The following is a 72,089-nucleotide window of genomic DNA, read 5'->3' as shown; positions in this document are numbered from 1 at the left end:
ACCCCGTTGCAAGCATAACCGATGTAAATTGAACGTGTCAGGCTGAGTAGAAACACCTACCCCCTCCCCGGAGCTGCTCTCCCCTCGTTTGACAAGGTACAAACAGAGAGCCCGTTCACATGTGAGCGGAGAGTACCAAACATTGCATCAAAAAGCAGAAGCCATCCTGTTACAATCTGCTGCTTGTCAGGATTTGACAGCGTTGTGAAATATAAATGATCTCTGAGATAGCAACGCCTGCCGCAGTCACCGGTAAACAACTCCCCTCATTAAAGAGATGCTTTAGAAATGACAGCACCAAATTATGTTAATATTTTTATGAAGTGCTCTCCAGCCAGAGATCCTAAAGCAAGGTTTGCCATTCATTTGCCAAAAAACATTTCTTTGCAAGCAGAGGCAAAGTGGCCTCGCAGTTGAAAAACTGATGCCATTAAACAGGCTCCAATTGGGACAAAAATGGACGTGTTTGGATGTAAGAGAAGGGACTGTGAAGGAGGAGATGGATATTTTCCTAATGCTCCTTTTTTCTTTAGAATATCATCTGTAACCTTTTTTGACCCATAGATTGTCTTCGGTTCTGAGTTTGTTCAATGCCTAATTCAATATCCTTAGCCATGACAGTAACTCATAGGTCCTATCCTGCAATACAATCTTGCTAATGATTATAAATGCCTAGATCTGAAACTTGCTTGATCTGAAACTATATTCTACTGTTCAGTGCCCTCTGCAACCTCGTTAAGAGAAAAGCTTCAGAAACAGCCCTTGGGAAAGAGTCCTGAGTCATTCTGCCTCTCTCTTTAGCGTTTGGATTTTCCTTGGAGACTTTTCGGTTAGGTTTTTGCCTTGATTTTGCTTATCTTTGATATCTACTGAGATTAGAGTCCAAGACAGAATGGCTGCAATGAAATCATTACAGATTCCACCTGCATCCTGCTCTGAGTCAGAGAGAAATTAACAGGATAATACAGGCTGTGTGTATTTCTCAAGTGAGAGATCACCGAGATCAGTCCGTGTCAGAAATACCACTGCTAAGAACAGGCTATAGGCAGTGACAGGTAATAATTTATAAGATTTCCAAAATTCTTTTTCGGGGGATAAAAATATTTGATCCTTTTCTTGTCAGCAGGCTCGCTCTGAGCTTCTTTTATAGCAACATTCGGGGCTGAAGGTTCAAGTTCTCTCAGGATGTCTGCTCCCCCCCTTCAAAAAAGACGTGGGCTCCTCTTTTGCAGAGCTCTGGCTGTACCTGCCCTTGCACAGGAGCAGCACGGCAGGGAGACCCACCACCCATCGCTCTCTGTAAGGGGGATCCAGCATAGGAAACTCCTCCGTGTCTTTAATGTGATGGTTTCTGCTACGGACACGTCCTGCCAGGCCCCAATGTCGTAATTTCATTACATTGTTCAGTTTCTTTTTTGAGGGAGGTTTTTCATTTTCTGAAGATTTTAAACACATCCATTCACCAGCTGGTTAGTTCTTCCTCCTCTTCCTCTTCTTTTTTGCTCTCAGAATCCCATCTAATGGCCCATATAGCTGGCTGCGGCCATGTTAATACAGGTTTTTTTTTAAAAAAAGACACTAACGTCTACTGCTGGATCTGAAAACGCATGGACACTCCTCATTTTTGACCCTTTCAAATTAGACATGTGAGTTCAGACTAGAACTCCGGATTAATTCTGTCTGTCACCAAGTTTTCTACACAACAAAGAAAATATGCTTGCCTATTCTTATAACACAAATATCGCAAATATTCCAGATTTCATATTTACAAGCATAGCATATGGATGCCAAGTGTAGGACTGATTATGGTGTTATACAGCAAAGACAGACACTACTTTGACACTGTGTCCACCAAAGCCTGGTATATGATGCAGTTACCCCCCACTAACCTTCCTTTTGGAAATGTTTGGTTATAATCATGCCCAGGATTTCTGAAGAGCCCATGATAAATTGCACCTATTGTTTCTGTACATGGTAGATGTTCATTTGTGTTAAATAGTTTTCAATTTATGGAGAGTTTGGTCTCCACCAACCTGCTGATGAGACAAGATCACTTCCTTTGCAGTGGCATAGAGTTAAGCAAGACTCTCACCCCAACAGAGAGTTTTGATTTACTCCATACAACATTCGTGTCCCTTTTGCCAGATGGTGACAACACATTGCCCTTGCTGTGTTACAGCTGGTATCTTCAGCAGGCATTGAGTGGGTGAACCGCTTGGTTCGCATTGGGAGAAGGCTTGACTACACAAGAAATGTGTATTTAAGGACATTGTCACTCACAGGTTGTGATTTTCAGGACTGGTTTCCACCCACAGGAGTTGTGCAAGTGTCCCATCAGCTTTTTAGGCAGATGAGACAAAGCAGTGCCTCTTGGAGGAAATACCGCACACCTGCAAAGCCTGCATTATAGCATCTGCTTTTACTTTTAACCTTGACATTTTGTTGGCACCAGGAGAGACTACAGGGTAGCTGTCGAACTGTGGGCGTCCCCCGCAGGGGACCAACAGCCTGTCGGCCATCAGGGTTTGGAGCCGTGAGAGGGTGCTCTGCAACAGTCAGCCCCACAGCCAGAAAGGCAAGCCTGGGAGGGATTCCATTGCCTGCCTATGCTGGCCGGGCTATCCCTAGTTTGTCATAGGCTGGGAAGGAAGGCGCCCACACCTTCAGCATCCTCCCACAGGCTTGGGATGCATCACAGGCATTCCCTTTGGGTTTGCATTTCTTGCAGAGTGAACAGTCGTGGGGTGTTCGGAAAAAACTGAGATTGTATTAGACACCACCACAGATAAGTAACAACTATTAGCTACATGTGATGCATTTCGTTGTATTCCTTGTGCATAGGACTGCTTGCCTCGATGTCTGTATTCACTGTTCCCCACCTTCCCACCTTTGCTCTCAGGATTAATGAGCTGTAATTAGGACCGTACAATCAGTACAACTATTCTGATCTTTTTGCAACTGGCATGTTTCCTAATGAGCTTTTTTTTTACTTACTTGGTTTGAAAACAGAGGCAGAGACCTGATACATTTAATCTGACAAGGATGCCACAGCTGTCAGGAACTGTACTAAGGTGTGAATGAAAAGCTTATCCTGACGGAGGAATCCGGACTCATAGCTCTGATTTCCTTGGGCAGGTTCAACCGTAGCTGGCTGACAACAGTCAGATGTTACACAAGAGCACAGCTACCCCAGCTCCTTGCCAGGTTGCTTTTCTTAATACTATGTGGTTGTTCTTTCATCTGCCTTTAAGATGAGGGAAAACAACCATCCAGAAGCAAGATGCTGACTTAGAAAATACAGCCTGCCTGAGCTGAGGAAGCTTTCTCTGTAGAAAGGCAGGACTAGTAGGGCTTGGAAAACATTAATTTAAGTTCCCGGAGAAAGAGCCTGACATTGTTCATTGCAATGCCTGTTGAAAGTTTTATTAAGCCAAAATAAAAGGTATAATTTACAATGTCTTTCTTGCAACGGCTTCCTTAAATTACTTCACGTTGATCAGTTCATGCTAGCAACTGGGTTTTGACTCAGTATGAAGTGGAAGATACTTATCCTGTTTAGGAAAAGACTATAGCAGGGCACTTGGCAAGCTATGGGCTTGAAAGTCATATAGTTTTAACGATGGTGTAGCTCCTTCTTGACTCCGTGGAATAGATGGGTGATGAAGTGCTGAATGAAACAGTAAATTCCAGGTTTACCCTCCAATTCTTCTGCATCACTGATCTTCTTACTGAGGAATGAAGATCAGTCTGCCCCTCTTGATTTGAAATCCCTTGTGTTTATCCTGTGTCTGTGGATGAAATCCAAGCTAGACTCTCCATGTCAATGTCAAGAGGGACATTGAAGCGCTGGAGCGTGTCCAGAGGAGAGCTACCAGGCTGGTGAGGGGTCTGGAGACCAGGTCATGTGAGGAGAGGCTGAGGGAGCTGGGCGTGTTTAGCTTGGAGAAGAGGAGGCTGAGGGGAGACCTCATTGCCCTCTACAACTACCTGAAAGGAGGTTGGAGAGAGGTGGGTGTTGGCCTCTTCTCCCAGGTGAATAATGACAGGACCAGAGGAAATGGTATGAAGTTGTGGCAGGGGAGGTTTAGATTAGTTATTAGGAAGAATTACTTTACTGAAAGAGTGGTCAGGCGCTGGAACAGCCTGCCCAGGGAGGTGGTTGAGTCACCATCCCTAGAGGTATTTAAGAAACGTCTAGATTTGGCACTTCAGGGCATGCTCTAGTGGCAGAGATTGTAGGTTGTTTGGTTGGACTCGATGATCTTAAGGGTCCTTTCCAACCATGAAGATTCTGTGATTCTGTGATTCTGTAATGGTTACAAGGGTCATAGACTGAAATTCTAGCTTGCTGCTTACCGAAAGCACCTCAGAACCCTACATTTTGGAAATCACAGAAGCAGAATGTGGTTTTTCTTCATACTTTCCTATATGCAGTGGGAACTGCCTATAGGGCACAGCTCCCACTTTCCAGATTCAGGACACACATGCAGGGGCAATGCAGACACCTAGCGTATCTGTGGGTACGGTTACATGGAGGTGAGAATCAGAGGGCCACTAATGCTTCCCAGAGCTTGGAGCCTGGGATGGTAAAAACTGGAAAGACCTGTGAAAATGGGAATGTGGGAGAATTGTCCAGCCCTTTGTTGAAGCCCAGATTGCTGTGATGTGGTTAAAAACTTCCCTGCAGCTGCCCAGACTGTAATCTCCATCAAACAGAGAAAATGCTGGTATTCTGGCTGGATTGTTACATCTGTGTAACAGTAATACTCATGTATATTTTTAAAATACTCAAATACTGTTTATACACATCACAGAAAATAATAGATGTGTGTAAGGTTAACTCTGCAACAGACTTCTAATACAACAGCAATTGAGTGTATAAAAACATACCCACACTCTATTGTTACTCCTTTAAAATAACATTATTTTTTCTACAAAGCCCAATTAAACCAACAAGAATTCCACCAAGAATAGAAAGTTCTCTGTCCTCCGACAGCTAATATATCTCGCTTAGTCTTTTGAGAGCCCTAAAAGCAAAATTAAGTAGTTTGTTTTCAGCAACACTCTTCTGCAAGGGAGAAAAAGAATAATTCATTTTTGATTCATAGGAGAAGTGGCTAAGCAAGGGATCACCAGCTGGTATTCTGATCACTATCTTTGTGGAATATATTATAGACTCTAATTAAGTAAACCCTCTCACAAGTCTATGAGGTGCATGGTTCAGTGGTGGAACCTCTTGCCTCTGGATGGAGTTGGATCAAGCAGGTACCAACGACAATTACACACGTAATAATTCCAACCAGAGCTTTTACAGTAAATGCCAAATAAGATTGCGAAACACATAATGTGTTCAAGGGAGAGATTTGAGAGGAATCCACGCTTTTCAGGTTTTGCTTAGTGTTGTTTTACAGAAATACACAGGAACGACGAATGAACTGTAGTCATCAGAACAAGTACCGCACTTGTCAAGGTGCCATGGGCCTGGTCAGTCTTCAGCTCACACCAAGACGTCCGTCCGTCCTTCCTTCCTTCCTTCCTTCCTTCCTTCCTTCCTTCCTTCCTTCCTTCCTTCCTTCCTTCCTTCCTTCCCTCCTTCCCTCCTTCCCTCCTTCCCTCCTTCCCTCCTTCCTTTCCCCTACCACTGTCTTTTCCCGTCCCTTTCTCAATCCCTCTGTCCCTCCCTTCCCCAACAGGCCATCTTCCACATAAATACTGTAAAAAAAAAATTAATCTCAGTGCATCACAGACAGCATGTCCAAACTGTCACAGCTATCTGGGATTTTGATGCATAGTGAAATGAAGATCGTATGATCTTACTTTAAGCTTTTTTCTTGTTTCTGATCTTGAAAATCTTGGAATAATGTTCAGTTGTATTAAAACAGTACCTTTGGACTATCACCATAAATAAGATGCAGTATACATGTCAAAACAAGTCCTTATGTAATACAGATCGCTGTGGCTTCATTTACTAGTAACACCCTTCATAAGTCATAACAGGGAATGAAGCAATCTCTGTGATATGGAAATTTCTTCTCAAGTGCATAAATTATGTCTTAATGCTTCAATTGCTTGAAAAGTGGGACAGTCCCACAGGTCACCATTTCCATTCCAGTGATAAGATTTGCAAATATTAACAATGATTTCTGTTTTATGGGGAGGATTAACTTTACAGGCAGAGGGGTCCAGTTTAGTTGAATGTGGGGAAAGAAAAACCTTAAATGTAATAAATTAGCAAAATCAAGTAATGGAGGCAGCTTTACTTGGTTTGGAGTGATTTTATAAACTTTCCCAATTCTGAAAGGCGAAATCGCGTGCCCAGCTCCCATGTCAGACCTTTGTGCCTTCATCTTCAGCCTGGTCCCCATGATGGGGATAAGAGGCACATGGACTCATACAGGGGAGGAGATGCTGCCCTGGGACCTGCCCTCTCGTCTGTCTGTGCCACAAGGTTGCCATATGCTCTCTGACCAGTTGCGTCTCCTAAAACTTATGGACATGTCCCTGCCCACAAGCTGCCTTGGTTTTTGAAACCCAGCTCTCGTACAGGATCTCGGTGTTTTCACAATTGATTTCCCCTGGAATTACAGTGGTTCAGCATGTCTCACCGCTGAGACGAGTGTAGTTCATCAGGAAGATTTCTGAACCTCCAGAAATACGTGCAGATTTGCTTCGCTGTACGCATTTCTCCTTGTTTGAGCACTAAAAATGCATTCAGGCAGCCTCTTAAAGTCATACAAATAACAGTCATTGAAATGGAAAGCAGCAAAATTATGAATATTGTATAATGCAATGTTAAATTACAAATAAATAAAACATCTGGGGCCAGATGTTGCCGTTGGATTCCTGTGTGGAACTGCGATTCCTTTCAGCAGCGTTGTGTGTGCACTTCTGAGAGCAGAGTTTGGCCCTTGATGTAGAGAAGCAGTGTTTTTAATGTAATATTAATGGAGGATGATTTCTCCATTAAAAACAAGGTAACTTGGTAGATGGAGAGATTAACATATTTTACAAAAACAGTTGAGAGTGTCTCTAAAGGTTAAAAAGATAGAAAACAACAGTGAAAAAAATGTAAGAAACTTCTACAGAGTACATATGGTGAGAAAAGGGAGCAGACAGTATAAGAAATGTACTTGAAGTAAGCCCGAGTGCTCAAACATCATTCAAGAGTTTTAAAAGATAGAAGATTGGTGATAATACGTGTAGGAGGATAAAATCATCTCAAAATGTCCAACCTCAGGTGGAGCTGCCAAGTACTGAACTCCCACTTTTCCTTTTTGAAAGTCCGTTGAGTCTTTTCACCAATGCAGAATTTACTAATACCCATGGGGCAGTTACAGGATAAAAATGGCCATTTACTCAGGGAAAAAATTCCCCTTCTCAGAGGTATGCCTTGCTTGGTTGTGGACAGGTTTGCAGCATTTGACCTTTAGTAGGATCTAGAAGATCCTTTTGCGCCAGGGCTGATTCCTCCGTAGGCTCAAGTGCGATGCGTGCCCGTGCTTGTGGTTGCAGGTGCCGCTTGGTGACCGTTTGGTCACGTAGCTGCGCCCCTCCGCGGTAGCTGCCTGGGCTTGCTTGCCACGTGCTTTTTCAGAAAGCCTTTGAGAGCGGTGTTTTTTTTATTTTGAAATGTCCTCAAAGGGGTTAACCTTTCAAGATACACATCTCATTTTCCAGCCTGCAGTCTTGCTCCAGCACACCGGGGTCGGCAGAGTGCAGTGCATCCAGGCACAGTGCCGGTGGCGAACTTTGTGGATGACCTTTTATACAAAGCCTTTTAGCCGGACTGGACACCCTGGTGACAGAAATTAAAGAGCCAGACAGTAATTCACTGATTTCTGCACATTTTTTTTGAACCTTTGATTAAGGTGCCTTTGATCTCTGGAGATAGTCGCCCACTCGCTCTCCTTGATGCCCTGTTCTGCGTAAAAGGGTGATGGGAAGTGTTGTGCCAAGGACCAGCTCTAGGCCATGGTCCCTTCCACATTAAGTTTAGGGCAGACGTTATAAGACATGCATAAACGAAAGGCTTTCATAGGGCAGCCCTGGTGCGACGTGCCCACTGTGCATCCCTTGCCATTACATGTCCAATTTGGGAAATGTGGGCTGCACCTTGCACCATCTGGCTCTTGAACTGTGCCAGCAGCCCAGTAGCCAGGGCCCTAGTCCAACTGGAGGGCCATGGCAGCTCCCGTCAGCTTGGGAGCTCCCACGTTTCAGAATGAAGGCTTAAGTGTGCTGAACTGCCTTGTGAAGGCAAGACCATGCATCTGGCCCTGGACAGCTGTCAGCAATCCATGCCTTTGGAGAGGCACTGAAGGGAAGAGGCATAAAAGGCATCTACCTTTGCTACAAGTTATTTATTGAAGCAGAACCCAAGCAATCAGTGACCAAGAGAAGACTACAGAGGATTTTACTTTCTGGTGACACCGAGAGAGAAAACTCATGTTTTGACAGCGTCCTTAAAGTTTTACAGTCCTATCTTCCTGCTGCTCCTTACTCCTGTCTCTTCCTTGACCTGCACCAGCTTCTGCAAATTCAGTCTTCTGCCCAATGTCATCTGTCTGGAAAGCTCTTTAAAAAAGCTGAATGTTCTTGGCCTATGGGTATTAACTGCTCACTGAACCCACCTACGGATGGCAATTTCCCAAGGCAGGGCAAAAAGCCTTCCCTTCCAAACAAACAAATCTGCAATCTGGAAATCCTCCTCTGTAGCACAGTGGGTGCAGCACAGGGCACGCACTTGCTATTTGCTGGTTTGCATTTCCTTGAAATGAAGGAAGAGCTATGAAAAAAATTTGCTCGACGGTGTTTTGGTCAATGCCATGTGAAATGACATCAGAAGTAACCCAGCCAGAAGAGGCCGAGCAGTGAGCACCTTCAGACAGACGCTTTCCATTAGACTAAACACAGATATTCCTTTTAAAAACGTGCAAGGAAATCGAGCTGCAGACTAAAGCCAGCAGTTAAACACAGCTGTTCCTTTGCCTTGCTGCCCCCCCCCAAGTTTTTCGGTTTGTTTTTTTTTGGTTTTTTTGTTTTTTTTTAAGGTGTGGGCTCAATCAGGAAACTGGAGAAATGGTTGAGAAGTTCTACGTACGTCTTCTTCTGCACCTTGGATTTTATAGGGCAAGCTTGCAGTTTCCCTTCCAGTTTTACTCATCCAAATGTTATCTGCATAAAACCCAAGTGCGAAAACTGGAGGAGAAAAATTGGATATGCCACCTTTTGGGTGTAAAAAAATTGTGCCAGAGCTTTTACAGGGCCTTTAAAAATGGTGTCTCTAAATAACACCTGCACTGTACTTTTATATACGCCAGTGTTTCAATTTATGATGTTTCCTTTGGCTATGGCTGTATGCTGTCCTGGTTTTTATACCTGACAAGAACCCCTCTGCTACGTCTCTGGAATTTTTGGACTTCAGCGTGTTAATAATGAACATCTTATGCTTGTTACAGTCTGACAAGAACAGCACTGGCTTTTAAAAACCCTTTATCTGAGCTGAGTGGCAAATGATGTTCCCATGCCATGGGACTTTTCTGAGTCTTCAGCATTTTCTCCTCCTACGCGGAAATAAAATGCATGCTAGGTTTGTGACAGATTTGTGTGCCACAATGTAATTTTGGTCTTGGTGATGTTTGCTCCTTCGCACAGAATTAGTGAAAAACACCCTCTCCAACGGGTGCTGTGGCTGCTGGGCGCTACGGCCAGGCAGATGTGGCAGCAGCAGCAGATGCCCGTCCATGTACCCGTCTCTCTTTTTGGGTCTCTGTGCAAGAGCAGTGGCTTTCCTGCAGCTCAGAGGCATTTCCCAACAGGTCTCTCACAAGCAGTGAGTTCCTGCCAAAAGAGTTTGTTTTCTTGAATCAGCATTTTCTGACCGGAAAGAAGAAATTCCGATCGTTTCTGCTCATTATAAATGAACAGACTTTCAGTGCCTGGGAGAGAGACTTTAACCATTGCAGTCGGCTCAGTGTGGGTCTAAGAAATATATTATATATTTGGTTGGTTATTATAACCAACTGGCCTAATGGAAGATTTCCCACTATTTCAGTGTGGAGAAGTGCTAATACTTTTTAAAACAATTGCATGTTTAAAAATCACATGTTTCGGTCATCTCCAGCAGCCTCATGCTAACAGCATAGAGTTGTTCTAGCACAATGAAAAAGAGAAGGTTGCATTATCAAAGACTTCAGCTGTTTCCCCTGGCTAATTGGGATTCTCTAGAAAGAGAATCCCAAACTCACTGAAGTGCCTTGGGCAGACATTTTATAGCAGTACAGGCTATTTCATTGCTGGAAGCAAGTCTATAATAGCCTTTTAAGCATCATTCAGCTTGAATTATCTGCCTAAGACGTGTACATAAATCATGTTATATTACACAATATTTTTTCTTGCCCCCCTTCTCGAATTTTACTCCTCCAGTGCAAGTTCTAGAAAAGAAGCAAATTAGATTTCCTTCAGTTACTCATCACAGCTAGTGGGATGACTGAGTTATGCCAGGAATTTTTGGCCCAGTTTGTCATATTCAGAGGAGTGAAATTCTATCTAATGAAGTGGGAGAGGTGTTACAGAAAGAGGAGGCAGTAACTTACTTATTATTACTCATTTTACCCTGCTTGATTTTCTGTCATTTAACTACCTGCGTATACTCTGCACTGTTGTAGTACATGGATGATCCATTAACCGAGCCTCATTCTCACAACTCCCCTCCTGAGGGAGGCTCATGTCCTAATGATGGGACCATTAGGAAAAGGATTTTAACCACCTTAATTCATCCGAGCTCTAATTTTCAGCTATTTCGTATAGGCATGGTTCTGGAAAGGGGGTTAAGCCCCACTGTGCCTACTGGGGCACCTCCTGTGAGTGGTGGGACTCTACTGTTTGCCCAGCAGAAATGGCATAAAATATGTAAAACATGCCCGAGGCAGGGAACAGAAATGAGACCCACCTGTCTGGCTAAATGCCGTAGCATCAGGCTGCAGGACTGACCTTGCACGCCTCTCCTCCCTTGCCTTGGGAAATCTCTCATTCTCGTTTGTGTGGGGACAGCGATTCAGGGAAAGGCACGCTCTCACCTGGAATTTCAAAGATCTTAGAAGCTGAGTGAAAAATGGCAGCTACGGGAGGAGAGATCTCTGATAATAATAAAGCCGCACACAGAGAAAGGATGTACCAGTTCCTAGCTGGAGGGCACCCGGAGGGCAGCAGCCATCTGGCTAGACAGTAGACAGCACCTTAGAATTGCTGCTTCTTAGGATGGAGATTATAAGGGAGACGTCGTCACTGTGTAAGGTGGAGGGCAGAGGACGCAAACCCAAGGGAAAATGGGTCTTTTTAGTTCTGCTCCTCCAAAACCAATCTACTAATGTTCTCTTTTTGGGTGCTCCCTGTAGAATTTAGTCTCAATACACCTGTTTGCAGGTGTCAAATAGTCCCGAGGTTGCCCAGTGGTTGGAGGGGAGATGATCCAGCAGACCTCTGGTACCATCATGTTCATCCTGTTTGCTGGTAGGAGTGGCCCAGTGAGTGTTAGATGCTGAACAATTTGAACGGCTCTACCTGCCCCTGTGCTGCTGCTGAGCTGGAGCAGGAGCCATCTACGCCCACAAGTACGCAGGCAGAGCTGTCCGGATTTGGTGTAGGAAAGTCTGGTGAATCTATTCCTAGCTTATTGTGAAGTATGAAAGGTGATACATCATAGAGAAATTTTGGCAATGAGGCTAAGAGGCAGCGTTGCTTACAGCCTCGTTCCCTCTGAAGATGGTGTTGGGCTGCAGGGCTGTGGTCCCACGATCCATTGCAGGACAAAGACATTTTGGTTTAGTGGTAGGATGGAGTAGAGGAGAAGTGTAAGTCCATTGCCTGCCCATTGAGCTGAGCTGTGTACCTGACCCTGTATTAATTGCGACACAAAAGGCTAAATGGGTTCAAGTCCTACATGAGGGCCCAGGGGAACGTGAGCATGTCCATAATGGGTCTGTTACCAAGAGCTGCCCGTTCCCTCTTAGTGTGCTAACTACTGAATTTATCTTCCTCCCTGGAGTCAGTGTCCCTGAAGTGTGTCCAGATGACATCTCTGGAGCCTGAAGATCACTAGAGATGACCTGCAGCATTAACATCAGAGTGACATGCTCTTCAGTGATCCACCACCAGCATTAACACTGGAGGGACACATGCTTCAGTGATTCACCCCTTCCTTTTAGATGTGAAGAGCAGCAGCTCCCACTAGGAGTGAGAAGACAAGTTTGTTTCCATAAATGCTCAGGCTGCCAACAAAAATACCAGGCAAACTGCAGTAGTGTTTGTACGATGCTGACACATGCCCACTGGGAGCGTGGCAGCCACCACCACTTCATTTCACAGAGGCCATCGACAGCTGTCAGATGATAACAACTTTGGATAATTAGTGTCCTGAAGGGCTTGAACTGAGGGCTCAGAAATGAAAGACTGTATTAGAGAACAGCTATTCCCTCCTCGCCCCTTGGGACTGGTTGTGTATGTTGAGCTCAACAATAACATTAAAAAAAAAAGCAATACTAAGAAAAGCAATATAGCAGGTTAAATTGCATTTGCTGCATCTTGGACTTACATTTCATTACAAATACCTTCTTACTTAGACTACAGTCTTTTTAAGTCATTAAGACAAGTCCTGAAGTCCTTTCTCAGTTTTCGCTCATACTTCGGATGCTTTCTCGTGAACTTCAGTGGGTGTCTCTTTGTCTGACTGAAAACTGAAAGGGGGCCTTGGGATTTGAACTATTGGGAATTTTGCTTGAGTAAGCAGCAAGAAATGTGGCCGTGATAATAACCTTTTCTTTTTTTCTTTCCCCCTATTTTTTTTTTCCTGTTGCTTTTCTGACAGCTCAGAAAGAGTGGGAGGAAAGCAGTTAGGACTCACCACCTTTTTGGTTTGATTTTGAGGATTAGTGAAATGTTTTTCTTTTGCATTTCTAAGCAGAAGGTCATTTCAACTGAAAAGCCATCATATTTCATTTAGAAAACGTCAATGAAAAATGTTAGGGGCTTTTTTCAACCAAACCAACATGAAGACATCAAGATAACTACCAAAACGTTATAGGTCAACAAAAATCTAACCCCTTTTTTGGATTATAAAGGCCCCAGAAGTTTTAAATGAATTTTTTGCCCTGTTCTAAATTAAAAGTTTGGCTAAATCGTTCCCGTAAAGACTGTGTTCAAACGAGGACATGTTTACCTATCTGCCTCTGATCATACAAGATAGTGCTGGATTAGGGGATGTGCTGGCTTTCCAGCCCCAGAGAATGGTGTGTCCTCACCGTGATCCTGTCTCTCACCATAAATGTGAACTACTCAGATAACAGTAACTTCCCTCTTTTCCTGACCTCAGAAAAAAAGCTCTATTTTTCAAGGAGAAAGTCAGAGCAAGGGAAAAACTGTATTTCAGCACTTCTGGACACTGTGGAGAGACTGCCCCAGTTTTATTAAGAGAGAGCGACGTGTTGTATGGGAACACTACATTCTCAGAAAAAGTTGACTTTAGTCTATTTTGAATTTGGTTTAGAAATCACCAAAAGGTTACTAAAAGTTACTAAAAGTGCGAACACATTTATCTAAGATGAAATCAAGAGCGCCCAGTGATGGGTTATGATGCAGCTAGCAATCACAGGTGCCTGGGAGAGGAGATGCTAACCCCGGGAGGGCTACATTGGCTCGGGGGATGCAGCCTCCAGCAGGAAGGTGACAAAAAGGAACTGCAGGACAATAACAGCTTAAAGCCAGCATAGATATCTCTGCAATTAGCATCTGAACATGCTTAATGTTTCCTCTCTTTTACCTGTGGTTTTAACCTCAGACCTCTTTTACCCTATTTTGTGCAGCTGTACTGCTGCTTCACAACCTCCCTGCTCTGCCAAAGGAGTTCAGAAGAAGCTGTGGTGGGAATGACTGGGCATCCTGAGAGTATGCCCATGCCAATCTCCACAAAATGAGTCTTTCTTTGTACATCACAGTGTAATAATGGACACCGGCCCTTGCTCAGCCTCATTTAATGACCCATAACTGAGTGAATAATTCATTCATTGCCTCGAGATCTTGCGTGGAGACTTGTTTTACCACAGGGCCCTGGGGAATGAAAACAGCAATAAAGTTCCAGCTTTTAACCCATCCATTTACAAAGCCTCGTGATATTATTGCTTCCATGATCAATTTAAATGAACATGTTGGAGGTTTACTAGCAGCCTTCCTGTATTTCGTGCCTCAGTACATATTTTTTCAGAGCATTTACAGCTTATACTTATTGTTGGTTTGAAGGGAATAAAGAATTCCCAACTGCAAAGTCATACTTTTATTTAAAGCTTTAATTGTCTTAAAGAAAAGCCGTTCTGAAATCCAGCCCTTTTGGAGTCACTGATGCTGTTTATTATCCAGTAAACTCTTTTAAGCTTTGGGACAGGTTAATACTCCTCAGCATCAGTATAATTTTTCTTAGGCTGTGTTGCTGTGTTTGTATGAGGATCTTCATTTTGCTTTGGCAGCAGAATTTCTTTTCTGCTTCTGCAAATTACAAAAAAAAAAAAAAGAAAAAAAAGCCTTTCTAAGCTGGATTGCTTTGCAGCTGTGAAAACCTATAATAACTTCAGTCGGATTACAACTACATCAAAGGTATTATATATCCCTGAGTAACATATTTACTGGGCTTTTCAACAGCTGTATAATTAGCTCTGGATGACTACTTTTTTCCTCCACATCTTTAAATATCCATATTTCAAAATTCACAGAAATTCAAAGGGAGAGTGGTTTTCCTTTTCACAGAAGGTACAGCCTACCAGATTTTTTTCCTTAGCTTTTTTTTTCTTGAAAAAAAAAAAAAAAAAAAAAAGAAAAAACGGTCTCAAGTTCCCTGTCCCCTGGTAACCAGACCCAAGGTATCCATCACCCCTCCTGGCACACTGTGCCTGCCTGATTGATGAGGGAGGTGATTCAGGCAAGGGATGAGGACGGGGCCCTTTGTGGTGTCCCCCAAGGAGGCAGTTTAGAGGCAGCAGCTGTCCCCAGAGCCGGGCGCAGCCCCCTCGCACAATAGGAGGATGGCAGAAGGTGAGGAAAAACGCTCGTGCCTCCACAAGGAGAAATAAAGACTCCATATGTCCCGGGTCTCAACAGATGCTGCTGTGGGGCGACCCCCTTTGCCATCCCCTCCCTCCCGCCTTGCACTTGCAGGGTCTCCATCACCATCACTGACAGCCCCTATTCACGGGGATGTCCCCAGTGAGGGTCGCTGTCAAGGCTGGCCGGTGTGGCAGGAGGTTTTGGCGAAGGGGTGGTGCGCAGGGTTGGACTGGACGGTGCACGGAGTCAAAAACCCCCTTCCCGCTGTGATCCTGCACATGTCCGCTGTCATTCCTTTGCAGAAGCTTTTGTTATGCAATTACCTTTATTCTGGGAACAGGAGGGAAAAGAAGCTTTAAAATTCTCTTTAACTCTGGCTGGGTTTTTTTTTTTTCCATGTGTTTTTGCCCTTGATGAGTAGCAGAAGGGAGTGCTGCAGTGTCGACATGGAGGGAGGTTTTTCCCCCAGGAGAATACATCGCAAGCTGCTGGTTTATGTTGTGCTGATTGCTCAGTCCCATGGCCAGGGTGGCAAAGGAAGGTGTGAGAAATGCTTTTACACGGCCTCTGTAGAAATGCTGATTTCCTCTTTTAATTTGTTTCGCAGCTGATGGGACTTTGAACTCAGTTTTCTCTTTAGAAAGTTTTCCAAAGATGAGCTCCTAGTCTGGATTTGTCTGTTCCTCCCAACGTTTCATTATGGCCCTGTGATGTGTTGGCTGGCTGGCTCTGATGTGCAGTAAAGACCCAGCTGGCTGAGCACTTTCAGGACAAACAGATCAGACAATTTGCTATCTGATTTTACGAGAGCTATTTACACTTTGCAGAATTTTTTAAGCAGCGAGCCCTTAAGAAGCATATTCTGAGCATGGTACCTAGGAGAATTGCACACACATTTCCTGTCAGCAGCCGGAGAATAGTGTCTAACACCTGCTATGAAGAGCTTGAAATATATTCTTAAATGGCTTGATTGCTTTGCATTTCCCTTGAGACGAGATGAGACATTATGGTGCAGTTTCTCTTCTGCAAGGAGACCGACTGCGGATACTTCTTAGAGAAGCTCCCGAGCAGCGTGGCTGAGCCCATGCTTGCTTGTGCTTACGCTGACTGGGATTTGTGTCTGTGCTTAAAATTTAGCTTATGCTCAGAGGGACCCTCAAGACCTGTCGCTGGGGGACAGCAGGCACGGACCATAGGCAACTGAGGGCAGGATCCTACCCCATAGTTTAAAGAGTCAGTTGAGAGCAGGGGCAAATGCCAGTAGGAAAACCTCTCAGAGGGTCCTTGCTGCAAGCACACACCTGGGACTCCGCAGTGTCTGCTCTTCTTCTGCATTGTCCCGGGCAGCTCTCTGAAAGCCAGCAGCAAGAGAGCCATGTGGTTTGCAAGAGAAGTAAAAACACCCACCTTGGTTTCCTGGCTCCACCTGCTTTATCAGACAATCCTACTACTCCCATCCAGGTGCGCTGCAGTGGCATCAGGAGGAAAAACCTTCCCACCCCTGGCCAGGTGGAGCCAGCGCCCGTTGGGGAACTGCTGAACACACCTTCCCCTGCGTCCCCGGCCTCTGACGCTGCACCCAGCAGGCTGCCCTTGTCAGTGATGAACCAGTGAATATTCAGCTACCCAAACCCATGGGTCACCGAGAGCACCTTCCATACAGCATTTCCCAAGAGCTTAACCCCCAGCCTCTTTGATGCGCAGCACGTGGGAAGGAGGTGTGCTGAGAGTGACCGGCACTTTTATAGGGAACCCCTTTTATTTCAGCATCTTGAATGGGAGCACATTGCCAGCCATTACCTTGCAGGCCTCGCACTCCCCTGTACCAGCCCACCCCACTGCGCACCCACCCTGTGGGCTGGTTTGCAGGTTTTTTTCAGAAGGTACTGTGGTTTCGGCTGAACTTGGTGGGAGGAAGGAGCCTTCAGCCCCATTGAAAACACAGTGCCATCCAATATCGAATTGATACGAAAAGGAAGCAGCACTGACTTTCTACCCTGGAATGTTTCTGTTTTCAGACACCTAAATATATACCCTGTAAAGGAAAGAGGGAATTTATTAGGTATGTAAATATTTATGAAACAAATCCTGAAGTTTCAACTCTTCTTCGGTTGTGGATGTCTTGAAGCTTATTCCATGGAGGATAATGTTTTTCTGCTAACAGGTAAAATGGTGGAAAAATCAGGACAGGCAGAAACTCGTTTAGCATTTCAATTAACAGAGAAAGGCCCTGGAATTTGAGCAGCAATTTTTTTTTTCTAACTTTCAATGAATATTTTCAAAGCTTTCTCAAATAATGTAGTTTTCTTTGAACTTGCTGGAAGATGCCCAGGAATTTCACACAGATAACTAGCCTTTCTCCTCACTGCCACTCCTCCACCTGCGGGGTGGTTCAACTGTGATTTCTTCTCCCTGTTCCATGTTCCCTGGGATTCTGCGTGGACCCTTCACTCCTTGCAAAGGCAGCTGGACCTGGGTGCTGCAGTTAGGCTGATGGTGGGGAGGCTGGATACCATGCAAGTCTGACTAACTCCAGCCTCAGTGCACGTATTTTACTCTTGGAAATTAAAATAAAAGAACCAAAACAATGTGAAAGGGAAGGTGTAAAAATATGTTTATGGGAAAGCTTCAGAGGTTTTCTAATTATTTATTGGTCTGTGGAGGAGTAGAAACTGGTCCTTGCAAATGCTTTTTGCAAAACAGAATTGGGCCAAAATGCCCTTACTTAGGGTTCCCTCCGTCTAGCAACAACAGGAAAATCCATCCTAGATTCTGTCAAAATCTTCACGAGAAGGCTCTATCAAACATATGTGATGAGGACAAACCAGCACATTTCAATTTCACCCACCCTTCCTGGTCGAACCTAGTTCATTTTATTGTCCTTGTGCCAAATTTCCTAGTTTTTAGAAGGAAAATAGCATTCTCCATAAAATAAAGTGGAAAAAGCCAGCCTGGAAACCAACTCAAGTTGACCATGGAGAATCACCCTTTCTGTCAGACTTCTCTGACCACACCACACGCTGTGTTCATGCCCATCATTCCTGCGTTTCAGGGCTGGGCAGAGGCGGTGTGGCCGATGTAATTCAATGCTCGCAATTTCTGATTTACAGCCATAAGCAACTGGATATGCCTCCTCGCTATTCTTAAGCTGACCCATTAACTGCCATAGACCAGGAAGTTTCCAGGATGGTGTGAAGTCAGCTGTGTCCCACCAGAGCACAGCACATCACTCGGCCCAGGGAAACCAGTCCTCCCTCCCCGTGTCGGTAGCACTCTGAACTTCAGAAGCTCTACGGCTCTGAGTTGACTGTAGCTAATTCTGAAATTTTGGGAGGATACATCTGTTTCAAAGGAAGGGTCTGATTTTAAGTATTTAAATTAATGGTCAACTTCTCTGTTGTGGTTTGGCAGGCAGGGGGGAGGGATGGGGCTGTCCCTTCCTGCACGTGAAATCCTATCCCCAGGAAGAGAGCCCCTGCATCAAAGGGGCCTTGCTCACATGCCGAGCTGCTGGGATCCATCGTGCACGTCTCTGGAGGGCGGGCTGGCTCCCCGCCTCGCTGTGACCGCTGCCTGTGCTCTCCTAGACATGTACTGCCGCACACGCGACCGCGGCCGATCCTGTCCTCTCTGCTGACAAAGCAGCAGGTGGAGTTTCTGCTCCGCATGTCGCACAGCAGATGTGCCGCAGCTAAAATGTGAGGGAGTACTCAGCGGTCAAAATTACATCCCGAGGTAAACCTGCAAAGGGCACCCAGTGACTTCAGCCACTGTGTATTGGTGTAGTCCTGCTGCTTATCTGCAGGGTGATGCCACCTTGCACTGCGTGAGGTGCACCAGAGTGGCTCCCATGACCATGGGAGTCCATGACCATGGGGCCCGTATTAGAGTCCATGAGTCACCTTGATTTCCATCAACCAGCGTGTCGAGAGTGAGAAGCTCTGAGTTTTTTCTGTGCCACAGTGACATTTTGAACTGCAGGCTCATGTAGGGTGAGGCAACAAGGAGGTCCCCGGTTATTTGCAGACTACTTTCCTTTTAATGGCATTGCATTGCCCCTCCTGCTAAGGGATTTAATCCTGTTATTAGTGTGAAAGTATAAATGCCCATATTCAAAAGTAAGAATAAGGACACACATGCTAATTGCATGTCTGCAAGATGTTTAAGAGAAAAAGCATTAAGCTTTGGGTTGGTGCTCCTACGTAAAAATAAATTATAACATCATGCAATCAATAAAAAAAAAAAAAGAAAAAATCAACAGGAGGAAATGAAAACAAATAAAATAGTCTACACGGTGGTTTGTAATGGATCTGACAAGTCTAGCGGCTACTTCAGTAGCATAAACACACATGCCAGGATGCACTGTGTTATATATTGTACATCTTAAAATATTTAGTAACTACATTGCTATAAACATTGTTTTGATCTCAGAGTGCACCGTATTTTAAAGCCTGTTGTACTCCAGGAAGAATTATATTCTCCAGCCTCTTTAATAAAAGCCACAATCTATGATGCTCTTGATGTGCACAGGCCCAGACTACACAGTATGATGACATTCTTCAAGAGGCCTTTAATGAATTAATGCCTCTCCAAATGGTTTTAAGCTTACAAAAAGAAGATGTGTGTATGATCCTAAATCATTTGGAGCCATTTTATTCAGTGCCTATTGATTTTAGTGCCAGTAAACCTCACTGCTGCCTGCCTCTGATGAGTATTACATTATATCCTCCATAGAACACAATGGGATTTAACGGCGCCAAAAATGTAATTTCAGCACAAAATCCAGAAGTCATTATGACATCAACTCTCCTTTTCCTTCCAAACTTAAGGTACCTGAGAATCAAACTTCTGAAGAAACTGGAGCCATTTCTCTGAAGTGAATTCAGAGAACTTACTCCACCATCTTCAGACTAATCGCTGGGGCTGAAATGGGCTTAAAAATAAGAAATACCAAAGTCGGTGGGTTCTTTCTCACACAGCCTTTATATGGACTCATTATTTTAATACTGGTAATGACAGAAAGGATGGTTGTCCCTGTGCTAGGTATGTATTTATAGAAAGAAGCTCTCTCTTTTCCCCTTAAGGCAAGCCAGAAAAGGTGTTCTGGCCAGCAGGGCCAGAGATGCCCATGTGGCCATGCACAGAAGTGCTAATATTCACTTGTAATCCTCACATACAGAGAACAACCTACAGGGTGATGTTAACAATTTCTGCTCCAGACTGTATGTGTGACAGTTTTTGCTTTCCCAAGCACAGTGTATTTACTGACTCAGCAGTCTGAAATACTCCACCTTGCACGTGGTCTTTGGGGGAATATTGTTGGCAACAACACTGGAGACGTGTGATTCTGTGGCCAGCTGCAGAGACAGACCCAAAATACACTGAGTTTCTAAGATGGAGAATGGATGATAAAACCAGTCAAGCCCAAATGTCAGAGATGAGGAACCTTGGGTGTTTTCACCCCTTCCCTTCCCTTCCCTTCCCTTCCCTTCCCTTCCCTTCCCTTCCCTTCCCTTCCCTTCCCTTCCCTTCCCTTCCCTTCCCTTCCCTTCCCTTCCCTCAGCAGTACCATTCCCAACCCACACAGATATTTATGCTATTCTGGAGCCTCCCCAATGAATGCCAGCAGAAGCCTTTTTCCTTCCCAGTTCTCAGGGAGTTGCTGCTAAAGATGAGAATACACCTCATTTCCTCAATTAATGATTCATCTTCTTCAGTTCTGCTCTTCAACCCACACTCAGCCCTGGCCTGAAACCCCAATGCAGCTGGTTAAGCAGAAGAAGGACACAGACAGCATCTGACCTCCCCAAAAGTGCTGCTACGGGGCTGGGGCACTCCCCAGCTCTGAAGTGTCAAGAGTCTCCCATTGTGTCAGCCCTCTCGGAAACAACTTTGATCATTTCCAGCAAGTAAGAAGAGATAAAAAGAGGAATCTTGGGAACAGAAGCCGCAGGCAAAGTAATTCTGTACCATGGGAATAGACATGGATATAAGACCCAAGGAGGTAATGGATCTATGGCAAAATGGAGTATCATTAGGTTGACCTGATCTCCTTATGGAGTACCCGACTGGAGAAGAGACCTGGGGTGAATTCACCATCAAAAGAGCCTCTCAAGGGACAGACTGATCTCTGTGGGTGAGTTTCTTCCCCACTCAGCATCCCAGGATGGCGGTGCGGTGGGGATTTGCCCACTGCCTGCCTTGCTGGGCTCCTGCCTTCCGGTTAAGTACTGCTGCAAAGCTGAGAGAGACGCGTGTAAGAGCCTTTCAGCAGGCAATTAAAAGCAGAATGTTTTCTGTAATATATAAACAAGCCCATTAAGCCTGACTTTAATGGGGCTGAGATTCTGTGATAAATAATTGAAAAGAAAGCTTAAAGTGAATTTCAAAGATTTTTTTTTTCCTTTTAAAATGTATTTACAATACTTTAGTACTTTATATAGCTTGAATGTTTAATCAATTGTCATTTGAAGAGAGTTCGGTTCCTGGAGTTTTGTGATATATATGGGCTAAATAAGCCACTTGAATGTCAAAGATATGGAGCAGCAGCAGCTCTTGGCTTGAGACAGATTTGTCACAGCTTGTAGTGGCTTGTGCATGGGAAAAGCTTGCTCTCGACACCTTGGCTGCTCTCTGTAGATTAAAAGGGTCTTGAACCAGCTTGAATTTCTCCTGCTGTAGCACATGTAGGAGTACGAGACAGCAGGCCAGGCACTGGACAGGGACCTGCTCATTGCTCGCCTGCTCCCTGGGTCTGGCCAGCCCCTGGCACAAGCTTTGGTTTCTCTGTCAGCTCTGAGGCAAAATTCCAGCCCTGCTTCAACCAGGCAAGAGGGACGGCAGTGCAGAACGGGTGAATGTTTGAAAAGAGCAGCTGATGTTTATCGTGCACTCAGCGTACCTGTCAGGTGCCTTGTTGTAGGTATTTTTCCAGGGTTGGTTGTGATTAAGGATGTCAGGAGTGATATGCTATTCCCTTCTCAGTGAGCGAGCATTTATCCGGCTTCCATTAACACGAGGCCTGATGAGATAGGAATGTCCCTCAGTGCATTTCAACACACACATTTAAGATGTCTTGTAAATTAGCTAAGACTTTGGACTTCCCATCAGCTGTGCAGATTCCCTCACTGAGACTAAACCGGCACCGCCTCGGGGACATCACTGGAGTTTCACTGCAGCCCCCATGATGCTCTTTAAAAACCCCAACCCCTCTTCTTGGTCCTTCTTACTCCCCCCTGACCTGTACTTAGCCCAGAAAGATGCCAGTCTCTATTTTGCAGAGGAGAAGCAGGCTCTCGCTAAACCTCAGAGATCAAGTGTTGCTTTAAACCCTAGAAGCTTTTTTAATAGAAGATGTTTTGTGAAAGCTAATACACATTTTAAGGTGCTCAAGTGCTTTGGGACTTGGGGTATGCTTATTGATGACCTCCCCCAGGCTTCACCTCCTACTGAAATGGGACTCACTGGGGGACTTTCGTACTTTTTTTACTGCTCTGTTGTCCTTATGACCAACAGACAAAATGGCTGGTTTTGTGCTGCAGTGCTTCTGCTGACTGGGAGACTGCTCGTTCCCTGCCTTTGCTGGGCTGTTACCAGCAGTGACGTCCCCATGGCTTAGTGGGGATCAAACTGGCACCAGAGGAGTTAATCAGGAAGAGAGGCTCTGTAATGTGAACAGACTGGCACAGTATACTCCCTTCTCAGGAACACAGCAATAATTGCCCAGATGGCTTTCAAAATAATAATAATACGCATAGATATTTAAAATGATAAAAACAAGAAAAGGAGTATGCAAATTATTGGAAATTCACAGCAAAAGGGACCAAATCCTGCTCTGAGCAGCCGTGCTGGAAATGGTGCGATGTAGTCCTCGCTTTGCACCGGTGTGCCTGAAATCACAGCTCGTTCCCGCAGAATCCCCTAATCATTGTTCCATTAACTCATATAACTGTGTAGGACTAGAGCAGATTTCTCAATAAAAATGATGGATAAGTAAATTGGGAGAAGCACTCTACCACTTAGCAGGTGTGAAAAGATTGACAGTCCCCAGCGCTGCCGAGGGAGGATTGTGTGCGCTGACTCGAGGGTGTCGCTGCGCAGAAACGCTTGTGTGTGGCTGGGGAAAAGCTGCCACGTTTTTTTCCGAGAGGGCATGAGCAGGAAATGGTGATGCTGGAACAGGAGGCGGGAGAGCTGCAAACACCCTGCGAGCAAACAACGTGCAGCACAGCGCGGGCAGCAGACATGCAAGACCAGGAGCCTCCAGGCTGCTGGGTCTCCTCATCACAACAGTAAGGGTGAAAGCTGGAAGTCGAGGGGCTCTGAGAGTTGGAGAGATATGTCTGGGTGTGGAATCCCATGTGGCTGTCCTCGTGCCAGACCTAAGGGCAACCCACATGACTGGGACATGCTCTTCTTTTGGTCTGTTGGGCTACTGGATGGTAACACCTTCCACAATGCTGCAAAAGCCACTGTGTGTATGAACTAGAGGCACACCTACATCTAGGTGTCTACACATCCCACTGGCAGATGTGTCCTGGAGGGTGAGCAGGAACGCTGGGGTGAAGGCAAGCCAGCAGAGGGAAAAGTGGCATCGGTGAGGATACTCTTGTTTGTGTCTGACAGAAACGCTGGCACTTTGGGGAACCGGCAGGAATTATGCAGCAGCAGGCCTGATTGCATGGATAATGCAGTCATTTAATGGGAAAAACCTGTAGGCCTTCTCCTCTGTCCTGGTTAAAACCCAGCCTGAGGTCCTGCCTTCTCTTCAGAGGAGGAATTAGGGAGAGGACATAGCTTCTCTGCTTCCCTCCGGGGGCTGGTGAGCTGCAGGAATGAAGGAGGCTCCTGAGGTCCCGCAGCATGATGGTGTCTGACTGTCTCCTCACATGTGGCTCCTGGCTCCTGCTAAAAGCGTAGTTTGAAAGAGATATTCCTTTGGCCCACAGGACACCCCCCCACACACCCCATTGGTATCTCATCCAACAGCTCCTTTTCAGGCTCCTCTTGATCCCAGAGCCAGGAACTCCTCCTTGTGCTGAAATTCCCACCATGGCCCTTCCCATTCAGTATTTCTGAGCATTTATAACGTGCTCAGCAGCTAATTAGCTGTCAATGACACCACTCAGAGATGAAAATAGCCTTGCCATTTCCTTGCTACACCCAGAGATCCAGAGGCAAGGGAGGTCCTGGGTCTCTCCTAGGACTGTGCTGCTCACCAATGGCCAGGCTGCAAGACCACGAGTGCTAACAGGGCTGCTACGCTGCTCGCTGGGCATGCTGGTGGGGCTCTGTCCCTGTCTCCTTCCCTGTCCCCACCAGCCCAGCTCACTGGACATGCACCTTCCCCATCACTGCCATTGCAGCCTTGGGCTGCAGGGAGCTGCGGCAGGGAAACATCCCTGCCATGAGAAAAAAGAGGGGGGGGTGTGGGGGGGTGGATCAGGATTAATTTTCGTATAGGGTGCCTGGAGAATTAGGCGTTTGTTGTAAAGACTTATTGAGTGAGAAACAATGCTTCACCTAATCCCTTGGCAGGGGGAGCCGCTCTGGCTAACGACTGCTCGATAATTAGTGCTGGGAAATCCCCCACTCCCTCCTCTGCTCTGCCTTGGAGGAATCTCGGCCGCTATCTAATCTAACGCTAAATTGTACCCCAGTGTGGTGAGCAAATCTCAGCATCCTGCAAGCCTGTCAGGGCACTCTGCCAGCTCCGGAGACAGGGGGTTTGGGCAGCATGGTTGGTGGCTACTGTCCCTGCCCTTGTCCACCCTCCAGCTGCACCCTTCCACAGTGGCAGAGGAGTGCAGGCAGCCTGAGGACACCCCACCAGGCCTCCTGGGGTGCCACGGGGGCGAAGGGGCTTCCCTGAGCACGTCTCTCCTGGTTGGGTTGCTTTTGCTGGGCTTTGCTGCCTGGTGATGCTTGTTATACTGTTTTAAGCCCAAAGGTCGGGGTGTTTGCCACAGGTACCCCCATGGGATGCCTTCTCCCCTGGGGAGGGTAGAAGAGGAAGAGAGTATTTCCCAAGTCCAAGCACTGAAAAAAATGACAAATAACTGCCTGTTACATGGTTCTGAGCTGCTCTCATCCTGTGAGTGATAAAGATGTGAAACAGGGAGTCTTTCCCAGGGTGGATGGCCATGGTGTTGTTGGAGCCACATCCGCTGGGAGGGAGGTGATGCTCTCATCCCAAGCCAACACCAAGCGCTGTGATGTGCAGGGAAAGGCAGCAGTCAGACCAGGAGACAGGCAGAAGAATTGTACGTGCCAGGCAGAGCAGGCTGCTGGAAACCACAGCGATGGCACCGTATCATCTGCTGGGTCTCCGTAGCTGTTGCTCATCCGTTGCAGTGAGCGGTTCCCTTACAGATCCTGAGGCAAGCGGCAGCAGTGAAACCCAAGATGTGCTCTGGGGTTGCAAAAGAGGCAGGCAGAGTCCTGCTGAAAAAAATACCCTGAGGCGGGCTTCATTGCACAGCTGATGCGCAACAGCAAGGAGCAGCGACGGCCATATGGTGTGCCACTGCCACGCATTTCCCAACTGCAGGTGTCCATGAACTGGCAAGTAAGGAAGGTAGTTAAAGGAAAAAGACATTTCCAGAGTAATTCTCCAGTGTTGGTCCTGAGTGAAAAGCACTAATCAGTTACAGAAGTGAAGGTTATAACCGACTCGGGGAATTTTTCCTCCACCTTTTGCTTTTTGAGCGTTAGCAGTTGCTTGCTGCAGAGCAGCATGTATTATCCCAGAGATGCAGGCCCCTGCTGCTGCGCTGCGGGCAGTGCCTTGTCAGTCTGACTTAGGACTAAGGTGGGTGTCTACAAGCTATTCCTGAAATGCATTTTTACAGCTCTCTTGCTTCTCTGGTTTTTTTTGGTTTGTTTTGGTTTTTTGTTTTTTTTTTTTTTTTAATGGCAAAGCTCTGACAAAACCATCACCACAAGCCAAGATTTTCAGAAGTGAATTACGGTTTTGGATGGCACAGTTTGGATGCCCTTGTGAGAGTGAGCTGTTGAGGGTATTACTGTTTGGGTCTTGTGAGACATCTCACACTTTTAAGAGGCCTTGACCATAATCTCAAGATTTCATTGTTTTAAAAGTCACACAGCCAGGATATGCACAAGACACTACCCTCCTTGATAAAGAATGAGGATCAGCCTAGAAGGATCCGAGAGAGGAGATGCATCTTGGGACAAATTCCACAAGCACCTAGATGTGAATCCTACCATCCAAATTTCACTTTCTTCCAACACCAAAAATGTCCCCATGCTTTTCAAATGATGCAAAGCAAGTCCCCTGGACCATACTGTGCAGCTCAGCTGGTACATGACAGGGATTTATCGGACAGACACTGACAACACAGGGGCTTTTCAATGCGAGAGTGCCTGCGAGAGTAACATTTTCCATGCATTTCCTAGTGTTACTGGCGAGATTTTCAGCTCACTTGATATATTGTTAACAGTAGCTATGAAACTAATTAACTGAGGAGAATGATATTTAACTGTCAATAAACCTTTGAATCTCTGCCCTCTTCCCAGCAAATTTAGACATCCATTCTGCAAAGCCTTTTGCCTCCCCTACCCCTCAGCTTCTCTCCCTCCCCTTTTCACAGCTCCTTGGTGGCTCCTTTTTGCTTCATCTGGCCCAAGCTGTTTGTCCTTTCCATCACACCAAAGACTAATCCTTTCTGCTCTCCGTCCCAGTTTGGCAGGATACCACGTCTCTCTGCTGCTGTGCCTCCTCCACCTTCCCATCACTGAAAGGCCATATGGGGCTTTCTCCCAGGTTGGAGCTCGTCCCTGCTGCATCCTTTGTGGCTTGTTCCTAACAGGGTTGTGCTGGACGTTATGGTGGTGGCATGACATGAAGGCTGTCAGATGCAAAAGGAAAGAGCTCCTAATAGAGAGGTGAATGTTTACCATCCAAGCACCAGCTGGCTCCCAACAGCTGTCCTTGATGATCTGTTTGAGCCCAAGCCCTTTTAAAATCCAGCTACCTTTACTCTCCTGACTCAGAGGGCAACAGTTCCTTGTATTCACTCATATTCCTCCTGAAAACATGCCTTTCAGCAAAGCCCACCACTGCCAATGCTTATTCCCGCTTCCCCTGGAAAAGCACCTCCTGGATCAGCTGCTGCGGTGGTGTCAGCTCTGCGGGCTTGCCACCGCCGAAGGAGCCCCAAGGACCGTGCAGTTGCCTTGCATTGTGCAGCGTACGCTCCTGACAATTAAATAATACCCCATTTCTCCGCACAATGTCCCCACGCATACAGTGGCCCTCCAGGGTGCAACAGATGACTGTAGCTTCAGAGCAGATGTGAGTGCTGTTCATGTCATGGGTTTTGTGAAGGAAATCTGGAGAAGGAGGGTGAGAGGCAGATCTTTTGCAAGAAAACATGACGTGAGATAAAAAAGCACAGCGCTGGGGAAAACTAGCTCTGGTATCTTCATGTGGTGGGCTTCGAGGACCTTGTTAATTCAGGGCTGCCTGAAATGTGTTTTCCCTAGAAGGCAACCCTTTCTGTGTTTGAATGGCAGACCAGAGCCTGACTTTAAGGTGGAAGGACAAAATTACTCCTGGATTCGCAAAGGTGTCCCTTCACAGGCTCAACACAGGGGATGATTTGTACTGCCTCTGGGAGAAAGCAGCAAGGGCTTTGCTCCCTGCAAGGCGCCTCGGGGCCTGGACAGTGAGGTAGAGCCCTAAACTCCTTTGGTTTAGTTGTGCATGAACTGCGTTAAACCATGGCACTGCGGATCTGGATTAAACTGAATGACAGCAGCCAAAGTAGGTGTCTGGGCATAGACTTTTTTCCCACTTGAATGTTGCACCGGCATCCCCCTGTTAGGCCTTTGCTTGAGTTTGGTACATCCGAGCTTAGGATCAATAGCCCAGCTTTCTTGGACACACTGCAAGAGACAATATGGAAGAAGCAGCAGCCAAAATAGCAACAACAGAAGCTGCAGCAGGCAGATTAGTGGCAGCAGCAGGCTCTGATCAAGCTGTTCTCCTTCTGTCACCATTTTGAGTGTTTATTGTGTAACGCTCCAAACTGCTGCTGGTTACAGGGCTCTACCGGTGAGAAGGGATAAAGGGCAGTACAAAGCCTCCGTAGGAATGTATGAGCCCACCCGGCTGCTCTGTGCTGGAGCTGGATGCCTTCCCTCTCTTTCATTCACGGCATGATCAGGCCCACCTGACTCCTGTCCAAGTCACACATCCTGAGGAAACAGTTGATTTTTCTCTTTGATAATTTGGTTATAAACTTGAGGCCAGAAGACAACGAAGCTTCTGCCATTGTACAGTCTGCCTGCCCGTGCCCCCTGCCTTTCCCCACAGCTTCTCAATCTGTTGGCCATCGTTAACAAACTTTGTCAGGGAGGTAAAGGTCTTCAAGCTACAAAATTCCTGCAAGTTTTGTAAAAAGAGGAGACTGTGTTGAGGAGGGAGAGCTAAATCAATGCCCATGCAGGCCCCTGCGAAACTCCTGGACGCTACATGTCCTGCGTTTTGCCCAAAAGGCAGAGAGAGAGCACATGGCATAAGATGAGAGCATCACTATGGCGTGCCCAAGGGGAAAAAAAGCACAGAGGAGACAGAGGTGGTCAGGAGAGACCCTCAGGAAGGAGGTTCTCTGTTGAAGGTGCCGTATGAGATCTGCTGGCTTTCTGCGGGAGGCGTGCACAGGACTTCAGAGGCAAATCTGTAGGAATCCAGGTTTAATTATTCTTGCTGCTGACAGAACAACTTAATTATGCACCAAGGGTCTCATTTGGTTTGGCCTCTCCGTGCAAGCCCAGATAACAAGGAGCGCAGCTGAATGCCCTTTAGGTCCCTGGTTATCTCCAGACAGATTTCACTCTGATGCGCTGATATGGGATTTGGGGGAGGAGCTGCAATTCCTGTCCAGGGACAATCCTAATCTAGCGCAGCCTTAAGCATGCTGGGGATTCACATGATGACCAGGTTCTGTCGACTGTGCTGGAGTGCTGTGAGCCCCTTGTGTTCTCCACCGACAAGAGGAAGGTGATACCCCATCTCCCACTTGTTGCTGGAGCTGCCATGGCCTAGAGTGCTGGCTTTCTATTTTAAATAAAAATCTGCACTGTGAGAGCTTATAAGTCTTTCCAGGGTCTGCAGCTGGACTGTGAAGCCCTAATTTCGGTATGGACGAGAGCCACGTCGGGCTTTTCCCGTCAGCCCACTCTGGTCCCTCAGGGACAACCCAGCAGGCTTTGCAGCAGCTTGGATGCACTGGGAATGGAGTGCAGGTCTGAAAAGGAAGGTTTTGTTGGTTTTTTTTTTCTTTCTCTCAACTTTGGAAAACAAAATAGAAGAATAAAAGGCTGTAAAACATCCAGTCTGCTACCAAATTGCTTTTTAAAATGTCTCCAACTTTGCAAAAGTTGCACGTATCACCATTAGACATCCCTTTTTCTGTTACCTACTTACACCTCTTCAAAGCTGAATGGAAAAATTAATGCTGAACCTCCCTCCCCTCATAATCAAACATTATAACGCTGAGAAATTCAGAGTGAAGATTACACGGAACAGTCATTCCATAACAATACAATTATGATGAAATCATTTTAGCATCTGTGGTCTGAGATGAGATTAAATCTATTTTAACGAGACATTAGATGGGCTTTTTTCTCCCATATTTTTTCCTCATGATGCCATTACAATGCCGAGTAAATTTTTCTTTTTTTTAGTTGCCTCACTTTCTGACTTTTCCTTTACGATAAATCCAGAATCCATGCAGGGGAACTAAACCGAGAGTTTTGTACCACTTGGTTTTGTACTTAAATTACTGATATGCTCCATCCATTTTAGCTTCACTCACAGTTTCTTTTTTCTGAGAATTTCTTTTTTTTTTTTTTTTTTTCAAAAAATTATTTCAGATTTCCTGCATCAGCAAGGCCGTTGACGGCAGGTGCACTGGGACCCTGAAGCTAACAGGGAGCTCCATCTTGCCAGGCTGTATTTATAGCAGCTCTGTGTCAGAAAAGCACCACGGAGCCGCCGGGATACCCAACAGTGCTGCCTCCTGCCGTGCGGTCAAGCCGGTGGTTTGGAGGCCTGTGTCCCTGTAGCGTGTCTGGGACCGGCACCACCTGCGGCTCCCACAGCGCAGTGCCCAGGGGCTGCCCCATGGGCCCTGCCTCAGTGTCCCAGGACTGACTGTGTGACCTGGGGGAGCAGCACCATGATTTTCAGGGTCACTCCTCAGCATAAGGTCAGCCATCCACAGGGTGTCTGTTCAGCAGTCTTGGACCACATAATATTCACAAATTATTTGCTCTCAAGTGAGCTTTGGTTGCTTTTTCTTTGTATTTTTTAATTTTTTTTTAAACAAGGCTTATTTTGATGGCAAAATCTGGTCTGATCTCAAATTTCAAAGAGAACCTAAAGCTCTTTAGGGACTGATATAATTTGAAAAGGCGTGGGCTGTCTCCATCTCAGCTGGGGAGGTTTTTTTGTCTTTGCTTCAGTTACCACAGCTTCTTCTCAAAGGCAACCTCCTTCCTTTGATCCAAAATAAACTCTGGGAAACTGCTCACTCATGGATCACCTTCTGCGACATCCTTAGCGAGCTATCTGGCCAGCATCACATGGGGGCTGGCCAGCTGCTTGCTCTTCCTTTTTGTGTTTTGAAGAATCAGGTGGACAGATGGAAATGATCTTCCTGGGGAGCAAATCGGTTCCTTCACTAATCTGTTCAACTGTGAGGGCAGCTGGAGGCTTTAATTTGGTTACCTCTGCAAGGGGTGGCTTCAGACACCCCTTATCATCTGTTAGACCTACCAGGACAAAGGCACTCCTGAAACACCAAGCTTGTTCATAACTTGCTCCGCATAATAAAAAAAAAAAAAAAAAAAGTAGAAAAGGGAGCTTCATTCACTGATCAAAGGGGACAGAAAAGGGATGGAGCTGATGTTACAGATCGCCAGCAAACTGCCTGCGATGGAAAAAGCCATGTCGTATTTTTTGCCTTTAGATCAAGAAGGTCTAATCAAGTGCTTGTCAAAGAAAAGGAAACCCCCCATCTCCATCTGAAGGCAGAAAGGAGTTACACTGAATCTCTGGGAGCCCTTGAGTTAAATACATGTTGAGAGGAACTGATGAAGATAAAACACAATAATGGAAACTTGTCTCAGAAAGAGCAGGTAGGTCCCAACTGTCAACAATAATCTGAACCTATAACAAGCACTCTTGTTTGAAAATGAATCCAACTGAAAATGAAAGATTAAACAAGTACAACAACGTAAGAATAAATTACACATAAATCTCTCTGGTATTCAGGATCAAAGGAAGATTAAAGAACAAGTTATGGAAATGTGGTAGAGGCAGAGAGAACCTATTAAGTGACATCATTTAGCGAGTACACGAGTAATAGAGAGTTCACATCTAAGTTTAAAGGAAAGGGAATGAACCTGTAGCTGCTAAAAGGGACTTCAAATGATATGTGGCATTAATGAATATATGACAAAGAAGATTTCTATAGCCCAAACACAACAAAAATATGACCCAGGAGCTGAGCTCCACAGTCCAGCTGTGGTATGAGAAACCTGCTTTCAGTAGCAGTGATGGAGAAGGACCGCGTTCTAGCAGCCCACCCTACGATTTTGAGAGTGTGAAGGTGCACACCAGCTACAGGAATTTCTGTTCAGGACACCAGAGCAAGGGTGCAGGCAGCTCCCCGGGGCAAGGGGTACTCCTGGGAGCAGCAGGGCCCATCATCGCCCCCCCAGATTCTGTTCTTTCCTTTTCTGCCTCTGTGCTGGGCTCAGATCACAGCCTGTTCTCCAGTGAGGATGCTCAGCAGGGACTGCTTTTCTCTTGGGAAGCCACACTAAAATACTTCTCTGTGTGTGTAAGACTGTATATGTGTTTATGCAAGCGCGTTCTTTTACAGTGACGATATTAACACCAAAAGGCCTTATGCCAGACCCTTTGCTCTTGTATTTCATAACCTTCTGACTCTTACGATCTAAATAAACTAAAATGGAAAAAAAAAGGAACCTCTTCTCCCTGCTAATACAAGTGAGAGCGCTTAGAAGAAGCGTCTTGTTCCAGCTCACCCAAAAGGGGCTACAGCAAAACCAAACCTTGAACCCATGAACCCACAGTCCGTGCCTCAGCAGTTCCCTGCTCCGTCCTCTGAAAGAGTGATTATACAGTATTAATAGTAGCTAATTCTCAGCCTCCTGGGGTAATAAACTGCTTTTCTCTGCCACAGCTTATCCCTGGCCCAGGATGTGTTTTCAAAGGGAGCTGTGTGAGAGAGGGGAGTGCAATGGGGCAAAAAACAGAGCGGTGCTGCTTTGACTTAGAGCTCACTGCCATACAAACATCCTTCCCTTTCTGGGTGGGATGGCATGGAGATTTCTGATGCCTGGTGGCTGGTCACAGTGCTTTTTCCCTGGGGGGAAACATAGTCTGTCTCTATCTTTGGGGAAATAGGAAGCCACATTCAGGACAGGGGGCAAGAGGTGCCTGGATCAGCTGGGAGGGTTATGGGACTTCACCTCACCGCATGTACATACTCTACCATCATCATCACTACATTAGTGATGGGAGATCCACGGTCTATTTGCTGGTCTCCATGAGACAAGCAATGAACGTCGACACCCTGAATGTTTGTGGTGATTGCAACAATTCACCCATAATCTGAACTCTTTTTTCAAGATTTATCTTTTTCCAGTGTAGCCTGTAGTTCTCTTTGTGAAAACCAGTCAGGAGAGTTTAGGGAAGGAAGACAACTTAACAAGCCTTTTCCAATATTTTCCCATAGTGAAACCAGCTGGAAATTGAAAAAGACCAAGGTGGGGAAGGTATTTTGCATGTGCAAAAGATGATACAGGAACAGCTGAGATTACATCAAAATAAAGACAGTATAAGGTAGTTAGGGGGAAGATTAGGCCCTCATTTGGCCTCCCAACCCAAGCAAATAGCAATCTTCAATAGCTTTGAAAGTTATTTCTTGCTCACACCTCAGATGGGTGTGCATTTGCTAAGTGCATTGCCTGCGGGCAATTTGATTTTTGTTCAAATGTTTGTGGTACGCGAGGTGCACGCAAATCTATTTATATACACGTATTTATTATCAAGGCATGCAAAGCAGAGATTTTCAGCCTACGCTACACAAAAACTCAAAGCTGTGCCTGGCAGCAAAAAGCCTCGTGGAGGTCCTGCCCCAAGCCATTGTATACGTTTCCCTATGCAAGCCCTTCCCCAAGCAGCAGACGCATGTCCATAGGTGCTCACATCAGTACCTCCGCCCACGGTATCAGCGAGCCAGAGGAGGGAGCAGGGACTGGGTGAGGTCCAAGTCCGGGGGCATGGGCGAAGTGTAAACATCTCACATGGCGGGTGGAGAGACCACGTCCCAGCACAGAGCCAAGAGCCATCGCTGCCGCTGGGACCTGACCCCACCGCCAGCAACACGCTGCATTGACCCGCTCGCACTTAACCCTCTCTCCTGCACAGAAGATGACTGCTCTCAGAGAGGGATGCTGTTAATTTAATGGACCCGATATACGTCTCACGAGACAAACCCTCCGTCGCAGGGACTGTCTCTTCATCCTTGTTTGGAGTCACATTGCTCTGGCTGTTATACAGTCAAACTGCATAAATAAAATATCTCCTGCATCTTTCATCATTAACAGACTTCTCATAGCGCTTTTCATTTTTAGACCCTTCACCTTTTGAAATCACTCATTAAATATTAATAAATTAATCCCTCTCACGCTTCTGTGATGCATTCAAGGCATTTTCATGATGATTGTCTTATGTTCTGTTTTTTATTTGAATATCAAATACATCAAGTAGATGTATCATTCAATACAATTAGCTGGCAATTATAAACAGTGCCAGAAACCAAGCCTGGCAGGCTGATTTTTGCTACATGTGTTCAGCTGGCGCTTAAATACAGGAAGTAAAAAATGAAGAGCTAGTGGCATGAATGGTTCTTAAAAAGTTTGCCTTCTTCAGTAGATTATTTACTTGTTTCCACTTAGTTTGCACGAGTCCTTTTTCGTGGAAGTTATTAAAACCATCACTAAAGTCGGCAAGTTGTGCTGGGCTGAATGCTCACCTACGACTGGGCAAGATCCTGCAGTCAGGGCAGCACCTTTGGGGTAAGCAAGTGTCTGTGACATCCCCAGAGTAAGGGGCTCTGCCACACCTAGCACATCAGGGAATCTGGGAGCAGAGCATCTGAGTGGAGAGCTCATTCAGACCTCATCATCATGACTACAAAGTATTTGTAATGTTCAGTGTGGAAAATCATGCTATCCAGGGCCATTTCCAGGAGGAACAGAAAAAATGCACTTCCAGGGCATCGGCTCTACTCCAGGGACTGGTGGCCAATGTCTGGCTGCTGAGAAGGTGAGGACACCGCTGGTCCTGGAGCCCAGCACACCCTGCCAGCAGACAGGGCTCTCTGCACTCAGGAGACCGTTTTCTGCAGGGCAGCAGCGGTGACTGGCCCCAGCTGAGCCCGATCTCGTTAGCTCTAGTGTAAATCTCAAGGACTTACAAATGGTGCAGCAATAATTGGGAAAAGTTGCCTGATTTTGAGAGTTGGGGTTTTTACCTGGGGGTCAAATCAGTTCACATGAAGCACAGCCTTCCCAGATGGTCTCGCTCTCAAATAATGATGAAATCTGCTTGTGTGGCCTGGCAAATCCCTGGCTTGTTGTGAGAAAATGCTGAATATGTGGAGTGACAGGTCGACACTGGCTTCCCAGGGAAGTGTCACCACCACTGCCCATCTGTCCCTGGAGATCTATACAGCAGCCTGAGGCTGATGATTGAGCTTGAAGCAAAGTGAGGTCTGTTTCTTTGATGCTTTCTGAAAAAAACAAACCTTTGCCTGCTGTTTTTTGCCATGCTGTTGTTTAGTCTTTCCATGTGAAGGTGACGTCCCTCTGACGGTGCCGATTAGCAGGCTGCTGGCCTGGCATGATCTCAGCAGTGATAAAATTCCCAGACAGCTTCATGGCAGGGTGACTTCATCAGCATCACACCGTCAGCCGCTGCCCTGCCACCAGGTACCGCACCGATCCTTCAATGGGGATTGGAGGCCACCATTGCTATAGGCACCGCAGTCCCCTCAGAGGCACTTTCCAAGGCTGGAGGGTCACTGTGCATTGCTCAAGCTGGGTCCCACCATTTTCCCAGTCTCCCCCTGCCCTGATGGGAGGTCTTGGACTCTCCAGGAAGACTTGTCCCAGACACCTGAGAGGAGGGTCCTGCCAGGAACAGGAGCGAGCACACGTTGATGGGAATCGCTGTGATGAGTATTGCTTTTTCCATAGGCAGAGATCAGGGAGCCGGGCTGCCTGCAGGGCCTACGGGAGCACCTGGATCAGGCTGAGCTGCCTGGCTGCAAGCCCTTCGCTGGGACGAGCTGTCACATTCCCTTCACACTGGATGAAAAACAGGCATGTCCAAGGTGTGATATAGCCGGTCTCCTTCTGACATCTGCTCTGGAGCGAGACGAATCAGTCTCTGCCAGTCTCTCTCGGCTAACCGGGGGGGAGACGAGGGTGACTTGCTCCCAGTTAGGCGAGGCGAATCCTGAACTTGGTGGGCAGAACCTGCATCCCGCTGTTGATCATCCGGCTGCATCCAAGCCCTGCTGCCTCTCACGGCCGTGCACTGGCTTTGGGGAAGGGTTTTTCTCCTGGAGACAGAGGCTGAAAATGAAGAGGCTGCAGAGGATGGATACGGGTGGGGAGGCAGGGGATGGGGGGGACAGCTCTGGTAAAGCCTCACCCAGGCTCCATCTCAGACTCTCTTGAATGCCCAGCACTTCTAGAATTTTATTTTGGTAAGGCAAAATATAGGATAAACATGCGAAGATTGCTCTCTCAGCGATGTGGCATTCAGGAGTCACCCGCAGCCCAAAAAACTTGTTGAGGATGGCTTCATTTACTGTCTGAGTTTCTACCTGGTCAGCCCCATGCATGACCATGTCTGCATAATGCAACAACTTTATGCAGCCGGTCTTTGCAGGAGCCACTCTGTATGCAGCTCCTCTCATCCCCATTTCCAGCCACGCACACTACGTCTCACGGGCACTTTGCGTTTGCAGAATATAAAATTCATGTTTATTTTACAATTTACTGGGCACCCCCTTTCATGACTGACAGACAGTCCCTTGGGCCTCCTCAGGGCATGACCATTTCTGACTATCAACCATTTGCCTTCCCCAGTGTTTCTTTCTAGTGCCACCGTGGCTCTCACAACCATGGCCACCTGTAATTACCTTCTGGCTGGTAATTGTTCTGATGCAGCATTGCCCCTTTCATCCCCATTCAAAGCAACACGCTGTCACCAGGGCAGTTTTTAGTTTGGCCCTCCAGAGCTGGGAGGCGCGGAGCAAAGCTAAAAGGGAAAGCAGTTAAATAGGAGGGGGTTTGCCAAGCTGTAATGTGACAAGCAGCTGCTCCCTTGACAGCTCTGTCACAAGGAAACTCTACTTGTCCCCAAACTCCCCCACGCTCAGTGCTTCTAGAAATGGTGCTGTTGAAGCAGATTGTGCCTTTCTGCTTTTGAAAATTGTGGGTGCTATACTTTAGGAGAACATGAACTGCGAAAGTCTTGCAACTTAAACAATATTGTAAGGGAAAGAAGAGCTCTGTGCTTGTTTTGTGCTTCTTGCCCCTTTTTTCCTCCTTCAGAGTCAACTCTCACACTGACACTTCGTAACTATTAGAGCGAAATGCTGTTTCCTCACGTAGGGACTGACTCTGTTTAGCAAACATTAATGTAATCCTAAACCAGAGAAGCAATATGCAACAATATCAACCCCTTGGTGGAAGCACTGGTCAGCAGCAGCACTGGGGCAGAAAGAAGGCTGGAGACGTAACAAAGTTTGCAACCTAGCTAAAAAAAGTCATTAATGACGCAATTCAGCTGCCTGGAGCAGATGTTTGACCTGCCCACCGCATAGAAGGGAGGCACAGCTTGAAGGGAGCGCAATCTTGGTCGCAGATGATTAACATAGAGAGCAACAGCCCAGAGTAACTAATCGTTTGCAGTGACACAAAGGGAACAAGGGGCTCTGTCCTGCAGCCTGCACGGTCCTGCAGTGCCTGCCCTGGCTCGCCATCAGGTGCCAACAGGTGGGAGGTACCAAACTTTGGCAACAGGCTCTTAGGAGGAGGGGAGGCCAAAATGACTTGGTGAATTCAGGTCACCAAACTTCATGGGTATTTTACTGCCCCAAATCACCTGCTTGCCAGGTTTTGTCCACAAAGGGTTGCACCCAGCCCTGGAGCAGTTGGGAGGGGAAAGGGGAGGAGCTTTTCTTCATCTGCTGTTTGATCTGCAGTGCCCTCACACCTCCAGCAGCTTTTCATTGCTCCTCTTTGCTGCAGCTGCTGGAAGTAGCCCAGCTGTGGTGTTGGGCAAGAAACCCGCTGAGCTGCCCTGGAGAGGCTGAGGGCTTGCAGACTGCTGATGTTTACAGCTTGACTGAGCAAAGGAGTCAGGTCTGCTCTTGTGCAAGGTGGAGTTAAGGGAAAGGACATTGACACAAACCTAATTACAGGCGTTGGGAAGTTTTAGGTCTTTCTGTATTGGAAACACTAGCACTTTTACAGCTCAGCTCTTTTGTAGTTGCAGGCTGGGGCTTCTGTATCATTTAATTAGTGTGTTCTCTCACTCATAAGGACAATTTCAGTTGCAGAATAGCTGTGGCCACAGCAGCTTTTTGTTTCATGTATCCTCTTGGATTTTACTTCCTAGATCCCAGCCATTTTTGAATTCCTCATACAGCTGTTCTCCCATATACATATATATATATGTATATCTATGTACACAAAGAGTAGCTATAAAAGGGAAGAAAGGCAAGGAGTCCATAAGAAGATGTGTGAAGTTCTGCAAAAGGTCTGCAATAACCCTGGTCATAAGTACAGGCCGGGATGCGTCTGTCAGACTTAAGCCGACCATATACTCTCATCTCAGATAAGACAAACTACTTACCAGGCTATGTTAGCTGGTATGTGGCCATCAGGTCAGAATAAGTTTCTTCCCTCCTCTACCTGGCATCAGTGAGGCTACACCTGGAATATTATAGGGAATAGGGAAGATTTAGACTAGATATAATAAGAAGAAATTTTTTACAATGAGGGTAGTGTGAGCGTGGTGAAGCACTGGCACAGGTTGCCCAGAGAGGTGGTAGATGCCCCATCCTGGAAACATTCAAGGTCAGGTTGGACGGGGCTCTGAGCAACCTGATCTAGTCTTTGCACCTTGCAGGGGAGTTGGACTAGATGATCTTTTAAGGTCTCCTTCGACCTTAACTATTCTGTGATTATGTCCAGTTTTTGGTTTCCCTGTTCAAGAGTGGTGTAGGGAAGCTGGAGAGGGTGCTGTGGGCATGGTCATGGACCTTGAGTTCCATGAGGAGACACTGAGGCAGATTGGCTTGTTTTTTCTGGCCAGGAAGAGGCTAAGGACTAAGCTGATAGCAGCCTACTGCAAAAACAGTTACAGCAATGAAGGAACCAAGCTGCTCTCAAGCACAGGGCAGTGGCCCTGACTGTGGCTTGAGTAGTTCAGGATGGACAGATGGAGAAAATGCTTCACCAGAAGGGTGTTGCAGCACTGGATTAGCCTGCTTCAACCTCTGTTCTTGGAGTTTTTCACAGCTCAGCTAGGCAAAACCATGGCTGGCTTGACCCAGCGGTGGCCACAGTCCTGCTCCAGGTGGGAGGTTGGACTAGAGGCCTCTATAGGTCCCTTCTTGCCAACACCACCGTGAATACACACAGAGTACCACCACAACCACATCACACTGGTTGTGCTTTCCCTGACTTGCCACCAGCAGCTGGGGGGAAATATTTTGCTCCATTTTTCCTTGCCCAGCTATAATCCTGTCCATGTGGGACATGGGGCATCTTTAGATTGGTTTCTACCACGTGTCATAGCACAGTGGGGACCTACGAGCAACCGAAACCAGATAAATCCTACAAAGGAGCATGTCTGCAGTTACTTCCCAGTAACTCAGCAGAAAACAGAAGCGGGACTGCTTACCTAGGGCAAGGTCTGCTATAACCACCCATCAGCTGTGTTTTCAGGTGTGGTTTCCCTGCAGCATGGCACCTGCAGCCATTTCCCCATCAGCGAAAGTCTTTTCCAGCCAATCAATCTCCTATTTATCCACCAAATGATGGATCTATGTTGACTCTTTAGCAGAGCCTGAGCCTTAAATATGTTTGAAATTAGAGGCTAACTAATGTGGGCAGGTGTGTATATTTGTGCATCGTTGTCTCAATGTGTGCATGGTGGAAGGGAAAGGTCTGACCAGAAACAAACAAAAATAGAATCCTAATCTCTTTTCTTTGTAGAGTAAATTGGAGTAGATAGTTTCCAAATGAAATCTGAGCTGATGCCAGCTGCCTGCAAACTGTACCTACTTTAAAAATAAAATCTCACTGCCTGCAAGTCCTCCTCATCTCTTGTCATCTCAAGTACAGTCTTCTTTCACCCAGAACTGGAAACAGAAACAAGCAAGCATCCCTTCACTTTCTCCTAAGATGGGGGTGTTAAAAATCACCATTTTGAACTGAACACAGCTAATGTTAACAGCTGGCCAGGGTAGGGCGGTGGCTCCTTTAGTTCCTGCTGCCTTCAAGAAAAATCCCCTCCCTCTTCCCCAGGAAGACTGCTCTCCAGCAAATGGAAATTACGCAAGTATCAAATAAGGACTAACTTTTATGCATCTTAAAAAAGCCCATAAGTGCCACCGAAAGATCCCAAGCAGCAGAACAACTTGGGTGAGTAATGAACAGTAGAAATGTTAAAGCAACTTTACAGGAACAGTAGAAGAAATGAGCAAACCATGAAGCACAGTTGTATTGAATAAATACTTTGCACATTGTTGTAATGGGATTCAGCTGACCAAGACATTTATATGGGGAAGGGATCATGGCCTCATTGCAATCAATAGACACATTGCCACCGACTCTAATAGAGCTCTGGTTTCGTGATGTTTATGTTGCAAATAAGCCAAGATGCCTGTGAGCTGTCAAAACCCTTTAGAGCCATTTGTCCCAACCACCCCACAGTATCATCCCTTAATACTCTATTCTGCAAAGACACCCCTTTTATTTTTATTACAGCTAATTCACCAGATGGCTTCTCCCCCCTCCTCCCTGCTTTGATGTAGAAAGCACGAGCAAGTGATTTTGCTGACTACACATCAAGGCACAGATCAGTGCTATTTGCCATGCACAAAACATGAAAAGCGGAGCAGGGACCGTCGGGCAAATCTAACGTGTTTGTAAACAGCGAGGAAACCTTTACAGACACGTGGGAGGTGAAGCAGCCCACTCCCCTGCGGTGCAGGTGGGCTGCAGGTACTGCTCCTGCCAGCCCTGCAGGGAGTCGAGTGGGGAAGGGGGGAGAATTTCTCCATATTGATGAGAGATTAGACCGGCGGGTGACACTGCAAGCAAATTAATGAGAGAGCAGAGAGGCGCCTTCAAAAAGGAAGGCGCAGAAACAACACAGATGGGGGATTCTGTCCTAGAAAAATGCTGATGGGCACGGATGGGGGGCCGTGCTCCGCAGTGACCCAGGCTTCAGGTTATGGTGCCAGCTTCACGGCTTTCTTTTCACGTAGCGAGGCTGTTAATTGCAAATTTCAACAGAAACAACAACAAAAAAAACAAGTAATGGAGCCAGAAAGTTTCACAGCCAGGAAGAATGTCATTAAGAAATTAAAATTCAAACTCCCTGCTGCCTGCGAACACAGCCTTACTGCTTGTGAACAGCAATTCTCACAGAAACTGTATCCTTCGCTGCAAAACCATGCTAAAGTCAGAAAAGCAAAACCAACAGTCTCCCAACCTTTTGAAGGTTGTAAACATGAAAAAGAACCACCCAAAAGCAAGCAAATTAAATGCGAACATAAAACACAACTTTCTCCAGGCCTGGAGAGCACAGAGGTGAGAAGCAGCCTTGGCAACAGAGTGTGCTCCATGATTTACGGTGCAGCCCTGTTTGTAAGAAACTTCACAGCCCCATGTGAAGGGCTGCATTGGCTGGAGGTGAAGCCCAGACGCCTAGGAAAAGTGTATCAACAGCCGTCAGGGAGTGGTGCCTCCTCCCCAGAATTATTCTCCCTGCCTGCACTAAGGGATGGTTCAAGGACATCTGGAGTCAGGCGTGGGGCCCTTGTGTTGTCTCCATCCAGTGTCTGCAATAACGAATGGTGCACAATGCCAGTGGCATCACAGCACTCATACCCAAGGTGCACATCGCCTCGTGCCACACACATGGCATAAATGCACTCCCTAATGGATGGGCCTGTGTTTTTCACATTACAATGATTGACATGATTTTAAAAATATATGTATATCCAATAAAGAATCTTCATTTTATATGATGCTGAAAGCTGAAACGCTGAATGGTGAATGCGGAAATGATTTATGTGATGCTGGCCTGTGCAGCAAGCAGTTGCGTGAGCAGAACGCAACAGCATCGTGCTTACTGATGCATGGCTGCCTCCTGCATGGACTCTCTGGTGTCTAACAAGATGCATGCCATGAGTGAAGGTTTTCCAGCTGTTGGGACATGTTCGTCGCTCCAGATTCCCCCGTGTCTAATTAAGCTCATGGCTCAGCCTCCCCTTTGGTGATGGTGCTAACAGGTTCTCCTCTCACGCAGCGGCTGCTTATTTTCATGAGAAACGGAGTGTAAAATTGCTGGGACCTCTGCTGCTCTGGTAGATCTGATTAAAATGAGTCAATGGGTTTCAGGATTTATTGGGAAGAGGGAACTGGCTGGCAGTCATGTAAGAAAGCCATTGACTTTGCCCACAGTCATGTTGCTCTTGTTGGAAGCCAGGCTGAGGGCACTGTGGTGCAGCCCAGGATCAGGAAAGGAGCCAGAGCCTTTGAGCGCAGGCACAGCACAACCTTCTTCTAAAAAAAAATCAACTGCATTCACTCCTTTAAGAGATATGCAACTACCTCAATGAACAGAAAGAAGTCCTTGGCTTTAAATGGGGTGAGATCATCCCCAAACGTATTTGCCTTTTTTACTGCCTTGCTCTGGGACTGTCCGCAACACAGTAAACGCTTTTTTTCAGTGAATTCCCCACAATTTGGATTCCCTATCTAATAGCTTCTAGTGCATCTTGTAAACTGAGGCAGGTGGGTAACATTTTCCAGCTTCGCCATGAGGTGAGGTCCTTCCTGGCAAGGGGGATGTGGAAGACCTCAGGGCAAAGAGAGACTTGGCACATGGAACATGGAGCTGCTCAGAGCACCTGGCTTGATTTTTTGGGGCAGCCTTTGCATTGACAAAGAGGGTAGGGGGATTTTTGTGCGTTGGAACCTGCTTAACGTCTGTGGGAAGACACAAGCCTTGCTCTTCATAGGCATTTTTGCATTGCTCTATAAAACAGTACAGCAGTAAGGAGATCAGAGCCCCCTCTCTGGGGGCAGTAAGGCCTCCTCACCCCTGCCCACATCTGGGGAGCTCACAGAAAAGTCCAATGAAGTCCACAAGCATTTCTCTGGAGAAAGAGAGACTTCCACTCTGGGAAAACAGGGAACCTTGTTTAATCAGTAAAAAATCCATTTCACCCCAAAGAGAGTAAAATGTAAAACCCTTCTACATGTAAAACGCTTCTACATGTACCCTTCTACCCATGTAAAACCCTTCTACACTTCTCAGAGACTTGCCTCGTGAAAACGCCCCAAGTTCTTTCTCCCAGTAATACCAACATATTTGAAAGGGAGTTGCTGGTTTTTCGCTCACAGTCTTTTTTTTTTTTTTCTGGCAACACCTCTCCAGAGCGGCACGTTTGCACAAACAAAGTTAAACTGCTTGGTTTCCATTAGTAACACGAGCAATAAAAATAGAGGACAGGTGTTTCTTAGGAGGTGTGAAAGATTAACAGGATTTTCTTGGATTGTGGATGACGCTGTCACTGTGGGTATCTACTTTTTTTTCTCTCCACAAAGAATATAGGGAAATTTTCAATAACATTCACCGGTGCTTAGTGAAATTCAGGCAGGTTTGTGCCTGCTGTGCCTGCAGTCCCTGCAGGCAAAGACGAATTGCAGCAAATAACCCCTTCCTTCGCCCGTGTGGATCCAGATTCTCCTTTCAGAGACATCCTTGCAAATTCTCAGGAGCAATTAGCAATTAGGGAATTGCACAGAGGATGGAGGACCCCAATAGGAGCATCTGAGCACTGGCAGAACAAATAAACAGAAAAAAACCCAAACCGCTGCATGAGGTCAGTTCAGCCCTCCAGCTGGGATCCCCAACAGGGTTTTTAGTCATTCTTAAGAAAAGGTGATGTTTTGTGTGACAAAACATACCAGTAGGAGCTAACAAGTCCAGGATCTGTTGCCCCACCTCCCACCTTCCAGCCTCGGGGCACTGGAAGTCTGGAAAGCTCTTCCATGTGCCTTTCCCTGAGCATCCTCTCGCAGTATCTTGCGCTAAGGGTTCGCCACAGTGGCCAACAGGTGGAAAGGGCAAGGAGACAGGGTGGCTTCAGCCCTTATACGCTTACCTTTCTTTCTCTCTTGCCCATGACCCCTGTGCCAGGAGGGCTGTGCCCGGGCGCACAACGGGCTCTCCTGAAGTGCATGTTCCGTAATGCGAATCAGCATCAGCAAATGCCATCAAATAAACGCCTGGCATCAGATGAACAAACAGTCTGAATGAAGCTACTGGGCCCCATAGTTGTGTACAAATCTTAAGTATCTTGCTGAACCAGCTGAAAACACCACTGCGTGTGAAAGCCGACCAGGCATTTTCCCCCCCTCCCTTGCTTTGTTTACCTCCTGCTTCTGTCAAATGGTGTATTAGGGCTGTAGTGTAATATACGGCATTTGAACTTTTCTTTTGTAGTGAACAATGTCAACAGACTGCTTTTCCTGATGAAAAGATCCTGAGCCCATAAATATCGCCCTGGCGTGCTGTACGTTGCTCCCATTGTATAAATCTCCCCACAGTGCTCACCTCTGCTCCTGTATCATAGCGAGATAAATGCGGTGCTTAAGGCCTGATTTATTTCAGTCAAAGGACAAATAGTTTGATATCAAAAGGAGCTTCGTAACAATTAACATGACAGGCAAGGAGGATTAGCTGTTGTGATTTTTGGTGTGGCATAAGCAGGCAGGTGCTGTTATTTGGGCTGCATCCCTCCCCCGCATCCCTTCCCATTAAAGAGATAGTTATTGTAGCGCTGTGAAAAGAGCAGCTGCTGTGCCTGAATTTCCCCATCAGCCACTGTTTCTAGTGTCGGTATGAATTGGGGACACATTGTTGGGCTTTAATTAGCCCTGAGTCCCACCACCATAAGACTGCCCTGCTCTGACACGCACCCCAGGATGCTTGCGTTGAATGTGCATTAATCTCCTTGCGCCTGACGGCTGGGAGACAACCTCTCTCTAAAAAAAAAAGAAAAAGTTACCTTTATATTATTTGCAAAATGCTCGGTTTTATGCTAAGCAGCCAAATTAAATATAACCTTCGCTCTTGACTCTAATGGCCAAGCTGTTCTCCGAGTCCCATTACAATTTTTTAGATCTTCACCGTTGTTGCTGACTCTAAGTTTTAAACAGATGAAAACCTACTTTCAAACAGATGAAAACCAGTTTCCAAACCTGAGCCTAAACTTCAAGGGGAGGAACATTTGACAGGTATTATTTGGCACATAGGACTGACTTCTCCTTCCAGGGATTTGTGTGAAGTTGGCTTGTGAGGCAGAATGGGCACAAAAGGCAAGGGGGGTTGCCAGCAAAACTAAGCATGACTGATCCCACATAATTACTGTGGTCTCACTGCTATCATCAAAGGTTAATTTAAAACAAAGAAAATCCCAGAACCTGTGGACTAGCCAGAGGATGAAATCAGTAGGCACGTTTTTTGGCAAGATGGGAGAATTTCTTAGCATCTTCCTTGATCACACTTGTCTTTCCCCCTTTTCACCGTTTGATGAGAAGAGCAGACCCCATTTCCCACCTGGCCTGTAGCCAGCTGCCTTTTGCTGTGATCCTGGTACTTCTAAACCAAGCAAATTTGGGCCAAATCAGGATAGGGACAGGACATCTCTATAATACAGCACAGCAATTGTGCGAAGCCTTCTTGGTGGCCTGCTTCTTACCATGGTCAAAAATCAGATCCTCCATATGGCCCTAAGGGCTGAAACCAGTTGCTCCAGTAAAGCCATACTGGGATGAATTAGCAAAGCAATTATCCTGGCTGCCTACATCCATATGAAGATTTTACAGTGTTTTCTGTAGCCTACCTGGATAAACACTCTTCAGTCTCTTAAATACACTGTGCCTACTCAAAACATCCCATCAATGCTATTTTTACACTTTCCCTCAGATTGCCCCTGAAAGTGTAAAAACACCTGAGGAAAAACAAAATTGTTGGCGAGCTCTGAAGAGTTAATGTCTCTGCAAGTTGTCTGCCAGCTGGTAGGAAGATCTTTGTAGTGATGTGATGTTTTCACCTGCTGTTTCTGCAGCCTGTAGCAAAAATGTGAACTGGAGTATATTGGTGGGGAAATTTGGCTAGCCTGGACTCTCCCAGAGGGAGTGCTCTCCGGCCAAGAGAGGGTGTGCATGTGTGTGCAGGGAGACCACAAGGAAAAGCTTTGCTAGAAACATTGCAGGATTTCTCAGTTTGAGAAGTGCAGGGATGCTCCAAGTGACCTTGAACTTCAACCGAAATCCCAGTGTTTGCTGCTGTTTCTTTTGATCGCTTATTTCTTCATTCCATGTGGATGCGAATGAGGAAATTCAAATTTATTATCCCCAGAGCTAGGTGCATTCAGATCTGAAGCAGTGCTGGGCTGGGTTCAATCACACCTGGTCCATGGGAGACGAACTTGGCCCAGAGTTGGTTAAAATGTCAGTTACTGATATTCTGTTAGTTTTTCAGATTGAAGATGCACAGATGTCATTTTACTACTTCTTTCGGGGAGATCAATTCTAAATCTGAGTTTTTCGTTCTACTCAGACCATACCTGCAAAAATAATAACAGCAGAGCTAGTGTCTTCCCAGTGACTGGTGAACTCTATAACACAGCCTCCACAGCCCCATAACAGTAGCTGGCAGCAGATCACAGCACTCGATTTAAACTCCGCTCCTTGTTCAATAGATGAAAAATAAAAATTAATACTGAGAGATGAATCAAACCTAGGCTTTTTTTTTCCTTTCCCTGAGCATAAAGAGGAAAATGCAGTTTTTTAGTCTAGTTGACTTGTCTTCCAAAGAGACGAAAACAATAAGTGACTAGTACCAGGTCCCCCAGGAACAGATGAGAACAGTGACTTGCTTTGTAACATTTGTCGTGTGCACTGAAACATCCACTGAGGGGTCTTGCTGAGCAGGAGATAATTTCCCCATCCTGAAAATACTGGGGTATTTTTAGATTAAAAAAAATATAGAGACCTAAAGAGGGTAAAAACTTCAAAAGCAAAACACATTTGAGAAATGAAAATCTGAAAAAAAGTCAGTACAAGTCCCAGAAATATTTTCCTTTGATTCAAAGCATCCCTAGTTTTGAAATAACTTTACTCTTGCTAGAGTAATTAATTTTCTAGGCAGAAAGAGCAACCAGCATTCTTTTGTTTTGAATACGCTGCAGCTAATTCATTGTTTCAAAACCCCTTTCCGTAAAGAGAAAGAAGTAGGGGAGAATAGAAAAGTTGAAAAACGCATCAAAACTGACCATTTCCCACAAAGCCAGTTTTCATTTCTGCGAATCAGCATTTTTGAACATAACAAGGCACTACACAACTTCCCTGAGCAGCTCTATTCAAGCAGGATCGGAGGCCAGCAGGGACACCACTTTAATGTAATGATGTAGTTGCAGAGAACAAAATGATTCTCTTTCCCCCAGTCTGTGGATGTACAGCAGAGAAATCGTGAAAGGGGGGAATTACTATGGTAATGACCACATAGCTGCTGCATGTTTATGCAGATTGATGACCAGCGAGCCAAATCCCGGAGTCTTTACGTCAGTGAAGCTCTGCCCGCCCATCAACCTCTTAAAAATTGCAGTCCAAAGAATCGGCCCAAGAAACTGGGAGAGAGGTAGTTTTTAAGTGGATTTGAAAACATTTCAGCGGCAAATTGGAATAAACCCCATTCTTCTTACACACAGGGATGCTATTTCTACCAAGTCAGAATTGCTTTCCCTAACCGTGGAATGAGTCGGGGGAAATTACCCCGAGTCCCCTGGAAATGGCTATAGCTTAGCCTGGGATTAAACAATACCCATTCAAGCATTACAGTGCATCAGGATTTGCAGGGTTAAACTGACAGGGAAGAAAACGGGATCCTTCTTGCATGTTCCCGTTCCCAGTAGTGTCTAGCCAAGCTGACAGGAAAGATAAAGTTCACTCTTCCCTCCACTTAACTGGTGCTGGGAGAGAGATTCGCACCCAGGAGAAAAGGAGACATGGCATCAGTCGTGACTTCTTGGCGTAAATGAAAGGAAATTTTGACAGGCATAAAAATGTTATTTTCTCATGAAAAGCTGCTGCTTCACTATGTGAATGGGGACGCTTCTTGGGAAAGAAAAAGAAAGGGGAAAAGAAAAGAGCAGTCTCGGTCTGGTGCCAGTTTATAATAATTCACAGTATTGCCCATTTCTCACTGCATAATGATCTCCAGCAAAGGAAATTATGAACTCTTATTTCTGGATCCATATTTTAAATATCAAAATAATTGGGCCGAGGAAAGGTCATCTCTTCCCACTGCTGTTAGCCACCCTCCTTCCCCGGCAGCCCTGGGCTCTTGTGAAAGCTTTTAGCACCTCATAAGGACTCACATTGCTGGTAGCACCAGGGTCATCCCTGGGAAGGGGGCTGGGATACTGCTGGCGTCTGCTGTAAACTTTGGAAAACGTGGGCTTCCATGTGACGCCGGGTGTTTGGCCTGGGAGCCCTGAACTGCATTAATCCACTGTTTAGCCATGCCCCCACCTATAGCTGCCTGCTCTCGCTGTCAGTCTCCCTGCTCCCACTCTGCCTGCTCCAGACTTCCCGAACCACACATTTTATGCAAAACCACCCTTGCAGCCAGCTGAGGAGCTGTGGCTCAGTGATGGGAGTAATGGACGCAGACATTTCTTGGGATGCTGCACTCCACTGGGTTAAAATCATGGTGTTAGTTGGTCCCCAGGTGAGTGGCAACCACTAGGCCAGGGGGATCTCAGCTGAATCTGTTCCTGAATTGCCACAAAATTCAGCATTATGTTCTGACATTGATGGGAGAGTGGATGCTTAGGGCAGCTACCTCCTTCATGCACCCAGCTGTGAGCAACTGGCCATGTACGTGGTGCTTGGCCTATGCGGTAACCAGCAAGGCTCAGTCATTTCATCAAAAACTAGTCTTGGGCTCTCACTCAACCGTGTTTTAACCTTAGCTCAGGCAAACATCTAATCTTCAGCATTGGCCTTCTCTGGAGACCCTACAAGCCAAAACCATATTCATGGCCTGAAGAGCAACGTGCATGCAGCTGCTCTGATGCCATCCCGGGTGACTCTGCAGACCTTATCACTAACTCCAAGCATGGGGGCTGCAGGGGCTCTTGTCACCCTCACTCCGCTTAATCCCCCACTGCATGTCCCAACACTGTCCCAGTTTGACTCTGCAGAACCTCACATACCCCAACGCCCTCTCTATCCCATCAAGTCCTCCTTTCCAGCTCTGTCCTGAGATACACCTATGGGCCTCAATCCTAAATCTTGCTAGCAAGGCCCAAAAAATGACACAAGCCCAGAACACATGAAGTCCTACTCTTACACTAGGCCAGGGATCACTAATCACTCACCCCCAACCTTAAATAACTTAGATGCTGTCCCATATCCCTCCCTGACTTCAAAGGAACCCATTTTTAGTGGTTTTCTCCAAGCCCTGTACTTTTTCTCCAAGCCCTACAAGCATAGGTTCTAACTCGGGGCTTAGAAGAGGACCCATAAATCAGCGATAGAATGAATCAACACTGCAATGCCTGAACTTCTTTGTGCGTGTGCAGGGCAGGTGTGTGCATGTTTGTTCAGTATGCACACACACACAGCACGCACAGGCACTCTTATCTTTCTCTGAAAGTCTGTGCTCTAGATAGTAGATAGCAAATCTGCATTGCCCGGGAGGGCTGGGGTGAGATTAACTGTAGGACCTGTGATTTGTTGCTACCTGAATGGTGTGCATGTTGTCGGTTTGGTGTGTCTTTATTTCTAAGTGAGTCATATTATACAAATCAATTGCTAATTCAATTAATCATGAAAAACATGCAAAAGGACATCTCCAGGAGCTGATTTAGAGCATGTTATGTATGGGTGATTGAACAAAGAAAGTTAATCTGGGTCATAAGACTTTGATTTTTAATTCTTAATGTCACAGATTTCCATTCTTTTGAACTAAAATCTGACTTACAATTTATTTTTCTGAGGGTGCAGCTTTATAGCTCCATTGACATTGTCATGTGTGGTCGTGCATACTGAGTCTGTTCTCTTATGCCTGACGAATAAGAGCTTTTATGGATGCACAGATCAATACAAGCTTAAGATCTATAAAGGGCTGCCTGGCAGTATTCATATGCAGGACGTATCTCAGTGAATTTATCTGCAAAGTTGTTTACAGGAGGCAAAATTATGATTTTATTGCATTCTTCTTTCTGTTTCTCCATTCTGTGTTCCTCTGCAGTTTCCAGATGAAATCTTACAAAAAAATCCCTGCAGGTGAAGAACATATGAGTTTGTGGTGCAAAAACAAAGCCTCCATCATGATTTATATGGAAGGTACCCCAGGAACTCAATGGGAAACAATTGTCTGCACCTCTTGCAAACAAGATGTAATAGAGGTATAAAGTGACTCCAGTCCACTGTGTGAAAAAACTCACTGGATAGATTTCTCCTGGAGATCCAGTTTAGATCTGTTCAGGGTGTAGGAAACTCAGCCATGAAGAATCAGGTGCCAAAGATTTCAGTCGTAGATGACAATATGTGCATAAATCTAAAAAAGGATGCCGAGTTTCCTCTTGACAGCATGAAAATCTGACATTTCTGTTTTGTGGATAGCCCTAAGAAAGAAATTGTGCTATAAATAGCATGTGTGTGAATCCATAGAGTTAGGAGAAAATGTGCAAGAAGCTTCCACTTGTCACTGAAACTACGGAAAATTTTAGCCCCTGCTTGCCCTTGAACACATGGACCGCTGCCTAGCCCATGGGAGAGCCTGGGCACAGTGGAACCAAGACTGTGCCCCTCCTGAGTCAGCCACCAATTCCAGATTCCCTGCTGTAGTCTCAGGCAAGTCACTTTGACCAGTCACGAGGTGTTGCACCTCCCATCATCACCTGCATGCACGGAATGCATCCGCGCCTTGACACATTGCTCCGTCGTAGAGACATTCCTTGGATTTGTTGGGAAGGGGGTGGTACACAGCTTGCACTGTGCAGTACCATAGCTCAGATCAGGAAAGTGATAGGACACTGGGGTCTAGCTGGGTTTATTAATTATGCTTCCCCAGCAGGTGTCTTCACTTGGGAAGCCCAGGTCAGGCTGATTTCCACACTGGAGCTGATTGCCATCCCAGCAGTTCTGAGCTAACTCAGAACTGAGTGCATGTAAGGAGCTAAAGGGATCTGCAGAGAGTACCGTAACATGGGATATGGGAGGCAAGACTCTCTCTCATATATGACCATGCACTATTTAGCTTTTCCCAGATAAAGCACAGAATCATGGAATCTGAGAAAAATTCAGGTTGGAAGGAACCTCAGGAAGTCCCTAGTCCAACCTCCTGCTCAAAGCAGAGACAGCTGTGAGATAAAAGATCTTTCACCTTTGTCTAGGTAACTAGACAGTGAGTGCTCCAAACCTAGGACAGGTCTCCAAACCTGGGTAGACTGGATTTTTTAGGAAATACATGTCGAGTTGCACCGAGATGTCACTATCCTGAGAAGAAAGTTATTAATTCCAGATGAGGAAAAAATCCCTAAAGGACACAGGCTGTCTTCGTGACTTTGAAGAAGGTCAGCAGTAGAGGAGCTGCGCACGGGGAGGTTTCCGGTTTCAGAATGAGATTTTCTTCCAACATAATTGAATATACACTTAATGCAGGGAGCGGGAAATAAATGTGTTAGGGAGGTGAGTACAGCATTATCAACACTTCATAGAGCAGAACTACTCAGGGAACGTGAGCAGGTACTGCAGGTAATGGTGATGGATTCCCTTGTCACTCATCCAGGTAGAAATGGCTGAGCTGCTACTCTGCTGAAAGGCATGGAAGCACTTAGACAGATAATCAGAACACAAAGATGACCCCACAAGAAGAGCATGAGCTCCTAACAAGCCTTGCCACTCTTTGCAGCTGTGAACCCCCACTGCACTTCCTCAGAAGAAATGTTGTAGACAAATCCTTTTCCCCAGTACTCGTCATCTTGCAACCCAAGTAAGGAGGGGAGATTCGGATCAAAATCCCTTTTCAGTTGGTTAAACAGCATTGCTCTGTTTACACCTTGGATCAGGCCCTGTTTGCTCTGTAGCGCATCTTCCAAAGGCAGTAAGTACCCTGTGCTCTGATCCTCTGGCCCCGTGGGCAGTGTTGGAAGTTTGAGGCAAAGATTATATGACAGACTCGGTGGTCAAACAGAGATCATTAATCTTTGAAGAAAGAGCTGGAAGAGACTTCAGGAAGGCGCTGAGTCCACCTCCCTGTTCCAATTTCCTTGGTAAAACATGATTTAAAGTAAAATCAAGATTCTCAATTCCATCAAAATTGATTTGTAAAACAATTAACATAGCTCCCCCTGGTGGACCTATAAGCCAAGATGGTGCAGAGGAGCCAAGCTTTGAGGAAGGCAAGCTCAAAGCTGTACAAGAATTTTAATCTTTTGCCTTTATATTGCCGTAATGTGTACTGTGTGGGTCACCATGTTCAGGGTTGTTCTCAGCTCACTGCAAAGGTTTTAGTGGCTGCTTATCTGAAGTATGTTATGCAAAGAAGTTTTCAAGAAGGGTGCATGTTTCCCTATCAATCACCCTCTGCATACAAGAGCACAGTCAGTGCCTTCCTCCTCCCAGAAGCAGTTCCTTTCAGGAGATTTATTCCCCAGGTATATTTCCTATTCATTGGCTGGCTAGTCAACATGAGAAAGATGGTATTGCTTACTTCTTTCTAGATGCATAAGAAGATGAAACAATTTCATAACCTGAAGAATTATCTATAATAACTCATCAGTGGAATTGGTGATCTCACCCAGTGGCCGGTTAAGTCAATTGCAAATTTGGCCTTTGGCTGTAATTTACGGCTGCCTACCCAGCTGGCAACTCTGATGATTCTCTGCGGCATCCTTCTCCAATGTCGATACAAAATGTGGTGTGCTTATCACTTTCCACTTGCAAAGCTTCTGTTTTTTCCTTTAGAAAGCCCCTGTGATTAGATCGGGGCCTCCCAAATCCCATCTGTCTTGCTTTAATTAATGGGATTAGGAGAGGGGACTTTTTTTGCAAACTAACTTCTAACTTTATATACCTGGACCGTTCAGTATTGCAGTGGGATTACAAAGTCCTCAACCCTGGACTTCTCCTCTTCTCCCATCCTTCCCCAGATGCTCTGCCACATGCAGGGCTCCCCACCTTCAGGGCATGTCTCCCACTGACCTGACTGCCTTGGGTCTGGCCTCCCAAGGGAGGCTATTGAAGGAGCGATTGTTATTTGGGTTTCATTGTGTTTTATTAGCTTGTATGTCAGTATGCACTGTGCATTTAATTAAAGATCCTGCAGGACGGCTGAGCGCTGAAATCAGAATCTGAAATAGGTTTGGTCTTGGAGGCAGTTTCCTCTTGGGCTGCAGCATGACCGTGCTTTGCTCTTGTGGTGCTGCTGACCAAAAATCAAGCCTGTTTCTTTTTCCCAGCCTCTTTCCCACATCTCAGCACTCCCCACAGTGGCAAATGTCTCCTTCAGCTTCCTGGGGAGGGGGATAATTCTCCCACAATAGACATTGATCTCTCATTAGACTCCATCCTGTTAGTTAAAAGCTGTTTTTACTCAGACAATCCAGAACTCATTTCCAACCTTAAAAGGTTACACTGTTGGATGCTCACTGAGGGTATAATTTTTAACCACTCTGTTTATTGAATCTCCAAAAGCAGTTATTGGAAATGTTTGTGTACAGTAATTTCTCCCTAGGCTCCCGAGAGCAGGAGCAGATGACCCAGGATTGCTAACTGGTGTCAGGCTTTTTCCTATTCAAACGAGACAATGTTATCCCATTTCACGGAAAGACTGTTCATGCCATGGTGGCCTGAGGTGACTTGCTTAGAGTTGCACAGGGCAGACCAGGGCCAGTGTCCCATCCGTGCTGTCCCAGGGACAGATGCAATGCCACTGGATGAGTCCTTGTGCTATACCCACTGGATGAGCTGCTGTTCTCAGGGAGATAAAGCAGTAATTCCTAAAAATATGGTAAAAAACTTCCACATCGTTAGGACACTTAAATGCAAAGTGTAATCAATGAGGTACAGATCAGTTGTGCTGTTGCTTGTGTACATATACATAATCCTTGCCTTGCAATTAACTGCCATAAAACAGAATTCAACCAAAACTTTAAGTTGGCATCTGTTTCTTACAGCTCTACTGTAGTTTAACCATAGATTAGTCCTCAGTGTTTCTCAGGGGTCAGTACTGGGACCAGTGCTGTTTAACATCTTTGTTGGTGACGGGGACAGTGAGATCAAGTGCACTCTTAGCAAGTTTGCCAGCAACACCAAGCTGTGTGGCACGGTCGACATGCTGGAGGGAAGGGATGCCATCCAGAGGGACCTGGACAGGCTGGAGAGGTGGGCCTGTGCAAACCTCATGAAGTTCAACCAGGCCAAGGGCAAGGTCCTGCACCTGGGTCATGGCAATCCCAGGCACAAATACAGGTTGGGCGGAGAATGGCTTGAGAGCAGCCCTGAGGAGAAGGACTTGGAGGTGCTGATGGACAACAAGAAGCTCAACATGAGCAGACGATGCGTGCTTGCAGCCCAGAAAGCCAACTGCATCCTGGGCTGCATCAAAAGCAGCGTGGCCATCAGGTTGAGGGAGGTGATTCTGCCCCTTTACTCTGCTCTGGTGAGACCCCACCTGGAGTACTGTGTCCAGCTCTGCAGTCCTCAACACAAGAAGGACATGGACCTGTTGGAACAGGTCCAGCGGAGGGACATGAAGATGATCAGAGGGATGGAGCACCTCTGCTATGAGGACAGGCTGAGAGAGTTGGGGTTGTTCAGCCTGGAGAAGAGAAGGCTCCAGGGAAACCTTATAGCAGCCTTCCAGTACCTAAAGGGGGCCTACAGGAAGGATGGGGAGGGACTCTTTGTTAGGGGGTGTCATGACAGGACATGGGGTAACGGCCTCGAATTGAAAGAGGGTAGATTTAGATTAGATATCAGGAAGAAATTCTTTACTGTGAGGGTGGTGAGACATTGGAACAGGCTGCCCAGGGAAGCTGTGGATGCCCCATCCCTGGAGGTGTTCAAGGCCAGGCTGGATGGGGCTTTGAGCAGCCTGGTCTAGTGGGAGGTGTCCCTGCCCATGGCAGGGGGGTTGGAACTAGGTGATGTTTAAGATCCCTTCCAACATGAACCATTCTGTGATTCTGTGATTATTGAGTTTTTAGAAGGAGTTACCAGTGACAGTGCTGGGGAATGTACAGGTGCAAGAAGTTGAGCTCCTATCTGGGAGCAGGATAGCTTAACCTGACAAGGTTCTTCACCCTCCTGCCTCCTGCCCTGGGCCAGCTTCATTCTATGTGACAATGTCTGGACCCAGGGCCAGGAGATGCTGTGGTTTCAAATTAACACAGCAAAAGGCAGAAAAGTCTTCTTTCTCAGGCTTGGTCAGGGCTCTGTGCGCGTGTGTGTGTGTGTCTGGGGGTGTGTGAGCGCACGCTGGGGCTGTCTACTGTGGCATCACCAAAGATTCACTTGTTAAATTGGGCCCTGAACCTGGGGCAGGGTAGACCTTTATGGCTGGGAATTTTATGCATAGGCCCTATGTCAGTACGCGAGTTTGATTCCTCAGTCTCTGTTAAGAAGCTGGCCTTTTATTTTTTTCTCTTAATGAAATGACTAACAACTTTTTGATGAACACTCTTTTCTTAATACTTTTTACCCCACTTTGCTATTTCATTGTGTTTTTAACAATGCCAGCTGCTTCACTTCAAGAACTGGTCTCCTGAAAGTGAAATGCCTCTTATTGTGAAGCATCTCTGGGTGGTGTCCATTATTGATTTGGAGATGACGATGGTTGCAGTAGTGGTCTCTAACTCTCTGCACCACTTAGAGCATTTATCCTTCAAGTTAATAATAAGCAGCAAAAGGCAAGGACTGGGTCTATAGTCTGACTGCACATGCCAGGCACACTTAATACAATACGTATCAGGGCAGCTCCACTCCCTTACATTTTCCTGGTGTACTGCAGGGTATTATTCGATATACATTTTACCCCTTCGAAAGGCTCAGGACACGTTCACCAGACATAGTGTGTGGATTTTCAAAAGGGGCAATTTTGACTGACGTGACACTGGCTCTCAAGGAAAGCAACACCCTTTCCTTGGAGAGGAGTTAACCTGCAAACAGTTCCCAAAATATAGATGGTACTGGGATCTCCCCCATCCTTTTATATCCTCAAGCACCAGGAACGGCCTTTTGCCACTTGGCCATGTACCTCCAAGCTAAAAATAATCCTTCTTAACTGGAGCTCTCACTGCAGATGCTGTGAGAAAGCAACATCTGAATTTGTTGATTGTCCATGGGAAATCTCCTTGGCAAAGTTTTGCTAATGGCCGCACGATGTTCGTCTCCTGGACTGACAGGGAGGGACAGCACATGGGCAGAGAGAGCTGCCCACAGCTGGGTTCCAAATGCTTCCAATTTGACCTCTCACTCCAGCAGATGAAGCACGGAGGTGGAAAATGAAGAGGATGAAATGTTGCCTGGCCTATTTAGAAGCGCAAATGCAGAATTAAAATATGCCCATGAGATCATCTGCAATTCTGCCATCCCTACAAATGATTTTGTTGCTGGCTGGCCAAGGAGAGCTTTGAGCCAGACACAATGCTCCTGTGCAGGCAGCCAAAAGCTTCAAGGAGAATCAAAAGTAAGACCTGAACAGCAGGGCGCTTCCTTCTTCCAGGCTTGGCGAAGCCTCGGTGCCATTTCACTGACATCCACCAACAGAAATCCCTGTCATTGCTTCTTCTATCTCCTGCCCTGGTGAGGAGGAGAAAACTGTGAGAGATCTTCCATGCATTTGTTGTTGGACGGTAACATTGTGCTGCAGCTGGGAGAAGGGGAAAGTAGAGTTTGGAGGACCTTGGCAGTGTAGGTGCAATTCACATCAAGCAGTGAGCAGTGGCACTACTGTTTTCTGAATCACAGTCCCCGCTTACTCTTGCAAGCACAGAATTATACTGGAAATCACTGAGTCAATGGTATTTTTCCCTAAGAAAAATTACACAAATGGAGGGGTATTATGTTCCTTTTAAAAAAATGATCTCTAGAAATTAATATTTTTATTTCAGGTCTGAGTTTCAAAACAAGACGTTATATTTCAGCTAAGCTTAGAAAGTCTTTTTTAGCTTAAGACTTGGGTTCAGAGCGTGGGTAGAAAAGATCTCTGGGGCTCCCATTCCGATGTCTTTGGCTGCAATTTTTCCATCTGTTTAAGCTGATCTAAATCTACATTTGTTTAGGTAGGAGTGGGCCTGTGTTCCTACCTCCCAAGACTTGTCTTACTTTTTGCCAGTACTAGCATGAAATGTGGCAGACAAATGGACTGGGGAGCTGCTTTGGTGGAAAATGAATCATTTGCAAATAATAAGACTAAAACCTATCTTTCAAAACTAATCCATCTGAATGATGCACTCGCAAAATGGACAAAGGATGGTCAGCCTGAGTGCTAAAGGCAAGAGTTTGGGACCACCCTTTTGGGACTTAGACTCCTGAAGTTAGTCATAATCATCTGAAGACCCTGCACTTAGAGGAGTGGTTACAGTGTGTGCAAACCTCTCCGTACAAGTTTGTGATTGGGAACTTAACAACAGGGCGAAACCAGCCTGGACTGCAATGTGAAGTAGCTGCTGAAGTCCCTGTGGTCCTGTAGGTACCCAAGGGGTCATTAATGAACCTGCATTGCTTCTTCAGCATAGATACAGGAAGGCCAGGGGGAGTATTTCTACTCCTGCTCCAATCACTGCTCCTGACTGCAGTGCAGTGCAGATACATGTGAGTCACGTGCCTTGCTTTGTCTCTTATCTATCTGCTTAGATCTCATTAGTGCGCATTTGGACTCAGTGGCAGGAAAGCTTTATCCTTGTTTCTGTTTTTTTTGTTTGTTTGTTTGTTTGGTTTTTTTTGTTGTTTTTTATCTCATGGCCTTTCTGTGACAAGTCCTAATGGAGATTTGAATGAAACCAAAGAATCTTACAGCAAACAATAAATCTGTCTAATGAAATTCGAGGTTGTCTGTAAGTCTGTCTGTAAGGGGTTGTGCTTCAGGCCGGCTGTGCTGAGACAGCCACAGGCTGTGCAGCACAGGCAAGGCGAGGTCCGCAGCAGGGATAATCTCACATCACGGACTTGCAGAGGGCTTGTGCTAGGTTCTGTTTGTTGGACATTTGGCTCAAATGTTTCCCCAAAGGAACCAGTGTGCTCTCTATTAAAAGGAAAAAAATGATACTAAATGTCACAGTACCTGATGCGTCTTTCTAATTAACTTACCTCTTTTTCCAGCTCCTTCTCCTGTTTCCTCTTCCCTGACACCTTCTCCTGCTGTTTACTGAGACTACCTTAGTGCAAGAGAAGAATAAACCTGCCAAAGCTGCATGAGTCCCTTTGGGATTTCCCACTTTGTCAAAAGCTGCCGAATTGCAGGTGGGAGAGGCATGCTGGCAATGACGTCATGGCCGCTACGCTCACCCCGCTGGTGGCTTTGAAAGCAGTATTTCCACATAAAAAAAGAGGCAAATGCAAACCACATGACTGGGGAAGCAGAGGATGTCAGATGGGGAAACAGAGCTGCCTCCTAAACTGGTCTGCAGGACTCTGCTTCTCTGCTCTCCTGCTTCTCCCTCAGACGCACTGCGGCCAGAGTCCGGATGTGACCAGGGTCTGGATGCCACCTGCCTTATTCCTCTGACCCATGTGTTTGCAGAGGGCACTTCCTCCAGCTGTCACCCCATCCTCACCAAAGACTTTTCCCAGCAGAAAGGCGAAATGTGAAGGGTTTTTCTGGCTCTGAACACGTGCTGCAGTGGGGTGGCTTTCTCTGCTTGCTCTGAGTAGGTATGTGTCCCCACCACCACCCAAAGATATCCAGGTCACAACCTCACAGGGGTCTGGTTGACCTGAGTGAACAGGTTGAAGATGCCCCTCTGAGGGCCCCTGGACAATAAGCCCAGAGCAAAGAAACTTAGAGAGAAAAACATCACTGCAGAGGAAAAGGGCATCATGCTGTCTTCTTGTTTTCAAGGTACCAGTAAAACTAGAAGGAGGAGGGGGCAGGAGTCTGAATGGCCTCCTGTGTGTCGCTGAAGTCACTGCAGAGCATCTGTTACCAGCAGTGAGCTTTCTTTACAAAGCATCCTCGATCAAAACATCTGGTTAAGAATGGCTGAGACTTAGCGTCTGTTTATCCAGGATCCTGCTCTTGGGCTTAGTCAGGTTTTAGCATCTTTGTTGCTTCCTCGGTTGGTCAATAGTGCCTTTGCTGGAAAAGCTGAGCAGGGGCTGGAAGATCTCGTATCAAACAACGTTTCTTCTTGGTAGTACTGTAAAAGGGTTAAATTGCTACTTCAGCAATGGGCTCAAAGCTCACAGCTAAGAGACCTAACTGGGACGTGAAGAGAATTTTTGGTCACTGAATTATTCTTATTGCTGCTGTATGGCTGAAGAGCCACAATCATAAAACCCAGCAGCAAGCGCTGCAGACAGATTTAAGATAAATCAGTTCCTGACCACAGCATTGTTTGGAGAAAAGGGGCTGTGCTTTCTTTTTCTTTTCTAAAGGAATAGAGCAGACTGAGGTGATGGATGTTCCCCCTCCCGATACAGCTGATCTGGCGTCCCCCAAACCACAGGTCATTGTGGTTTCATTTAGATTTGCAATCTCTTTTCTCCAGGGCTATATCCTAGGAGTTGTTACTTCAGTACAAACATTTTGCACAAAGTGTTTGGGCAGAACAGAGACTCCAGGCTGTCACTGGCATCCATGGCCATAATAACCTTGCATGAGTAACGTAGTAAAGCCAACAGCTAAGCTATCTTATCCTTGAACAGCTGCAGGGTTCCAATACCCCTCATTATACCACATTCCCATCCAGAGAGTAGATAAAAAAAAAAAAAAAAAAGCATTTATATCATGTCCAGACTGGCACAGGATCACAGACACTGCATGGTACACTATTAATTGTGGGATTCTTTTTTTTTGCCAGATAATATTGATTTTCCTCCAGATAACCAGATATCATTAGTTTGATTAATGTTACCACAGCTTGGAATAACTGGCTGGAAAGTTCAAACTGGGGCATTTGTCAGGAAAAAAAGATAAAGCACAGCTCAGACTTCTTTATTCATACCTGGGAATATGCGGGCCAGAGGGTTTCAGTGGTGTTGAGCTAGAAAACTAAGAAAATGGATGGGAGAGGAGAGCTGGAACTGCACTATGCAGCCTGTCTGATAACATCAGAGCAGTTCAGCCATGCTCAGGGCTGATTTTATTTCAGTAGCAAAACCCTAAGTTTTCTTCCTAACAAAGGTTGTCACATTGGCAGGGAGAGCTGAGTCACACAGGCTGCCTCAGCCAGAGCTGTGCTCCTGTGCTGCTGGATGTGGAGGTGGTGGGGTTGTGGACACTCATCCTCTTTGATTGCTTCAGAAGGAAAAGAAGCAGACGTAGAAGCTCCCAGCGGCTGGTTTATGAGTGGGCTAGTGCTCAGGGAACAAGTGTGTTGCTTAAGGACTGAGCATGTGCTTTGCCATGCAGAAGGAATCAGCTTTACTTTACTTGGGGACATCAGCTTTCTCAGAAGCAGTGGCAAACTGTGAGCTGCATCAAGAGCCTTGCTAAGACCCTATTGACTCCATAACCAAGAGGGCATCTTGGAAAGGAGTGAGATGAGAAAGTAAGACTCAGTCCTGCAAAGAGGGCCAGGGACACCACGCACTTACTGGTCACCTGAGTGAGGAGTCTGCCACCTCTTCAAGTTTGCCAATGCTCCAGTCTAGGGCAAGATATCTGCTGCCTCCTGGGATATGGGGGCTGAAACCAGAGCACTAATTGATACACTCTGTGAGCTTGACATCAGAGATGTCAAAATTATGGCAAAAGGAGCAGAACAGTCACCCGGTCATCACACAGCTCAGGAAATGGAGGAGAAGACAGAGGAACCTGTTTTATTTCTTTTGGCACACTGGAAAGGTTAAGGAGCTCTGTGTGGTTTTTAGTCCAGGGGGTTGTACAGAAGACAGGCCAGAGGAGGGGATATCGGGGGCTATTTGGGCTCTGGCAAGGGGATGGTCACTACACATGAGTGTAGAGCATCTGTGCAGACCCCTTAACAGAGTCCCTAATTGCGTGGGCTGTCCCAAGAATAGGTGGTCTGCTCTCAGGGTAAGATGTGAGCGATGGTAAAGCCAGACCTGGCATGGGGGCAAAGCCTCAGCTCTAGCAGTGTCATCTGTTTAAAGCCAGCAGAATACCTAGGATTTTCTTGCCTAAAATTAGGCCGATCTGGGCAAGTAGGTCCATCACAAGATGGCACTGATCTGGTTTGGCCTCTTTCTTACAAAATAGTGCCATTGCTGATAATGAAACAGCAGTTGGTTTCATACAAAGGCAGATAAATAACCACTTCTCCATCGGTGGGATGGAAAGCTTGGAAACTTTGTTTCTCATGGGACTTACGGGCCCTGTGTTCTCCTTGGCCTGAAGAGACCTCCTTACTAATGCAGGCATTAGACATATGGGACAAGTGGTCCCTAAATACCTGCTGAATATTTTGTCATTGACTTCTTACAGTATTTCATGAGATGAGACAGGTCTGAACTGATAAACTGAGCTAAGTAACTAGTTTGCAGTAACTAGCAAATTGAAGAAGGGCTTATTTGCTGCTCTTGCCTAAAAATGTCTTTGAACATTTTCTCTGTGAACAGACAACAAGGATGCAGCGTTTGTTCAGGTGCGTTTGTTTAGGTGAGTCATGAGGGTTTTTTCTGGTTCCTGTCTGTAGAGCAGGACAAGTATTTCTGTAAGAGCACAAGAGCGCTCCCAACGCGCATGTCAGTTCTGCAACATGCATGTGATCTCTGAATTCACCAATTGTTTTTTTTTTCCTTTGCCATTTAGGCAGCTACCATTTGCAAGCCTTTTAGCTACCTAATCACTCAGATATCCTCCAAAATGAAGAACAAAATGCTTGTGACTATTGTTGAAATAAGTTGTTTCACAAATCCAAATGTACCCAACATTTGCTTTGTATTATTCCCACTCTCCTTACACATTCCACTTTACAGGTCCCGTTGTAGCAGCTCTGATATTGGGAACCTTTTCTCAGCCACAAGTGTCAGCGATCAACACCTAATCTGTCTTAAAAACGTAGCAAGATCTAGTCTGTCTTTCTTGCCAAGCATCATAAAGTGCATTGACGCTTTCTGTTATTCCGTCTACTAGGCAACCGCACATCGTCTGTATTTCTTGCTACGGAGAGGGAGGGGCGAGGTGACGAACGCTTTCTGCAGGCTGGATGGGAAGTGCTGCTGAGGATTTTGCACAAGCACCAGAAGTGCAGAACCGTCTGTCTCTCTTTTGGAGACGCAAGTGAAGATGAAAATATTTTTTTTGTTGTTGTTTTCCTCAGGAAGAAAAGTTAATCTTTCTAAGGCTCTGCCAACCCTCCAGATCAGGAAACTTTGAGAGACTCCAAAATGAAGTAAAGTCAAGTTTAGAGATATTTAACAGCTACAGTTAGCAATTGTAAGCTGCCAAAGATTGATATTCTTTCTACCACACAGGTTGGGTATAATGAAAACACAGGGTAATAAGATAGGAAACTGTTATCTAGTCAGTACAAACTGTTAGATAAATCAATAAATTACAGACTTGGGAACTTCTGTAGGCTGAATTATTGCTGAATTACTTCTCTGGAGAACCACCTGCAATTTTAAAGTTCATTTACTTTTACAAGATATTGGGAAGCAGTCTGCAAGGAGAATGGAGCTACTTCATATATAACAGAAGGAAGTTAAAAGACAGAAAAGAAAAATGAGGGGTAGTGGAAGTGCTGAGCGGTATCTATCTACCTTTCTTACATTGTGTGACCCTCAGCGTGAGTGCAAAAGTCATGACTTGCAGAAGTGATTTGTGATTTTGGGATGCTCATAGGAATTACCTTACAGGATCTCATTTTCAGAAAGCACCGAGTAAAACTTCTGAAAAATTAAGCTCCCATATAACAAGTGTCGCAATGGACAGCCAGTGTCACTAGTCATGTCTGTGACCTTGGCCTTGCTGTTGCTGGTAAGTACAAGATCACTTCAAATTCCCCACCCGCTTTCTAGCTGGAGGATTATATGGTGAAAAGAGCTGTAGTGAATGATATAGTTCTTTGCTGCCAACTTGATTTTAATTATACAACATGTTCCTAACCTTTAGAAAATGTGTTTAGTTTTAAAAATAATAGTGTGGGGGAGCATGGCAGGGGAAAATGTATGCTTGAGCTTACTAAGGGACAAAAGACATTTTCTCCAAGTGATGAACAGATGCGAAAATGGCAATAACACACATGGGCTCTTGGAACAAAGGGATCATCCAGATGAAGAATATTCTGTTGCTGCAATAGCTTAATCCTGTAATCCTTATGTGAAGCTTTTATTACAGATTAATATGAGACCAATGAGGCCTTCATCACTTGTGGTACTGATGTAAGATTAAGCAACCTGCTCAGAGTCATGGCAAATCTCTGGCAAGACTGGAGCTGACCCCACATTTCCTAACTCGGTGATTTCACAAATTTCCAGGTAACAGCTTTTGCCTTTGTCTCAGCCCAAGGGCTGTGAAAGGAAGGTGAGAGTGGAAGGACCCCCAGGAGAAGGAAGGAATTATTTGCACCCAGCTGGAGCAGGGTGGGGGGGTGCAAACGGGAAATGTGCAACCTCTTGCTCTCTAGGTGTCACAATCAAATCTCTTCCTTCTGTGGAGTGGAGGTTTCCGGATCACAGTTTACATTCAGATGAAGTTTTTGCACAACTGAAAATCCCCTCGTTGTGCATGCTTGAAACAAGCAGGGAGAAATTACTCTAGGTCATGGTGACATGCCACCCTGAACACCAGCTATCCAACCTTAAAAACAGTAAAACTGATATCCAATTTGAAATATTTTGCAAATTTTTTATGTTTCCATTATTTTTATTCCCAGTCCTCTGCACGCATCCATATCCACAAAGACTCCACACAGGGGTTCTCCCAAGGCCAAGTTGTTTGTAATCAGGAGACACAAGTTCAGTCCCCAAAGCAGAAGGTGAAGACGAGACAGAAGACCCTGAGTGCTTGAGTCAATCACCAATGCTCATTCCAGTCTTGCTCCTGCCTGTTAGCCCAGTGGTGGTTCACAGCATCCACACTGTGCTGAGGAAAAGCTAAATCAGGATTCCCATCAGTACTCACAACCTCTCACATCTGTGACTATTTCCACCCTCTCGACTCTATGGATGAGCACCATCTCTTCCTCCTCTCATCATAGATGTGCACAATGTGGCTCTGACCTGGGGCTGGGGCAGTAGCTGTTCATTTAAGACAAGTTTTCTGAATGACGCTTGTGAACGCATACAGTATTGGAAATTTGCATTACCCTTGGATGATCAACTTTCTGTGCCTTCCCGTCCACCATTGCAAGAAATGAATGTATATCTGACCAAATTATTTGACCTCAAATACTAGATGTTGATTAAGTACGGACACCTGCTTGCAATGTCAATATCCTCTTCCCTTCGTGTCTGTCTGCTGTGGGCCAGTTTGGACGGGGCACACAGGGATTGGTGGGTCTCTGATCTGACCTGGCAAAGTCATTCCTCATTCCTGCACCGAGGCAAGTCTTGTAAAACTTACAAACTTGTCATTCTGGTTGTGTCAAAACAGATGTGTGAACTGGGGTTGGAAGACAAGCCCAACAAACGTGAACGCTGTTTGAAGCTGGAGCCGACCTCTCCAGCCAGCTGCCTCCAGATGTCGGGAGTGACTGAATTTGTTTTATGTGGCAGATATGAGGCAACTACAAGCTGGCATAATTGTGAATTTCCATATGGCAAAGCTCCTTGTTTGAAAAGGGCATCAAAAGGAAAAGATAAAAAAAAATCAGAACCACGTGGAAGGAAAAGGAAACAGCTATTTGGAGCAGATCTGCCTTCAGGGGAGCAGCTGGGCTGAACCCCAGTCTTGCACCAGCTGAGGATTTTGTCTCAGGTTCCTTCACCTTGCAGCCAGCTGCTTGCTATCCCCAGTGCTCTCCAAGCAGCTCTGTTTGTTTGCTATCATTCCCACACCTTTTTTGCAAGTGTTGTGGTTGTTTTGCACTTTTTCAGCATTACATGGCAGTTTTCTGCTCTGGGCTGAGGAGCGTCTTCATGCATACGTGAAGCCAGAAGTTTTGGCACATCATGGATGTCGAGTCGCCGAGGAGACCAGCTCCAGTGCAGGTAAGGCCTCACTGGGGAAGGGGATCGCGGCGGGTAAGGCCGGCAAAAAGGCTCTTTTGAGGGCTTTCGTGGCTGGGAAAAGCGGCTGCCTCGTGGCAGAACCGGCAGCTCGGGGGTGGGCTGCTGAAGCGGCGGGGGTGGAGACAACGACTCACGCGGCCGCTGCGCACCCAGCACGCAGGCAGCTGGGCGGTGTCACCCCGGCGAGAGCAGTCGTATAGGACGAGGGGAAACGGGTTCAAGTTACGTCAGGGGAGGTTTAGATTAGATATTAGGAAACATTTCTTCACTGAAAGGGTTATTAAACATTGGAATAGGCTGCCCAGGGAGGTGGTGGATTCACCATCCCTGGAGGTGTTTAAAAAAAGGGTAGATGGGGCACTTAGGGACATGGTTTAGAAGTGGCTCTTGTCAGGGTAGGCTAAAGGTTGGACTCGATGATCTTAAAGGTCCCTTCCAACCTCAACAATTCTGTGATTCTATGATTCTATGGATGCTGACCGAAATAAAGCTGAATCAATAAGAAGAAAGAAATGTGAGACAGAAGAGTTTCATCACATCACAAAATTCACTTTCCATCACCCTCTAATAGCTGAGATTTTCCTTTGGCCTCTCACATAAATCCATGGCGTTAAGCATATCAGAACGGCCACCAAGGTCCATGTAACTGAGGATTTTTTTTTCTCAAAAAGTGGCTGAGAGTGGGTGCCACAGAAGCAATAAGAGGGCAGCAGGTATGCAGTGACAATCTCTACCTCCAGAGATCTAAAGCCCTATGAGGGACAGTCCTCTGCCTGCCTATGACCAGCCACCTGCCTTTAAGAGATGCCCAATCCCTTCTTTTGGTAATTCTCCAAGAAGCAGAAAGTCCCCACAGAGCCCAAGGCCAGTATCCTTACCCTCACGATAGCTAATTCCCTGTCTAGGGAGTCCCATTAGCTGGCTGAATGTTATCATAGAATCATTTAGGTTGTAAAAGACCTTTAAGATCATCCAGTCCAACTGTAAACCTAACACTGACAAGTTTACCACTAAACCATGTCCCTAAGTGCCACATATACATGTTTTTTAAATACGTCCAGGGATGGTGACTCAACCACTTCCCTGGGCAGCCTGTTCCATAGTCCTCATAACCACTGTAAGGGGTCTTACTGTTGCTGAAAGCTCGCCGGGGGCAGTATTCATGTGCTGACTTCCATCACTGAAGTGGAAACTCTCCTGGGTAGGGGCAATTTTTGCAGGGTGTTTATAAAGGGCATAGCACATGATAACGCACAGATGCAGAGCGTTGTGTCTTCTGGTTTCAAGTCCCGGACTGAAAGGGTCTAAACCACCCCTTTTGGACTACACTGCTGATTTTCCTGGGACATGCTTTTGGGTAGCCCGACATTTGCTTCACGTGACCTGACCGCATAGCAGGACTTCAGGATGCTTCTCTGGAGATATCTTCTTGTTTTAGACAGAGCTTCATCTGCATCCACAAAAAGCCTCACCAGTGCAAGGAATCCAAGGCCATGACAAAGGCTGGTGCGCTGATGCCCCAGGGAGTGTTGTGCAAACCTCCCAGGGAGCAGTGAGTTCAGTGGTGGCACTGTCAGGCTTTGGACGAAACCAGTGCACAGTTGTGTGCACCAGAAAGGAAGGTCACTCTGACAGTGGACCTCTACATCCCCCTGTTTCAGGAACCCCTCCCACTGGCAGGTAGCCATGCCTTGGCTCCTTTCCAGAGCTACCACGTCTCAGCCAGGGCCAATTCGCACAAAGCCTGAAGGGAGATGGGGAGCTCTGTAAATCCTCCAGCCCAGACTGTTTCCGTTGATCAGTGGCAGCATGCTTTGTACATCCTGATATCAACGTGATGAATGTTGTGCTGACTTCTGCATTGTGTGTGCCTGTGAACTAAATATTGTCTGCTGGAAAGTAAATAACAGCAGATGAGCAAATGGGGCTGTGATGACATTTCAGTGTCCATAATGTTTCCATCCACAAAATGCAGTAGTTATGCATCATTTTAACGGTAGGAATAGATAAGCAGTCAGCTATCCGTATCTGGAAAATCAAAAAGGAAAGCAACATTAGAGGAAATAGATAGGCAGTGGGTGTTCAAGGGCAATGAGTCATCCTTGCCACAAATAAGGCTCAGAATGAGGAATACTAATAATTAGGCAACATATTTCAAAAGTTCAGTTCTTTCCGCCTTTCCCAAATTATCTTTATGCCCTGGGGATATTTCAGAATGACAATGTCTGCACTGGGAGGTAGACATGAAGAAAATCCACTGTGGGAAGAAATGACCAAATAGTAAGGAAAAATAAAGTTGAGCTGTAAAGCTTCTTTTTCTGAAACTCAGGTGGCTCCTGCAGAGGCAAATGGCGTGATGCTGCTCAATGAACAGAATAAACTAGAGGTAAGGACCTCAGCACTTCCCCTCAGAGTGAAGACACCTGTGGCCACTGACCTTGGCACTTGCAGTAAACAGCAATAGCACCCGCTTTTCCCCTTTTCCCATGATACTCATTCCCTTGAGCTTTCTCTGTTCTGGTGCCGTTCAGTAAATGAAGAGTCCCTCCCTCCCTGGGCAGTGGGTGAACCCAGGAGGAAGGCTTGTGCCTCCCATTTCGGTACGCTATCTCTTTCCCAGAAGTGGGACCACTCAAAGCTCATGCCTTCTGCTTCGCTGGAGCTGCCTTGCGTTGGAAGCAAAGAGGTTTCTGACCCAGAATCAGGCTAGGTCTTACCCTAGTCCAAATCCTGGACTCTGTGGAGCTGAAATTTCCAAGGGACAGATCTGGACAAAGAATGAAGTTTTCAAAGACTTTGAATCCAAGTACTCTAGCTTCCTGGAGGTTGGAAGCAGAGATAAAAGACAAACTCTGTCTTCATTTATGAGGATTTCTAGGAAAGAAGTCTCTTTGGACCTTTAACATCTTTGAGCATGACACAGTTAACAGGTAGTCCTAAAAACACAGAGATGTTTGGGCCTGTGCTGGGTAGAGACTAATCCCTTTATGAACTGGAATAAGCCTTAAACGAGCAAACATGAGTTATTGTGAAACTGCAGGGCTGCAGTGCCATCCCCGTTTGTTTCCCTCCTTCCCTCAGCTACAGACCTCTGATTGCAGCAGCCCAACTTCAAACACTGACAAATGTCATCGCTGACACCGCTATGGTGGGTGTACGCCATCATTATAATCTGTATGCATTTAGCCATCCCAGCATGATAAGAGAATGATTAGGAGAATAGTTAGAGAGTAAATTAAAAACTCACAGCAGTTTCCTGTGTGAAGCTACTAACTTACAGGCATATTTTTTCACAGCATTACTGAAAAATGCCATTAGTTATACCTGTGAATACATGTTAGACTTAAACCCCTGGTGAGAATTTTTATTAACATACAAATATGTTAGGGCTCTTATGCTGCTTAAAATGTAATTAACCATCTTCTGAAGATTAAGGGTGCATAATCATAAAAGAACTGCACTCTTGTGCATTTAATTCTTCTAATCTGTTTTATGTTGAAGTTAGCGTGGAAGAATAATTGCTAGTTTGCCTTAATAGTTTGGGTTCGTGCTGTAGGAAGAAATTGTTATTGGATGTATTTCTAAACTTCAAATTTGGTAGGCTTGCATTGATGGAAGATGATGAAGTGCACTGAGAGATTAGAAAAGTCTTGCTTCTTTTCTTCTGCTGCTGCTGTTGCAAATGCCCTGTGGTGTTAAAGCTGTGTTTCAGACAGCTTCATTCAGCTGACAAAAAGGAGGAAGGGACAGGCGCACCCAGTGAACAACAAAGATAAGAACAATAAACTTTAAGTAATCTCTTTAAGTACTAATTTAAACACATAATGTGTCAACCAAGTCATGTGGGGATGCAACAATATTTTTCAAGACGCATATGAAAACTGAGCAACTGACACAAGGCAGAGAAAGACTTTTGATTTGTTGAGTCATAGTACGGGAGCTGAGTTTGTGAAATGCACTCTAAAAAACCAAATTAATGATTTTATGTTGTCATTAAAAACATGCTATTGGAGTAGTCCATCCTCCCAGGGCTGTCACAGTCCCCATGTAATGGTCATCAGGTTTATTCGAAAAGAGGTTGAAACCTTCGGGGATGCAGAGTACTGATCTCTAGGGGTATTTTGTTCCTAGCAACATGATCCATAAAAGCATTAGGTAACTCAGGCAGCTTCACAGAAATAGTCTTTTTTCCTCCCCCTCTCTTCTTGCAGACTAAGAAGAGGTAAAGGAAGAACAGTGAAGACTGTGGGCTGAAGGTATATGCCGACAGTCACGACTGCATGACTTCGCACTGAAGCTGTGCAATAAGTCTGCAGCCTGTTCCCAGCGGAGTCAGTGGGGCAGGAACTCCTATGGAAAACATGGGCGGAAGAGCCCATGCTGCTCCTGCTTTTGTGGAGGAGACAGAGGCGATGGAGAGTGGCTGGTGCTCTATGGAGACCACCAATGCAGAGAGTTTCCTCCTTGCTTGAAGTGAGCAGGGGCTCTGCAAGGTCCTGGAGGAAAAGCAGTTTCCAACAGCAATTTTAGCAACTGGAAAACAATTGTAAAATAATTCCCTACACTTTTTTAAGAAAACTTTTATTTTAGTGGGGGTTCCTTAGCACTCAGTTCTCAGTGGGGCCAACGTCAACTTGCAGCAGATTGTTGTGGTCAAATGGACCCTGCTCTAGGGGAGACTGGTGACAGTGTGATGGGAGGGAGCAGTGACACGCAGCCTGAGAAGGGCTCCATGGCTGCTTCGTGGTTGTTTTCATTATTTCCAAGTGAACACACAGGCTTTATTGAAAGTCGCTTGTTTTCATTACAGCTTCCTTTTGGCAGGTGCGACAGGTAGCACAGCGGGTTTCTCTGGGCCCTTCGTCATGCTGACCAGTTGAGGCAACGCTGCTCTCCCTAATTCCCTGTAAAGAAGGTGGCCGCTACGCTCCTTGTGGCCACCTGTGCTCAGGGACCAGCCTGCATGCCGTCAGGGAAATCATTTCCACGGAGAGCACACCCAGCTTCTCCCCCTTGGCGCTGACAGGCAGCCACCGCAGCTACTACTTGAGGGAATGTTGGTGGCGGAAACTCCTGCTCCCCGCGTCAAAACACAGCAAGACAGCGCAGAAGTTCCCCTGGGTTTTCCATCAGGCCCTCAGACCGGGCGTTGCACAAAGAGCACGCTACATTTCTAGTCTTTGGCTAGCTGTCTTTTACAAACATGCAGGGAAATACCAAAGGTTGTTAAAGCATGAATAGTGTTTCAGACACATCTGACATTTTGTCCCAAGCTGATATTCCCAGCACCTGCCTTCCAGTAGCCCTGGGTGGGGGGGACCGCATCTCTTTCGGCAGGTGCCAGCAGCACCGGCACAGGGCTGGAAGGCACTGTCAGCTCAGAGCAGCCTTTAGCCAGATGCCCATCATGGCTTGAATCTAGACTTTTCAGAGAGGCATTAAGTAGATTCAATCTTAAAATCATCCTGAAATTGCACGAGAGTTAAGTTCTCAAGTCCCTTAGGAATTTTGAGCAGGTGGAATATATATATATATCCAAGCCAATGAAAAGGACACCAGACTCCCATCCTCAGTTCTGTTTGAGGACTGCTAGTGTGAATAACCTTGGATAAAGTGAAGTTGAGAACCTGATTAATTCTGCTTGTCATTCAAGCTTGCACTAAATAAGACATGAAACTCCAGACAGAAAGCCAGCCATTTTTCTGTTCTAACAGTTTGCTGTCAATGCAGGACAATAAAATATGGATATTTTAGATTCATAATGCAGACAAATAGGAAATAGGAGCTGTATTGTGCTTCACTTGCATGGTTAGCTCAGTAATGCTAATGTGATTATCTCATTGAACTTTTCTGCCTTTGCTTAAGGGTAGCTTTGTCTTGCTTTGCTGGGATGTACATATTTGCTTCTTCTACACACAGGTCTATAGTCCTTTTTAAGCCTGTAGAAATGAGAAAGCCTGGTTTTCCTCATCTGTCACAAGGTAGCATCCTTCCTTGGCATGGCTTGGCAGTAGCACAGCTTGAATGAAATTTCTACATGTTCCCACCAAAATATTTAAATTTCTTCATGTTGCTTTCCAGCCAGATGCATGGGAAAATCACATGAACGTTTAAAGTACTGTGTCTGTAATGGAGAGATGAGGAGGATAATGAAAACAATAAATGCCCAAATTCAGTCCCCTCCCAAGCAAAAGATAGTTTTGAGGTTGGACTAGTTTGCTCGGGGTTTAGTTTCGATGGGCAATCACTCACTGGCCCTGCCAACACAGCGATAGCATGCACCTGAGGCAAGGTTGCAAAAACCAAATCTTGGGAGAGCCAGACAGCGAAGGGGGCTTTATAGGGTAGAAAATGGAAAGCTGGGATGCATCGGGTACAGCGGCTGAGCAGCAAGAGAAGGCTACTCTGAAAGACTTCCAAGGAGAAGCTGGGACAGGATTAGTGGTTTAATAATGACACTATCTCACCTGCAGTCCCTTTAGGGAGGTCAAGATGTGAATGATGTGTTTCTTACTGCATCTAAGTCCTGGGGGTGATGGCCTCTGGCTCATGTTGGGAAATTGTGCTGGGGACCTAATCCTGGCTCTACTCTTCTGGTTTCTGACATTTGGTCTTCTGGAACGTGATCACGCCACATAGTCTGTTTCCTTATCCAGTTTGGCCAAGCTCCTCTAAAAATGAAATAGGCTTTTAATCCATCTCCTTCTACTAGTTTCCCCAGCAGGGATACCTGCTGATCTTCACTTGTACTCGCTTGATGAGAAATCCTACTCTGTCAAAAATAAGTAGTGGGGAGGGGAGGTGGACAACATGTCTCCTTTTGGGTGCGAGCAGCTGTGGTGCCAGCAGGACCTGCAGGGGATGGGAGGATCATGGTGTTCAGGGAGGTTTCCTCAACTGGGGGAATCTCGGGGGAGCAGAGAGACATGCTGGCAGCCCACAGCTCACCCCAGGGCTGCTGAGGAGACGTGGGCAGGGCCAGGAGCAGTCATGGCCAAGCTCCCCACCACCACCAAAACCCCTTGTACAATAGGCTCTACAAGTAGAACCAAACAATGATGAGGACGATGGTTCATCTAGCTTGGAAGTGTCGCCAAGGTGAAGTCAGCCTACATCCTGCATCAAAAACACTTCCATTAAGAAAAGACAACAGGTTATTGCCAGAGCAGACTCTCTTCTGAAGGGAACATAAGGTCCAATACGCTCACCAGATGCTATTCTTAGGGAAGTCT

This window comes from Rissa tridactyla, chromosome 4 (assembly GCF_028500815.1).
Source record: "Rissa tridactyla isolate bRisTri1 chromosome 4, bRisTri1.patW.cur.20221130, whole genome shotgun sequence".
Taxonomy (NCBI): domain Eukaryota; kingdom Metazoa; phylum Chordata; class Aves; order Charadriiformes; family Laridae; genus Rissa; species Rissa tridactyla.
This window is presented reverse-complemented; position numbering follows the sequence as displayed.